Consider the following 60948-nt stretch of genomic DNA (forward strand, 5'->3'; position numbering starts at 1 on the left):
AAGGGGCACACTGGGTGGACCGGATTTCTGCAAAGTAGTGATGTTTTTTTGCCACCTGACAGCCCTCCGCCCCGCCCCAAACCCCTTCCTTTCTCCCAGGCCGGTTTGTAGAGGAAAGAAGAAGCATCTGTTCCCAAAGCAGTAGCAAAACTGAAAGGCCCTGAGAGGCAGCTTATTTGCTTTAGAATAATAGTTCAGACTGGTATTTTAGTCAGAAGGAAGAATGCACCCCTTTCCCGGATGTGATTTTCCTTCACATACATGAATGAGGCTGAATTGAGTACCAGAGGTGGGGACCTCCAAGCATGCTTCTGGCCACAGGCTGCTCTGGGGTCCTGTTCTGACTTGTACCTGTGGTTCTGGGCAGGGCTCTTCTTTCTTTCCTTGCCTTTTATTCAGTCACCACCTGTTCTTGGGGTAAACAAAAGTGATCTCTGCGCAGAATGTCAGTGACAATATAATTGCCCAGGGAAATCAGGCCTAGTTAAGCAGCTCTGGAAGAGCTGCTCCAATCCTACTTGACAAATGGCAAGAACAGGACCAGAAGAGAACTCAAGGTGCGAGATAATGAAATGAGAAAGCCATCAAATTACTTTTTCACTTGTGAGGAATAAACATTATCAACAGCAGATAGTTAGAAAGAAAAGAAATAGGGAAACCCACTGGACCTCCATAGGATGTTTTGAGTAACTTACACTCAAAATGCACCATAGAACTTTGGACCATTTTTAAAGGTTTAAATTTTTTAAAGGCATCATAGTTCACCAAGTTTTATTATTGAGTTAAAGGATATCCACTTTATTCTGAGAGGAAGATCGTCCCCAACATCACAGCAGCAGTCAAACTGGTGCCTCAGGCAGTCCTAATGAAACATTTGCAACCCCAGAGGCCTCCATGGGGTTACCACTTACATGATGTTGCCACACTGTTCATTGCTAGAATTTACCAAATTATTTTTTCATTCCTCCCTACCATCTCTCAGTTTCTTTGCTCAGTTGGGTAATTGGTTTGTTCTGCAGACTAAATTTATTGAGTGCTTAGTTTGTGCTGGACACTGATCATAGGATCTTCCTCCAGCCACCCACAGAGTATCAGGGCAGCTGGCTAGGTAAAGATGTGAATGCTGAGAGAATGTAGTTAAGTCTAATGGGAAACAGGAGGAAACAGGAAAAGCTTTGTGAGGGAAAGAAGTCTAAGAAGGCCTTTAAAAAAGTAAAAATTCACCAGATAAATAAAGAAAGTCCAGATTTAACCAAGTTGTAAGCCATTACTTTGAAAGTGTTGAAAGACTGACACAGAAATGAAGATCTTGGCCTTTATACATGTGCAGATACACAAAGGCCAGATGTATAGTTATCTCGTATTTGATATTCACATAACATGGATTTTTTTTTTGTAGGTGCCTAAATCAGCAAATAAAATTTGGGATTCTTAATTAACTAAAACTAGTCATCTTAACTTCAATGTCAATTTTTCATTTCAAAAGTATGGAAAACTGAGTGACACAGAGAATAGTGTGAAATGCACATTATGATGCTATTTGGAAATACAGAGTACCATATTTATAGTTGGCAAAGCTAGGCTTTCCCAGAGCTTTTGTGGAAGAATTGGAAAAAAGGAAAGATTTTCATTTACTAAATGGCGGAAAGATACAAGTAATACTATAATACTATATAATTAACTAAATGATGCTTCTTTCCACCTGGCTCTCCTAAGAATGGTAGGCGTTTTTTGTGTATTGCTTCCATTGGTGAATCATCAACTCACATACATTTTAACCATACACACACACACACACAAAAAAAAAAAAAACATATTATTTAACTTCACTTGTTTTTCAAATTACATTCATGTGGGATATTAATATTTAACTGTCATACATTTGTCATCAGGAAGCCATGATTATAAGTAGAGGAGTAGTTTCAAGCAAAAATGCTTAATTGTTAGTTTATGCCTTGATCAAATAGATTTATCATTATTGGATTACATCCCCATGACACACAAGACCAGATAGATGAGAGGCTATATAGGAGAGCAAACCCATTTAGGTAAGCTTTCTTCTTCTCTTTCTCCATCTTTTAAAGCAAGGGATTGAACACTGTTTTACTAAGAGATTGAGGTGTCCAAAGCTAAGACAATATGCATTGGTGGCACTTTAAACCAAACCACAATGTCACCACACATGTAGTTTTAGATTTTTTTTTCCTTTTTTTGAGATGGAGTCTCACTATGTTGCCTAGGCTAGCCGTGAACCTCACGTCTCAAGTGATCCTCCTGCCTCAGCTTCCTGAGTAACTGGGACTGTAAGTGCATGCCACTGTGCACTTTGATTTCAAATTTTGTAAACAAATAACAACAACAAAAATAAAAAGCCAGAAGTCTAGTGATATAAGACCCTTTACCAGAAAGAAGTACAGATCATTAATGACCAGTGAATTGATTTAATGTGGTACCACAGTTGGACATATATAGCTGTCATTTGGCAAATAAGGTCTTTGGACATAAGTGGATCATTACCAAAGAAATGTGATTGGAGCATCTATACTCTAATTTTTGCTGGGGTGAAATGCAAATGAATGTTTACTGACAAAAATGCAATGGTAGTGATCTCATTTCTAGGTGATGTTTTTAATTACAGAAAATTTCTGTGACAGTACAGTCTGAATAACACTATAGTTAATAAAAGCTGAATAAAGATCCTGACTTAGGGCCAGATTATCCATTGGAAGAAAAAAAAATATTCTTATACATTGTAAATTTTTTATCAGAAAGGTCTGGTTGACCACACTGAGCCTCTACAAATTTGGGGTCATTACAAATTGTGTATAGTTTTAAAGAAAAACTATTTACAATATTGAAAACATAATTGAAGTTTCATATTCAAGGATTATTGGACTCTCTTATCCAAAAGGAAAGAATGATAATTTGAAGAAAATAAAGTTAAAATGAGTACATCACATCCTTAAACTGAAAAATCCATTGTTGTTAGTGCTTAATTCCTTTTGAGGACATGGAGCTCTAAAGAGTTATGGGGGGGTGGAAATTTTTTTAGCCTGAGAAAAAGTGGAAAGTACATTTTATTTAAAATGAAATGGATTTGGTTAGGAAACTTTCTGATCTAAACTTCAGTCTTAGTAATTTATCAATTCAAGATTATTTTGTTCTAGTTGTTTTCCTTATATACTCTGTCTTCAAAACAGGCCTATTTATTATTCATTCTAGATCACATCATATGGACATCTCAAGGACACATTAAGAGCCTACTATGATAACCAGTTCTGTAGGATTTCCTCTTCTCTCTTATTTGTGGCAGTGTGCCCAAGGCCCCACATATCAAGTGAGAAACAAAATGAGATAAAAGGTCAAAGTTTGTCATTATTCAAGTTTTTACTCAACTGATTAGCTTTGAAGTAATTCATAAATAATTTTCTTATAAGATTGCTTCAAATATTTAGCACTTCCAGTAAAACACAAGATAAATATAGTCCATGTAGTTAGGCAATCTGAATAATTTAGTACTCTCAAAATATACCAATCAGAAAATTGCTGATTGACTCTTCTGAACTAAGTGCAGCAGACCTTTAAATCACATTTTAACAGCAAACCAAGAAAATCAACCTCACTTCTTTGTACCCACCCAGGTAAATAATAGTTTCCATTAAAGCTACCAACAATGCCTAAGAATTCACATACTTTTGTACTCAAAGAGCACTACAAAAAAAATCATTCAAATATTACATAGAAAGTTCACTATCCTGAGGAATTTAAGAATATTAAGCTATTTTTTTTAAAAGATGTGCAAAAGTAATTTAAGGAAAGGCTCATTTTTTTTTTCTTGTCTAAGATACTAATGTCAATTTCAGGGCTAATTTAACTATACCACACAGCCTTAATGTGTATAATTGCTATGGAAATTAATAATATGAAGCATAATTAACCATATGGAGCACAATAGAATGCAAAATTTTATTTCTGCTCAAATATTTATGAAAGGTCAAGTCACTTAAAGAACTTATATTCCAGAAGAAAAGCCAGAAATATAAGCATCTATTTATGATACCTTTTGATAAATATCAGGATTAGCAAGTGTGTTTCAGTACTATAGATGCACAGAGAGAGAGAGAGAGAGAGAGAGAGAGATAGAAAGAGAGAGAGAGTATGCAACTCTACCTGGTCCAGGGGGAAGGGAAGGAGGATTAGGCACCAGGAGAGGCAGTCATGAAGTAGAACCTCAGAGAAAGAAGGCAAGTTGGGCAGGTTAATGTTTAGGGGCAGAGATCAGAAAAATAAATAAACTATTTGTTTATTTGTGTTGCCCTGTTTTGGATAGCATTTACCAAGAGTATGAGTAGCCTCTTTATTTTTTTAAGCCACTTATTTTTTGTGCTTCTCATCACTATGGTCATTGTCCATTTATTTTGAATTATTTGTCAAATTTAAGTGAGTCTGGTCTTTATTGTATCTTTTCACACATGTACAAGAGTCATTGGTCTTATTTGATAACACGAATAATCCTTACACATTCCTCTTCCTCCATTCCAGGATTATAATGCCTTTTGTAAAGACCTGCCTGATGGTTCTACCATCAGTGCAGACAATATGGAAGAGTGTGACAGATGTTATCATTGCCCCATTGTATACAAGCATTGGACGCTGCTTCTCTTCTGTCAATTTGCAACTGAGCAAGGACTGAGCATTTAAACTGCTGTCTGGAGATTTGAATACTGTAATACTTCTTTGTTGTTGTAACATAAAAGCACTACTGTTCTCTTCGTTGCTCAACTGGTCTAATTAAGAAAACTATTAAGATGGGCACCCACATTTGGAAACAGCTATTGGCAAGTTATGCTTTTCTAATTAAGAGCCAAGAATTTCATGTCTAATTTTATAACCAGAAGTATACACTAGGCTGACAACATTTAATTTTAAAGGGAGACAGTTTTTACTTTGTAAAAAGGTCCACATTTTGTACGGACTAACTTGTGATCAAGGAACACTTCTCTCAAAACACTACAATAGCTTTGTATAAACAGCTCGTAAAATGTGGGATTTCTTATATACATATGTTTTTTTTTTTTACTATGGGAGTAATACTTTTTCTATTACTTTTACAGATAGAAGGATACCTAGAGATAACCTATAATAAGATCCTAGAAACTGAAATAGCAAAAGAATATAATGATGATAGTAATTATCAAATATAATAAATGTGAAAATAGATTCATGAAAATGTGTTCCTTTCAGATATTATTATCTTATAGACCTATTTAACAAGATATTTCATTTTACTGTATATTTTGTACTTAATGTAAATCTTGCTCTAATCAAATCGCTTTAAAGCATTTTTATTATATTATCTTGTTGAACTAATATATAGAAAAAGTAAATGTATCTCCTACAAAGTAACTTCATTGGTAAGATTGCACTGTCTTGATTATGTAAGCCTTTTTATGTCTCTTTGGGAAGGAATTTAAGGTTTTCCTTTCTAACTTTTTCAAGAAAAATCCTGAAATGTTTTATGACTGATATTGATCTGGCTATGATTTTAAGATAATTCCTATCTAATTGCTATCTTATCTAGAAGATGCTTTCTCTTTTATAGTTGCAAATTTAATCTTATAATTGCAATTTTAATTCTGCTTTTCTATGAATGTTTCATTTTACTTTCAAATAATGTTGGTGCTATTTAGTAACATTTGATGATACAGGCTATTCTGATCCTACAATAAATTTCTACTAAATGATTCATATAGAAAGATTTATGGGAGAGTTGTTCAATTTGGGGGTCCTTGATACTAAGCTACATGCATTAATTAAAAATTAACAGCTACAAACTTTTAAGATATTCTCTAATGTAGATTTTGTAATACCATATTCAATTATTGTTTTTGAGCCATAGAGTCCTATTTTAGTGTTATAAGTTACTGTTACTTTAAAAATTTCATTCTAAAATGATAAATGTACAAAAACTGTCTACAGGGTGAGTAGCTACTATAATTTACATATCTTAAAAGTGTGTAAATACTCAAATTTCAGAACCACCATCGAAATTGAAATAGCATTCTTTTGAATATCCTTTTAAATGATAAATCTTTCCCAAATTATATTCTGATAAATATAAAGGATGATTGAACTGGAATACTATTGGGAACCAAATCAAGAGAATGATTAAATTAGGACATTCCTATCCTTTTGAAGGTAGTTATATAAAAGATATTTCAAAACCATGTGAGGATTTTGTAGCATCCTTAGAAAAAACTCATGATCATGACGTTAAAGCACTTTCACTCATTTGACTATAAAGATTTTACTGTGTTAGTTTAAAAGGTCAATCAGTCTCATGACTTTATATGCTTTGTATTTAAAATTTTTTAAACATTTAGATACTTTGATTGCTTCAAAATAATTGATTAATAAAATATCTATTTTAGTAAGTCACAAGCTTCAATCCTTTCAAATACTTATTGGCAAGTTTTAAAGCCAAAATATATAAAAATTATATAATTATAATAATGTATAAGTGATAAATATGATTTATTCATTTCTGAACAGTATTGCTTACTTTCAAAATGAATTTTTATTGAGAGTTTTCACGAAGTATTTCACTTCATGAAATTCAAAAATTCAAATTTTGGATAAAACTGGGCAAGATGGCACACACCTATAATCCCAGTGACTCGGGAGGCTAAGACAGGAGGATGGCAAATTTGAGACCAGCCTCCAAACTTAGTGAGGCCCTAAGCAACATAGCAAGGCCCTGTCTCAACATAAAAAATAAAAATGGCTGGAGATGTAGCTCAGTAGTAAAGCATCTCTGGGTTTAATCCCCAGTACCAAAAAAAAAAAAAAAAAACAAGTTTTGGATAAAGTGAATCAAAGTTTCAAATGCAAACATGTTGATTCTTTTATTTGGGGCAGGAAAAAGACAAGCAAGGAGACTTCCTCATTGTCCATAATAAACTTTCTAAAAACTCATAAATATGTGCATTGCTTTTATTGCATTTATTGCATTAAACATGGAATTGATCAATAAGAAACACATCAAGCTAATTTTAACTTATTAAAAACTCAAAATTAATAAATACATGAGTTATTGCTTATTCAGGAATATATTTTTAAAAACTACAAGATAGGAATTTATTCTTTGTTTTCCTAGCCCTTAAAGAGATTGCACATAAATTTTTCTAACACTTGATAAGTAGTATGAAATCACTTACTCATAAACCCACCATCTTTCATCTTTATAAAGTCTCTTCTTGCTAATCCTAAATAAAATAATATTTCTGTTTCTAATTTTTTAAGTATGAAAGTAATAACAATATAAATCACATGGATTTACATATCTGTATCATGAAGCCAGACCAAAGTCCAAAATTATTTTTGGAAAGCAAGTGTGTGACAAGTAGTTGCTGGTATTATTTTCTTGTGGTCAGTTAATCTGGGAAAATGACCAACCTTTAATAATAAAGACGACGGTGTTTGGCTTCTTAACATGTTCTTTATAGTTTCAAAGAACTTTAAAACCTGCTCTTTTCAATGGTCATTTGCATCCCACTAACTTATTTCAATGTCTTATCTTGGGAAATTTTTGTATTGTAATGAAGAATGCCAAGCACAAAGTCAGACCTCTGGATTCCAATCCAAGGTGTGTCACTCCTGAAAATGATTTTAACCTTTGGGTCTCAGTTTTCTTATCTTTAGCAACATGATATCTCAAGAACTTTCCATCTCATGGTTTTTCTATGACTTAAGTAGGGTACAGATTTTACCATGTCTCTTTTAACCAATCTAGCTGCTCAATTCAGAAACTTAAAAAAAAAAAAAGGCAATGAATTTCCTGTCAATTATGAGGTTGGCATGCTATGAATTCATTAAACATAATACATGTATTTTTCTCTCTTCCAGTGATTGTTATGACTTTGACTCTTTGTGACAGTAATTCTTAGGTTTTTGTCAGCTCTTGTTTTTTTTTTTCCAAAAAATAACATACAAATCTATATTTTAAATTACTTAGGATAAATTCAAAGATTTTTCTACCAAACTTGTTGCTATAGCACTGTTTTGGTTTGAATCTTAAATGTCCCCTAATGACTCATATACTAAAGGCTTGGTTGCCAGTCTGGGGAAATTTTGGGAGGCGATGGAACTTTCAGGAAGTAGGGCCTAGGGGAAGGAAATTAGGTCATTGGGGTATACCCTTGAAGGAGATATTGGGACCCTGGCCCCTTTCTGTCTCTCTCTTTGTTTCTTTACCATTGTGAGGTGAGTAGTTTCTTCCACCAAATGCTTCCACCATGATGTTCTGCCTTGACCCAGTCCCAAAGACAATAGGGCTAAGTGACCATTCACTGAAACCTCTAAAACTATGAACCAAAACAAATCTTTCCTCCTTTAAGCTGATTTATCTCAGGTATTTTGTTACAACGAAAGAAAGCTGACTAATGCAACTGCCATGCTCATCACCGTCTTTATCTTTGGCCTGTCTACTTGCCAGAGCCTCCTAACCAGCCACACTTGCTACCTTCAATATGATCTAAAATCCCTCTTTCTCTTAAAAAAAAAAAACAAAGTGATTCTATCAAAACTTCCATGTCATTTCCTTTAAAATGGTCATCCAAACTCTTGAGCAACATATACAAGGCCTTCACTATCAGTCTGCTGTCACTGTTAGTGATTCTTCTATAGCCTTTTTGAAAACTTGTGCTACTTTTATGTAATCCCACTCTCTCCTGCCACATGCCAGCAACTCTCCCCCAAGGCCTACCTAAATCCTGACATGTTTCCAAAATTTCTCCACATTAAATACCTTTTCTGTGTCTTAATATATAAAATTGTGTATGAAGACCACTCCCAGGTATATATTGGTACTCAGTACTTAATAAGTGTAATTAATAATTTCTAAATGAACAATGAAATAAACAGCTGAAGAAAACTTGGAATGATTATAGAAGTACAGGTACAAATGACACTCAATTTTTTTTTCATTTATAAAACGGGTCTGAAATATAGTGATTTGAATACGATTTTCTGTCTCAGAAACCATGAAGGCAGGAAAATTGAAACTTATGTAAAGCATACAGGTGTATTTCATCCTCTGGATCAATGCCTGACTTTTGTTTCCAATCTCTCATCTGAAATTTATTTCCAGAGTTCCTGGGTTAGGAAATCCTAGCACTTAGAAAAATCATATGGTAATATAACTTGTATGCTTCTTAGAATGTTGCCATTTCTTTCACTAGCCTGTCTCTCACTTTGAAATGTATGCGATTGAAATGTTGTTTCTATAGAGTTTTACATTTCAGAAAACAAGGGCTCATGTTTGTCTCATTTGAATTCCAGGTCAAATTAAATCTCGATAGAGAAAAAAATACAAATAATGGGTCACTTCTTTAGTTTGCAACTTTATCATTGTAAAATGTTTAAGATAATAAGATCTTACAGGATTTTTACAGGGTTACACACTGCCTAAAAAAGCTAAGAAGAAGAAGAAGAAGAAAAAGGGACCTAGAGCTTCATCACAAGTCAGGATTCAATATATTCTTTCCCTTAAGGTGTGTGCATGTATGGAGGGCAGGCTGACAAAGGAGGAGGCAGAGGACATGGTCTACTAGATATTCAGATACACAAGTATAGTAAATATTCAGGCTATGTACTTTAGAAATAAAAATAATCTGCACTACTGTAATCTAACCATCCCAATGTCTTCTCTCTCCTCACCGCCAAATACCAAAGTGAGCAAAATCTCCATCATATTTCAAATCATTTTTTAACTCACTTTTCAGCTTTTTTCTTTGGATTAATATCCAAAATGCCATCACAGAAACCTTATCCCTTGATGATTTTTAAGTGCAAAGTACCCTTGAGTGGGGTAACATTTCAATTGATCAGCAGTCATCTTTTACTTTAGAGGGAATGGATGGCCTGAAGGGGATATTGAACCTGTATGGGTACCTGCGTGTGGGGGCCCTGAGTGCAGTGTGAGGGCACCACACACAGATTAAAAGAGATGCTACCCAGGGGAAAGCTGGGACAGAGAATGGAAAACAGGAGGCTCCAATGACATGACCTTCACCTCTCACAGCTTTGCTTTTGGACCCCCCTGCCTCGAATCCCTAGAGCAGGGGTCAACACAAACTGAACAGGCATGGAGGGAGTTGAAGTCAGCAAAGACTTCTTTATCTCCACAGAGGAGAGTGGCTTTTGTCTTATTGAACGAAAAGGACCCCGGGAGGGGGGCATTGAGGGCTCTGCTGGAACCATGTACCCTAAAGACAGCTCAGAGAGCAAAACTGAAGCTGAAAACTGAACTATAGCTGTGACCACCTGTGTCTCTTTCACCTTGCCCCTCTCTGCTATTGACTGCTGCTGTGTCCGTGCAAAGAAAGGACACCACAGAGCAGTCAGAAAAATCAGAGGACACCACTTCAACAATTATCCAAAAATAGGACAGGGACACCTATCTGCCTGCATTTGGACGTGTTAGGTCACTCAGCTTGGCTGCACGGCTGGAGAAGTCATTTTGCCATTATAGGAAAAGGTAGGGGTGAGGAATGATGAGAGAAAGGAAGAGACGTGACTCAGAGTGAGAAACAGCACGTAGCCAAGGGCAAATACTTCTCTCAGACATAAATGGATCAGGAAGAGAAGAGAGCAACAGGTCATCTTTGGAGCATTCTTTTCTTTGCCTGCCTACCAGTCACTTGTCACTGAGCACCGACCAGTAACAAAAGGGGAGAGAAGGGCAGAAAGCAGGTCCTGCTTCTCTGACTGAATGGAACATCAGTTCCAGCCAACTGCTGTCTCAGCTAACTGGGACAGTGAACAAGGAGTCAATTGGAAAGTTGAAGGGATGAGCATGCCATTTCTCAGGGAGGCAAATGGCAAAGATTAGCACACTTACATTACTGGGGAGGAAAGTGATTGATCCTGTGTGGATCGTCTAGCTGGGAAAATTCAGATCTCAGTACCAACAACAAGAAGAGCAGGTGCATTTGTGGAGCACTGATGACCTGCTGGACACTTATTTAATCTGCACGGCAACCCTACGGTGGGGGGGGGGGGAGGTTACATCCCCACATCTCAGATGATAAAACTGCTGCTCTGAAGTGGAGGATGTTATGCAAGATCACACTAGGAGCTGGGATTTGAGCAAAGACAATCTGTCACCAGAGTCTACATGCTTAATCACTGTGGCGGTCATTTTCTACTTTCCCTAGGATTTGTGTCCGAGACTTGTTTTCCCTTCTAGCCCAAATCTTTTTTGTAATCATTCAGTCACACCTCCTTCCCTGTATCTGAAAAGTATCTTGTTTTTATTCTCCCATCAATGAGGCCAATTCCATGACTCAAAAGTAAGACTTCTCCCATGTTGGCATCTGGGCTCCCTGACCCTCTTCAGTCTGCATTTCTAGTCCCCAGAGTCCCTCCCCTAAATTTCTAGGCACATCCTCTCTTTCTTTCCCTTTACCATCTCAGCTCTAGACCTTACATATTGCAGCTAATGTCATAATAGTATTTTACAAATGCTAATACTCCCATTTTTAAAATAAATCTCATAAAAAATTCACTACCATCACAGTCTTCTCTCATATGTATCACAAGGACAATAATTTTTCTCCTCATGACTGACACTTTGATGCAGAAAATATTAATAATTGTACTAATACTTTCTGTTTAGATTTAACATATCTCTTTCAAGATAGAATCTATATTTTATGTCTTTCTTCCTCTGGTTAGAAATGTATTTTCAATCTGTCTATCCTTTAATGTTTAATCCGTTATTGTCAGTTACGTTATCTTGGAAATTCCAAGAAAACCCATTTATGAATTTTTTTCACTGTAGAATAATTCAATCATGATAAAACTTTAAAAGCAGGGCTGGCTTGCCATATACAATCATATTAATGGCTTAATTGTGTATTACCACACTGCTTTTCCACAGGTGTGTATAATTTAAAATTGCAACAGCAGTGTGAGAGATAGTTTCTCTACATGACATCAGTATTGCTATGTATATATCAGTAAGATTTAATATATATGTAATTTTACTAAGTTATTAGGTAGTATTATAGAACAATGCTATAGTATCCCATTTTACATATATAAAAGTTTAATGAGCATTTTTCTATAGTGATAATGAATATTGTGATTTACTCTAATTTTTCAATTACATGTAATACAGTAATGCTGTGCTTTGCAGTAGTGATTATGATGGACTCCCGTTGAAGAAGAATAGTCAATGGTCAGCAATCAGAAGTGATGGGTCCCAACTGAAGTCTTGTTCAAATGCAGAAACCACACCAAGAGGCTAACCTGTAGAAATATTGATGGATACTATCGAGGCCTCTTCCAAATGCAAAAGACCATGAGGCTTGCCTGTGTGAACACTACCATGCCAGCTCCTTGGTCCCATAAGCAGGAAAATGGAGTGAGCCCAGATGGAAGTTAGAGGAAGGATTAAAACTCAGACTAAAGGACATGGAGGAGGATACTTTTTCAATTAACATAGATTTTGCTCCGTGATCTACCCCAAACCATATATAAGCTCCTAAGCTAGCACACCAAAATGGGTTTTCCTACTATCTGACCCCCTTCTGCGTGGCAGAAATTCTCTCTCTTCTCACTTAAATAAATCCTACTCAGTTTGCTCTTCCCTTCTGTGATTGCCATGGACTTTATTTTTCAAATTTGTAAGACAAGAACCCAGAAGGAAAATTGGCTGGGTTCCTGGGGTGTGCTGTGACATCAAGAACTGCAACACACTGATGACAGTAGCAAGAAAAGTCCAGCACTATAGGCTGCCTTGAGGCTGATGTCGATGGATATCTCCTGGTGTGTGTAGCTGTTAACACTAAAGCAGCTATTTCAGCTGCAAAGATCTGCAGCTAGCACAAACTCTAACCACCAACAGAAGCCGTGAATCCAACCTCATCTCAAAACTCCAGTTTCACTATCATCGGGCAAGATTATACTTCCCAACATTGTCAATGACTAGCCCAGATCCATGCACCCTTCTCTTTTTCTCTTTCTCCTCATCCTCATTCTCACCCTTTCCTACAAATTGAACATGTTAGATGGCTTTGAAAGAGCTTTTACAATACTTTGCTATCAGATAAAGGAAACTAATTGAACCCCATAATGTGATTTCTTTAGAACTTTGTCTTAAACTATCTAACATAGATTAATATTTTTTTCTAATTCAAGTTTATAAGCTACCACATACAAAAACTTAAAAAATCACCAAATGAATATTTCTACAATAGTAAATAGGTTTTACACACATGTTCTCTCACAAAGTGATAGCTGTAAACCAACCAATACCAAAAAAGAGAAGAATATTTAATGTGGGAAATGACAACACTGAAATACATGAAAAGATGCATAAGATGCATCCAACCCTTTCTCTCCAGGTTGTTACCAGCTTTTGGGGGAGGCCTCAGGAACAGCACATATTAGAGGCCCTACAGGAGAGAAAATGAGATGGGGTATTGAAAGAGGACAGAAACAAAACACTGAACATAAAACCAGAAAATTATTTTATCATCCAGAGAAACACATGAGCAATCAACTGAATCACACACATTTTATTTAGACAAGAGAAAGATCCTATGATTACTAAATATTTGAAAATGAAACCCCTGAAAAAGCAACAGAGTTGTTGCCATTATTTGCTGCAGATGTTGCTGAAGGATAACATGAAACATGAAAAAGTGCAAAGAATGGATTTTATTAAAACTATTTTTTTCCTCCCTAAGGGGAGAGAAAGCCCATTAGTGTAGGCATACATGTGTGCGCGCACGCTCACACACACACACATTGTAACATAAGTATATTCAAATAAGAGAGAAAAGTAAAAACAAGACTGTGAAATAATTTTCCTGGAAGAACTTTGGCAATGGCAAGCATTAATCTACCTGGGACCGATACAATGCAGCCCATGCCCTATGCTACACAATGAACTAAGGATTGATTCAAAGATTTCCATGAAGAAAAGTTCAGAATTGAAAAGGAAAATATCCCAGCCCTGAAGTTTGCAATGAAGTTCACAAAGCATGAGACTCTTCAAGGTGCAGGATGGGCTTGGGCTACTTTGAAGCAGTCTGCAACAAATTACTTTGTGGTCTTAAAAAAATTAGTTGATGCTACCTAAACTCTTTGGATGGCCAATACTTTTTAAGTATGGCTAATGGGAATATTCAATATAGTTCAGGCCCTTTTGTATATTTAAAAAAAAAAAAAAAACAGCTTGGCTGCTGCCCAGTCTGTAATTCCTGATTTCACATTCCAAGAAGACTTCAGTTTATAGAAATGGAAAGAACTTCCAGTTCCCTGCAAGCCACTTGGCCAACTTAACCTGTAGGGTTTCCCCCTGTAAATGATGCTTCCTTCAATTTGCTTACAAATACTTTAATGGTAGGTTATTTCCTTTTGTTGAGTGGAATTCCCTCTAAGTCATCCAGGCTGCAGTTATTTTTTGTCCCATAATATGAAGAACCTTTTATGTATGTTTTAGTGAGTTTTCTCCCCTTCATCCATGGTTCTTATGTAGGAGAGTGGCGTTTGCTGCCATAACTTCTGCCTTTTAAAACTCTCTTTCAGTTTAAAGTTTTCAAGTTTCCTGTACATCACTGCTTCTCAAAGATACCATGCATATGAATGACCCTGGGGATCTTACTAAAAGATCAAGCTGGAATCAGTAAACCTGGGATTGTCCCTGAGAGTCTGTATTTCTAACAAGTTCTCAAGTGATGCCAAGGCTGCAAGTCCCTGAGCTGCCCTTTGAGGCTGTAACAGAGCCCGAGTAATTAGCTTGAGTCAGACATGGAAAGAGAGAAGATGAGAGAGAAGAGCAGATCCTGACAGTATTCATTTGTTTGGTTGGACTTATAAAAAGATTGAGCAGGCTGTTCAAAAACTCCAGTTCCTGGGGGTAGGGCTGGGGCTCAGTTGTAAAGTACTTGCCTTGCCCACGTGAGGCACTGGGTTCAATCCTCAGCATCACATAAATAAGTAAAATAAAGGAATTGTGTTCATCTACAACTAAAACTCTATATATTAGAAAAAAACTCCAATTCCTTACTCCTGCTTTAAAACACATTCATATTCCCTCTGAAGTAAACAGAATCGATTGCAGGTAAAAACCAGTAGTGCAAAATTGTACCCCAGCATCTAGGATGAACAAAAGATGACCTTGCAAAGGAATAGTTTCTCTGGAATTAGTGAAAAAATCCACTTTATATACTTTTTAAAGAGTGAAATGCCTCATGATTAAGCATCATTGCTGAAGAAAGTAGTATACAGATAAATTTCCCTTAGGTCAGATCAACTCCTGGTAAATCGTTTATTTACTAGGGAAAGGACCAAAAGGAAAGAGAATTTCCTTTGTTAAATAATGGAGCTCTGACTTCAAGCCAGATGGGTTACAAAACAAAAGGCTTTTGTAGAGGACTCCTCCCAAATATTTACATTAGCTTGAGAACAATATAGAAGTATATGTAATGTCTCCTTACAATTTTGTGGTAGTATTCAGGAACTCATGTTGTTTTTATTGTTTATCAATTCATTATGATCAAAGTGGAATTTTTAAATTGAATTATTTGCTTAAAAAGTGTTTTTTTAAACATGCTATTAAAAGTTCTGCTAGTATACTATAAAATAGAGTATATCTCAGATACTAATTTAATTATACTGTGTTATATTACAATACATTATATCATATATTACATTATGTTTTGTTCTCCTGTTAGATTTGAGAGTCATAGATTGGATAGCATTTATGGAGTATCCATATTTTTAAAGGGTATCATATTTATTTTGCTGAAATAGGAATAAATGCAGTTGCTATTGCATATATAAATATTCTACATCTCTCAACCAGATGTAATATATTAATTTGCTGCATCTCTTACTACCATGTTTTCTAAAAATTGCCATGCCCAAGGCTTACTTATAGTAAGTATTTTCAATCTTCTATTGCATAAAACTGTAATTTTAATTTTTATTATTGATATAAATCTACTCAGATGAAAGAATGAGTCAAATATTTATTTTTCTCTCCTTTCATGCTTTCTAAATACATTGCCCTTCGATGACATTAGTATTTGGCTTTAAGTTTGGACCAAGACTTCCCATCTTAAAGAGTGGTAGAAATCTTTGGGAAGGGCTATTATACTCCAGTTATTAAAACAGATTAAGTAGAGAACCTAATCTCATGGCAGCTTGTTTGATTTCTTTTATGTCATCAGGATGAGATCATAAATTGAGTCTGGGATTTTGCATGGACTTCAAGCACAAATATAAGATCTCAATGAAATTTAGGTTGCCTTTCATTTAGCATTTTCCCTGTATTTGGATTTTCTTTTATGTTGATAAGTAAAATCGCCTCTATGATTTTATATTAAATGGAATTTGTGAAAGAAATCAGCTATCTCAAAGAATAAAAACTTGCAGACTAAAAATTTCGAGGCTGTAAATCTTGAGATACCTACTTTTAGAAAAAAATTTTTTTTGCTAGATTTTCAAAGATAGTCATGATTTCATCAAACTTAGTTCTAAATCCAGAATAATTGCAGAACAATAGCAATGATTACACTTCATAGTACCTGTACCAATACGAATGGTGCAGGAAGATTCTGCCACTGGGCATTTGTTTCTCAATCCTGATGTCAGTCAGTGTCCCTATCTCATAGCAGCTCTTTTTGATTTCTTTTGTGTCATTAGGATGAAATTTAATTTAAAACTGAAGAAGCCAGAGAAAGACTGCAGCACTTTCTGTGACACTATTCAATTTTGTTCTGGGACATTCACCTGTGCTCTGCCAATTCATCTTTAAAAGGCAGGGAGGTGAAATAATACATTTGAAACAATAATTGTATTCAGAAAACACTGAAATACAGAAGTTAACACTCAAAAGTTTAGCTCTCAGCTAACCTGAACTGAACACTAGTTTAGGCTTCACCAAGCAAGACTTCTAAAGGAAGTTAAAGGCTAGTTTTTAAAAAGTAGGATAAATTGTCACCTGTCTTGAAAAATCACCTTGCGCTTTAAGGCAAGACAATGGATGGGTGACCTGTATGAGCCCTCCCTGACGCCCTCTGTCAAGCATCATATTAGGGAATCTTCAAATACAAGTTTGAATTTTAGATCGGGAATATTTAGTTTAAAGGAAAGTATTTAAAGGTATATAAAAAATTAGATTAAAATTGAAAATCAAAGCCAAAACCAATCTCTAATGATCACTCACCTTTGATATAGGTTTGAGCTCTTCACACTTTGCCTCATTCACACCCTTTCAACATTGGTGGAAATTTTTTCCCTACCCTTTGACTCAGGCTGGGCCATGTGGCTCATGCTGGCCAAGGGAACATAGCAAAGTGACAGTGTACCATTCCAATTCTAGGCTTTTAGACGCCTTGCATATTTTTTCTTGAAACAACCAGTCAGATTGACTTGGAATTATAAAACACAAGATTTGATAAGAAAATTATAAACGAAGACAAGGAAAGCTAGAGGATGAACATCTTACTCCATTACCAGTATTTTGAGCTAATTGGAAGGATAAAAAGTCTTCATGCAATGCTATCAATGAAGTAAATATTGGCAGAAGTCCTAAAATTATATATTTGGAATTTGAGTTCAAGGATTGGCTATAATTCAGAAACACTACATAGATCCTAGAGATGTTACTGGCAAAATTTGGGCAGGATTTGGTTAGAAGGAAACTAAGGGAGGGTCCTACTTTTGAGGAATTTACTGAGGTCCTTTTCTGATTGTCTCTAGAGCTTTCCCCTTCCCCACCCACACTTGCACATGAGAGAAGAATTATTATAGCTGAAAAAGGCTCCTCTCCTATCCCAAAGTCTTGATCCTGGGGATTGAGGGCACATATTGTTGGGAGATGGAAGAACAAGGCTGCCTACTAAAGGAAAATAAACATAGGAAAAAAAGAGGCAAAAATCATGTGAAAATGTCTGACGAAGGAAAGCGACTCAGGACATGGAACCAGGAAGCAGAGGGAGAGACTCCCCTCCCCAAGAACAAAATATATATCACAAATGCATGCACCCAGTGATCCACCTCCTTCAGCCCCACACTGCCTGCCTACAATTAACCATCCAGTTAATCCCTATCAGTGGATTAATGCACTGATTAGGTTAAGAATCTCAAAACCCAATCATTTCATCTCTAAGTTTTCTTGCATGGTCTCACACATAAGCTTTTGGGGGAATACCTCATATCTAATTTTTGGATAAGTTCCACTCAAGTAGCAGCACTCTAAAGTTTCTCTGTACCATGGCAGTTCTTAGGGATTGGCTGCTGTCTGTAACACACTTGCTATGGGAGTCTCCATGATACTGCATCAGATCTGCCCACCCAAGTTCATCAGATTTCCACAGAGCCCCAAACAAGAGGCAGGGGGACCAAGAAAGCATCTCTGGTCCTGTGTTAGTCTGCGTTTCATCACTGTAACAAACATCTGGGATAATCAACCTATAAAGAGAAAAGGTTTAGTTTGGCTCACTAATTTGGAGATTTCCATCCCTGATTGTTTGGCCCCATTGCTTTTGAGCCTGTGGCAAGCAGCACATCATGGTGAGAGACTTAGCAGAGCCAAACTAGTTAACTTATGACCAAGGGGAGGGAGAGAGAGAGAGAGAGAGAGAGAGAGAGAGAGAGAGAGAGAGAGAGACTGGGATAGCATGATTCTTTTCAAGGGCATGCTCCAAAGACCTAAAGGCCTCCCACTAGTCCCCACCTCTTAAAGTTTCTACCACCTCCCAAGAGCATCACCCTGGGGACTAAGCCTTTATCACATGGGCCTTTGTAGGACACTAGTTCAAAACTATAGTAGAGTCCAAAGGACATATCAAAGAAGCATGAAGGACAATGCTGTGGTCTCCAAATGAACTAAGGTCTCAAAATAGACAAGTTGATATGCTTATCAGTAGATGCCAAGATGCAGAGTGGAATAGGAAACTTTCCTCCACAGACCCATCCTGAGATCCCTGGGCATTTCATAAGTCCCTGGAATTTAGATGCAATGTTGACAAAATGGAAGAAACTGGGAATTGACTGAGATGAAGATTCTAAAAGAATGAGGATATGGAAAAGAAAGCAGATTCTGTTATAGAAACGGAGAGTTACAGTCATAAAGAACTTTGAGAACATCTATGATGTTTTCTATTATGAAAACTCTAAAGCAAGTCAGAAATAAAGCAAGCTAAGCAAGGTGGCACACGCCTGTAATCCCAGCAGCTCAGGAAGCTGAAACAGGAGGATTACAAGTTCAAAGCCAGCCTCAGCAAAAACAAGGCACTTAGCAACTCAGTGAGACCCTGTCTCTAAATAAAATACAAAATAGGGCTGGGGATGTGGCTTAGTGGTCGAGTGCCTCTTAGTTCAATCCCTGATACTCCCCTAAAGAAAAGAAAGAAGGCAAAATGATTGTGTCTGATCAGGCTTAATGGTAGGTGTTCCTCCTACTATTTGCTATATTTTGGATGGTTAAACTATTTTATGATTTTAAAATACTGTGAAATATATGTTTATTCATGTCCTAAATTTGTGGACTTAAATGTGTTCCCTTATCCCTGGCATTTATCATAATTAGGGTAGTAATCTCAGTGCTTTAACTGTATCATCTCATTAAAAATGCTCATAGTGCCCCCAATGAGTAGAAATCAATTACATTTTCAATTTTAAATAAGAAAAATTAAGCTAGCTTAAAGAAATTGTATGGAAATAGTATACTCTAGGCATCTTAATCAGAAAGACTTAAAAAAATGTATAGTAATAGTTGTTTGCATGTTTTTTGAAGAAAATAAATTGAAAAATATTTAAAATACTCAAAATGGGAGGGCCCAACTAAAGGAGGAGTTTATTTGTGCCTTCAAACCAGACAGGGGTAGGAAGGGCTCAGGTGACGTGGGAACTGTTTTGTGAGAAAGCCATTACTCTCTGTAAATACAATGGTGAGATATGGGAAGAAGGCCTCCGTAGAATTGGTGGATGTGGGTAAAAAGGAATAGCTGTATGAGGGGGTGATGGTGATAAATAGAATGAATATTCAGCTGAACACAGAAATTATAAAAATATCGACGCATTTATGCACTTGTGTGTAAACAGTCAATTTTCTGACATGTACTCCCTGCCCTTCTCCTGAGGGAACCCAACTTCCTAATGATTCAGCAACTAACCAGAGTATTCTAAGGCAAGCCCCAGTGCTACCTTAGATTGGTGACCAGCTTTGCCATGCTAGTTGTTAAAAAAATAAAATTTACATCACACCCAGACATAACCTGTATTATAACCCACACTACAATCCCTTTCTGGCTGGACACAGTGGTACACTCCTATAATTCCAGCAACTCGGAGGCTGAGGTAGGAGGCTCTCAAGTTTGAGGCCAGCCTCAGTAATTTAGTGAGGCCCTAAGGACTTAATGAGACCCTGACTCAAAATAAAAAATAAATTAGGACTGGCTCAGTGGTAAAGCATCTCTGGATTCAATATGCAGTACCAAAAAAGAAAAAAGAAAAAGAAAAAAGAAAGGGATCCCTTTTCTAAACTCACCACCGACAAAGACATATTTTGGGGGAAGGGGGCGTCACAGGATTCTGAGTATTGGGAAGTGTTGAAAAGATGCATGCTTCCTAAAACCATTGATCCTAAAGTGAGAATGAGATGAAGCTAGCTGAGATATTAAAAGAACCATGATAGTAGGAATGGGAAGAGGAAACAAGGCCAATAGAAGGGAACAAGGAGCAGGAAATGAGAGAAAACCAGAAGTAACTAAATTCACCATTTTGCCACAAGCCAGCTCTGACTAGCCTACTTAAAGAGTCCCATGTCCCAGAAGTTAACAGGTGTATCAGTTATTTATCAACTTCAAAATGTTCCATTATTCAACAAAACTTCTTAGGAACAAATACTTTTAGTTGTATGTAAACCTTAGCTTTTTCATCTCTAAAATGGTTGGCTTAGATAATCTGGGTCCTATTTCTTTTTCTTTATTTCTAACCACATATAATCCGTGAGCTGACTTTTAATTCTGCTTCTGTAAAGAAAAAAAAATAGAGGGAAAATGAGTTGCCATCTACCCATTTTAGTAAATGATTCGGAGAAAGTTATTGACTTGCCTCCAAGCCTAGTTATCTATGTGGGTATCAAAGAAAAAAAATTGTTTACATCCTCTATTCATTTCAAATCTTGTACCTATGCTAACAAAGTTCTTCATCTTTATTTTTCATAAAGTTGGAACTCTCTCCAAGTCAGCTATTATATCCAGAACAGGATGTGTTTCCTTTGGGTGCCAGCTTCTTGTTGAGGCAGGTTACTTAAACAGTGTGTGGTTTTTCCATTCATTAGGAATTCATTTTGGCATTGACAACGCTTCACTGATCCTTATGATTACATGTGCTGCTGTTGATTCTATTGACTTGGGCTTCCCTAGCAAAGCTGCTTTCCCTCTGCCCAGTACTGGTTAAGCATTCACTCAAGGGCCTCCCCAGAAAGTCCTTTCCTTGCTGGAATGCAGGACAAGCTCTCTCTGCATTCCTGTTGACTTTTTCAGTTAAGATTACTCATCATAGCTGAAAACTGAATAACAATAGATGGGAAATGGTGTCCACATTTTTCCATAGAACAGAACCCAACTCTTTGCAGCACTCATTTATAAAAGAAGATTTACACACCAACAGCAATCTTTGAACAATCTTCAGAGGTGAGCTAGGTACTTCGTAACACATTGAACTAGCTGCAATCCTTTGGCAACACACCATTCGTTCAAATTAAGAAAGGCAATTTGGAAGAAATATAACTAAGAAAACTCAATTTTTAGAACAGCTTTTGTCTTCTAAAAGTGGATAGCCAGCACAAAGTCTTCCAACGGCTGTGACATTGACATTTTCTTTGCCATTCCAAGTTGAAACTGATCTTTTTTTTTCTTTTTTAACAAAACTTAATGCTAATTACCCTGACTTGATCAGTGCATGGCGTATGTATGTGTTGAATTGTCACACTGTGCCCCATTAATGTGTAAAATTGTTACATGTTTAACAAAAGTAATTAATTCAAAAAATGGATTGCCCTCATCTTTATGTCTTCTTTCCAACTAGATAATTAATATTTTTAGTGTTCCATTTTCTATTCCTTCTCATCTCCTCTTTCCAATTTCATATTCCCCTTTCTGGACAGCCAGTATTTTAAATTTATCCTGTGAGACTTCATGGGTACCTCAGTTTTTTATTTCAAGTTATTGCATATGGATCCTTAGGTAAAACACCCTTTCCTTTGATTAGTGAATTTTCTGACTGCTTATAGTAAAAAAGTAAAATCACTGATCACTATTTAATTTTTCTTGTGCTGCTTTTTAAAAAAGTAAAAAAGAGGGATCCCAAATTCAAAAACAGACATTCTAATTGCTAATACTTTTTTTAAAAGAAAAAATCAAATCTCTGCTTACATCCAAGCACATTTTTCAAAAGTAAACCCTCCTTAGTAATAAACTTGAGACTCTACTTAAATTTTTCTACAAATGTAACTATTCAATGTTTTTAATAAATATGGCATAACCTATTAGTATGTATTTCTTTTGTTCCAGAAAAGATCAGTAATAAAATTATAGCAAAGTTAAACATTTCCACTATTTTCGAAGAGTTCGGAAGAAGCAAATGGGAAACGTTCAATTTTGCGTGCCTGCATCTGTCTCCAAGTTTCCATCCACACAGACTGGATGTAAACGAGTGTCACCAAAAGCATACCTCACACAGACACCCACACAGATTCCTTCCTCGTGTTTAGATGTGAAATGTACCTAAAGGCTCTGAGCCATTTTTCATCTCTTCCTCTGTGAAAAAAGATAACAGAAGTGTCTTAGAAGGCAATGAAACATGGGTGAGGGGAAAAAAATTTAGCACAGGGCAAAACGCAATCTGCCGCCCGGTTGCTCATACAGGGCATCTCTAGATTACTGGGCTCCTCCACCCCTGCTGAGATGATGCACGGCGAAAATATTCGCTCTCCCCATGATGCCTCTCCGCGGTTCATAGCTGGGAAAATGTTGCCCCAGGTCTAAAATATCTGCCCAAACAGCCTGGCGCGGGTGAAAGGCTTTCTCACTTGCTCTGAGCTAGCTGTGGGCGCTCCCCGCCCTCTGCTGCCAGAACCTTGGGGATGTGCCTAGACCCAGCGCAGCGCACGTCCCGGCCAACTGCGAGCAGAACAAACCCCTGGCGGGCAGCCAGGAGGCTCCCTCCCAGCCACCGCCCCCCCGCCAGCGGCCTCCCCCCCCCCCCCATACAATACAAGATCTTCCTTCCTTAGTTCCCTTAAATTACAGCTCAGGGAAACCTCCTCACAGCCTGCAATCCAGCCACGCGGCAGCATGTCGGGGGGCAAATACGTAGATTCCGAGGTAGGCTTGGGTGTGGGTGCGCCGGCCCTGGGTGCGCCTGGAGTGCCTGCTTCTACTATCTCCCACTCCAAATATTCCGGCTGCTTTTCTCGCCCCAGCCCTCTCCACTTCGGAGCACTCCTCTCGAGTTGGCACCACCAAGGAATGGGCCTGGGCGGGGAGGTGAAAAGAAGCCAGGAATGTTTTATATTTTCCTATTGGGGAGGGCATCAAGGGAGCCCCTGAGTAAGGAGACCACGGAAAGGGGAGTCGAGGTCCTGAAGTTGGATCTGCCGGTCTAAGGCAGGTTTTCCGGATGGGTCCAGGGTGCTCCCTTGACACGGGGCCCCAGAAATCTATCTGCTACGGTGTGGAAGGCGGGGAACTGGAGCGCAGGGTTGGGGGTCATTTATCCTTAGTTCTTAGGACAGTCCCTGACAGGCATCTGGACAGGCTGGCCGGGAGGCGACGCGCGGGCGCACGAGTGTTTGCGATTTCCTAAATTCTTGGGCCATCTCAAGAACTCTTCCCCTATCTCCAAGGCTGCAGGGGTGTGCAGAGGTGCACGTTGCGGGTGGGAGGAATCTCCCTTCCCCCAGCTACCCCCACCGAAGCCGTCTCTCCGCGCTCCGGCTCAGCCTGGGTGTGAAGACCACGTTTTCCCAAACGCAGCCTCTGTTCAGCTACCTGCCGGCAGCCTGGAAGGGACCTGAGGGTGGGTCGGGTCAGTCGTGCAGGTGAGATAGAGTTATAGGGAGTTTAGGGGGTTTGGCACATGGTTCTGCCCAGAGGTGGGTGTATGCGAGATTTTGACCATCTCGGAAGTGGGGTGGGGTAGCCATGGAGACACAAAGTAGAGAGAGGGGTGAGGAACGCCGGCAGGTGCGAGGGGGGCGCAGCCAAGAAGCATCGAATGTGGGGACACTTTATGGGTCAGGAGATTCAGTTGGATCTTAGGGATAAAGCTGGAAGGGGTTATGGGGGCAGGGGTAATGGGCCCGGGACAGGAAAATGGAGCAGGTGAAGTACTAGGGGCGAGGGTGGAGTGGCTGAAAAAAAGGGCAGAAGAAAAGGTAGACCTCCTCTCCGGTGGTCCCCACGGGTTCCGCAGGCAGGGCGGGCGCGGACCGGGGCTCGCCCTGACCCCTGGTGGCGGGCGGGGGAGGCAGGCGCTCCCTGCCTGGTACCGAGGGGTGTGGTGTCCTCTCCTCGATCCTCTTAAAAAGCTTGCAGTGCGCAGGAGTTTTCTGTGAGCGAAGCCGTAGCTGTTCAAGCGGTTAGTTCGATTTTGAGCTCGAGTTTTGCTCGGCCGCCAGGCTGACTTCTGACGTTTGTTTTTTCTTTTGATTTTTTTTTTCTTCCAATCGCGGTTGCCACCCTCCCCCTTCTGGCCATCTGCCCTCCGCAGGGACATCTCTACACTGTTCCCATCCGGGAGCAGGGCAACATCTACAAGCCCAACAACAAGGCCATGGCAGACGAGATGAACGAGAAGCAAGTGTACGACGCGCACACCAAGGAGATCGACCTGGTCAACCGCGACCCTAAGCATCTCAACGACGACGTGGTCAAGGTAAGTCCAGTTGGCCAGAGACTATGCGATGTGCCCTCGGGGGGCCGCTGTCAAGGACCCACTGCCCTTCTCTGGCAAGCAGCTGTGCATCCTTCTCTAACTTCACACACAAACACACACACACACACACACACACACACACACACACACACACCGTTTTCTGGGCTTGGTTTATGGGAACTCCTGTGGTCCTCAGAAATGTCACATCTCCTTCCCTCCTCCTGCTGGTTAGTTCAGTTGGAATTTAGCTAAAAGGAGTTTTGTAGGAGTTCACATAACTACACATTTCTCCTGACAAATAAACCTCCTGACCTCAATCACAGAGGGGCCCACACTTCTTGGTAGGGGAGGATGATTGGACTGCATTCTCGGGTTGAAATTCTAGTGATGAGTCCCCTTTGCACATTGAATTAAAGCAATAAAATAATTGTGTAAAGTTTTGTGCCAAAGGCAAGAGTCAGAATGGGCATGTTCCTCCAGCTAAAATAACCTGAATTGATTCTCTTAAAAAATAAAAAAAAAAAAATGATAGAAATGCTGAGGACTGACAAAAGTTATGTATTTATAAATTGTATGTGATATTGTATGTACATATGAAAGATATGGTAACTAGGAATTTTAACTAGAAAGATATTCTAAATAGAAGAAAGTGGCACTTGTGCAGAAGTAATCCAATTTATAAAACCACCTCTTGATTTCGCCTCTGGATACTTCTAGTTAGGTGTGGAAAGTTGCCTCTTCAGTGATGACCTGGGTCAGCCTGCCCTGAGCTAGCAGGACGTTGGAATTATGGTTCCTTGTTATACTTTCAGGATGTGCTTGGTGGCATTGAAAATAGATTAATTGTCTGGATTATTGGCCAAACTTGAATCTGACACAGTGGTCAGTTTTTTATTATCATGATGTTATTCAACTTTGACCTTTTTAACAAATTCAGTGGGCGGAATTTATTGTCTGAACCCATTTGGATTGGGAAATCATGGATTTGAGCCATCCCTGGCAAAGGATATCTTTGAGGGGCCAGGGAAGGCCAAGGAAAATCCTGGCCTCTAGGGAGAATATGAAGTCGAAATTCTGGACAACCTCAGAGCAACCAATGAGGTGGATGAGCAATTTCCACCCACCCACCTGCTTTCCATCTATGGATGGGAGGAGCCGCAGAGACTGTTCACAGTTATGAATAATGCATTTCAATAGGGGGAACAATTTCATCTGTAACTGGAAGGAAAGTATAGCTGTCAGAATTGACTTGCTTGGCTTGCTGGTAGAGGAAAAAGGAAAATTGGAGCATTCACAGATTTTTCTATTAGCCAGATTATGGAGTTTTTGAGAGCCCCAGCAACAACAAAAGTACCTTATAAACTGGGAGTTAGAATTGCTAAAGACTTTTTGCTAATCACATTACCTTAAAGGGGAGAGGGCATTTTTCCTTTTTTTCCTTCTCCTGTAGCTTTGGACAAGAGGGAGAGTTGCCAGGAAAAGAGGCAGATTTGAGAAAGGGCTCACTTCACTGGATCCTCCCTGTTGTTCCACTGCACTGTGATCGGGATTCCCTGGAGCAAACCAGCCTCGCGGGATGAGTCAGAGAGGCCAGCAGTGTGGATGTGGGTCTCCACACATAGCATGACTAAGTTGAGAAAGAAAGGCCCCACTGGGAAAAGAGGCTTCAACACAGATGGAAAAAAGGCATAACAGGCTTGGAGGAAATAGCAGTTTACAAAACAGCATTTCAAAAAGCAAGTGTGGAGATCCTCAAATTAAATAAATTAAAAGAAGAGCTAAAGCAAGCTCCTGCTGGCCTAAAGAAACCAAACCCTGCCCACTTGCTCATAGAGCTAAGAGCAAAACAAGAAAGTCAGACAAGAAAAATCCACCTTGAGAAGAATTTGGCAGGATCACTAATTCAGATGCCCCACCTAGGATTGACTTCAGAGAATGCCCTGCAGAGATACAGAGGCCACAGATGCAAACTAGGCCCAAACAGTGGGTGGTGGAAGGGAACCTACCTATACTTATGAAGACTTATGTTTTATAAAGTTTTATCTTTGAGTCCAAGCTCAAATGTAATGATAAAATAGGGAAGATCCTCTCCCTGTTACCATGACGGTAAATAATACATTTCCCTAAATTTTACTTTTGACATCAATTTCTTAAATAATAAAGAATTATTCTTAATTATAAAGACATCTAAAACTTTACCATGAATGAATGGTAGCTCATAACCTCACACAATAATAAAGAGATAGTATTAGTGGAATCTACTATTAAAAGTACCAACCAAGTAAGGAAAGTTCTGTTCTAGAAGCAAACAGACTATAAAAACTGGTCTATCCAATAAGGTAGTCACCAGTCACTACGGCTATTTCAATTTGAATTTCACATATTAATATTAAGTGAAATGTAAAATTCAGTTCCTCAGTCATACTAGGTATATTTCAAGGGCTCAGTTTGTGAGTATAGAAACATGGATGTATTACATTTCTCTATCAGTTGGTCATAAGATGTATAACCTGTCATTCACCACAGAAAACTCTATTGGATAGTGTGTCCTACTAGAGTGTAACATACATTTTTAAAATGTCCCCATACTAAGAAGAAACAACTCTAGATATAGAAGAAATGAAACCCGATATAAAATATAAAGATCAACATTGTGTTCTGTACATATTCGTTCAGTCCCGTAAAACAACTATTTAGGAAGGGGGAAAAAAAAAACAACAAAGTTTGCTGCTCCACGGTACGATATACAAATATTTATCCAAAAAATATTGTGATTGTGAATATTTTCTTAAATTTCCACTGATTGAAGTGGGAACAATCTCAGAGATTTCATTCTCTTCCTGAGATTTCTGGAGTTTTTTTTGTTGTTGTTGTTTTATGTTCACATTTTCTTTTCTATATTCATTATGTACTTATTTGGAATTTCTAAGTAAAGAAAATGGCTTCAAGTTGATGATTCTGATGTCACATTAACCATCAATAAATTTATTCATCAAACTGTTAGGCTATCTTATGGAATCTAGAGTAGATGCTTTGCTACATGATTCCTAAAATAAAGCCCAACAATCGCAAATATCACAGTTAGTGAAATGATACTCCCAATCACAATGATAAGTCTCTGCCAAATAACAATGGGTCCTTTAGTTTTGCCTTGACATAGCTAGATTTAAAATTTTATTAACCCATGTTACCCTCTTCCACATGTGTTTTTGTATTTTCACTTTCTTTTATAACTGGCATATTGTTTTATTAGATCTCTACTGTAAGCCTTCTCATTATCATTTTAGAAACAGACCAGAGACATACTACAATAAATCAAAAGTAAATAATACTGAATATTATGCAATATTCAGTATTGATATTCAGTGAATGGTATTGATAGTAAATGTTAGACCCTGCTGTGAACAGGGTAATGGGTGCAGAGAATGCACTGTAGATGGTTTAATGGAGGGGGGCACAAAAGAGGTGCAGTCTGAGTTGGGTTGTGGGGAATAGATGGAATGCAAATAGATGAGCCAATCAGAAGACGCCAATCTAAGTGATCAGGCATGGCGATAGGAATGTCACACACAGGGAAGTTTTGGTAACCCATTTTGATTGTAATTTGGGAATTTATGTGACAGAGGGGTAGGTGATAAAAATAAAAGGATTGATCAGGGTCAAATGGCAGAGTACTGAAGTCAGTATTTATGGCGTTTGAACTTTCTCACATCAGATGTGAGAATCTCTAGAATATGTCACGCCCAGGTTTGGCATGATGAAGGTGGGCTTTTTGGAAGATGATGCTCATGAAGACAAAGGAGATGACAAAAGATTACCATTCTGGATAAGCAAAGGAGTCAAGATGTCCAGATGGTCCCTGATTATAATAGTTCAACGTGATTATTTGACTTTCTAATGGTGTGAAAGCAACACACATTCAGTAGAAAGTGTACTTCGAATTTTGACCTTTTCCCAGGCTAGCAAAATGTAGTACAATGCTCTCTTGTGATATTGGGCGGTGGCAGTGAGCCACAGCTCCCAGTCAGCCATAAGACCACAAGGGGAAATGACAGATATTCTACAGTGTACTATGTGGCTAAAAAAAAAAAAAAAAAAAAAAAAAAAAATGACACTTACTATGTTAGATGTGTTAAATGCATTTTAAACTTATGACACTTTGGACTTACAATGGATTTATGGAACCCCATGGTAATTGGAGGAGCATCTACAGTTGTACCAGGGTCCAGATGTGAGATGAAAAGGTTAGGGCATGCATTGAGGATTGAACCCTATAAGCATTTTAAGAATTTTAGAGAACATAGTGATTATCAGTCTGGCCTCCAATTCCTCCTTTTTGACCTTAATAGAAGTTAAGAGCTAATGCAGCTTAAAATTTTAGCCACTTTTTTCAAAGTTACTGCTCAAAACAGTTATTTCAAAGCATATCATGAAGGCAGAATTGACAATCCGTAATTGATTCATCATGGATTATTGTCATAGGGAGAAATGAGTTTTGATGAGTCTGAGATTAGCACTGAGACAAATCAGAACATCTGGGAGGAGGTCTTTGTTGAAAAATAAAAATATGTAACTTTATTTTATAAAGCTTGAATGTAATGATTCTTAAGTATACAGACAAAAAAACATTCGTTTTTCTTTTTGTACGGGGGATTAAACCCGGTTCTTTATCACTTAGCTACATCTGCAGTCCTTTTTAGTTTATTTTTTGAGACAAGATCTCACTAAATTACTTAGAGCTTCAGGAAATTACTGGGGCTAACCTTGAACTTGTGATCCTCTTGTCTTAGCCTCCTGAGTTGCTGGGATTACAGGCGTAAGGCACCATATCAGGTCCCCCCAAATATTCCTTAGCCATGGAGGAAGGGTGCATGCTATGCCACAAGGCAATCAGATCAGTTTTGGTTTTAACATAATAACCTAATGCCTCTATGTTTCCTTTCAACTGAAACATGTTCTACAGAATTTGGTGATTAATGTCGGCATTATCATCTCTTATAAAATTATGTTTATTTTATATACTTATCCCCAAAGCATATGATTTAAAATATCAGGTTGTATCAAAGTCCTTGGCACCATGTTAATATTCTCTTCTGTTGGAATTGGCATTGGTTTTGCTTGCTTGTTTGTTTGTTTAGGAGATAACTTCTCAAGATGGAAATTGATATTCTGTCACACAAGAAATCATGCACGGAATTCAGAATCCCCTGCCTATAAAATAGCATGGTCATCTTTGGTAGGAGATTGTTTTCACATTACTGAGCTAAGAATGACATTGCAATGGAGGACATCATTCATTCTTAAGCATCAGACATGCTTTTCACTTTAATCAATAAGAACATGCATCCATGCTTATTAAAAGAAAAAAACTTCTTCTCTCACTCTTAACTCTGGAAAAACAGTGAGGAATTAGCTCAATTTTGATTTTTAACTAAGTATAATTTCATACTATTTATTAGAATTTAAGACAAGGTACACCAAATATCCTTCAATTATGAAAAGGTTCATGATGCAAGATATTCTTTCAGTTAACAGGCTGTTGGCTACATTTTAAGAGAGTTAAATTATGAACAGCTGCAATAGTGAGCAGCACCTGGAAAGTCCAGTAATTTCAAAAAGCCGTCTGCTTATGCATCCTGCCCACTCAATTCCACAGAATAGCCAACACTTTCATACTCCAAATGAGACTGCTTTTTAGTTTGCCCTACTTTAAAAATCAGTTTTCTATAATGAAATGCCAGAGACAGCTGGTCCCTGAGAGAAGAGACTCTGTGCACTGACCTGTGGTCCTCTGGCCAGTGTTTGCAGTGGGGAAAGAGCAGAACTTAGAGGATGGTTTATGCCAGTGAACAAAGCAAAATAAGAAACCTCTATTATTTTAAACAATTTGCTCCTAATTTAGTTCTATAAAAATTGTAATTAAATTGTGGGAAACATTTCAGTTCCTCTAATATTTTCTCTTCTGTATTCAAATTTAGTCAATAATGACATGCATCCGTGCTTATTAAAAGAAAAAAATACTTTTTCTTCTAATCAACTTTTTATCTTCCCGTTGACAATTTAAAATTTGCAGCCTTTTAAAACCTGTTTATAACCTCTTTACAAACCCAAGAGGTTTCTTAAATTTTTCTAGGAATCAGAATGGCCAAAGAAGTTTTAAAAAATATGGATGCAGGGGCCTACCCCAGATCTATTAGATTGGAAGATCTAGAGTGGACTCTGATTATCTTTATTTTTCAGAGCTTCAAATGATCATTCTTTAAATGATGACACTTAAGTGTAGTCATGTAGATTTAGAAATGATTGTACCAAGTTGGTTTAAAGATACACACCCTGGTGGATTCCACTCTAAGAGAACAGATGAGTCATATGGTAGAGATATAGCTGTATGCCCTGCCAGAACACGGATTGAGGGTTGGACTATTTTAAATCCTCCAGAGAGTTTTGAAACACCATGAAGGGCTCCCAAATCAATCTTGCTCAACGGTCCTCCATCTCTTAGGCCATTTGGGCTTAAAGCCAACTGCAGGCTTGAAGCCTCAGGGTGACTGAGGAGTAGGGTGGCTGTATGTTCTAGGTTGTTCCAGATAGGCACCAAGTAACTCCCATAGTGCCCCTTTCACATTCAGAAGTGTCACAGTTTGGAAGAAAAAATAATGGTCACAAGTGGATTGGCAATGAATGATCTGTTACTGATTGTTGCACTTGGAGCACACCAGAAATCTCTATTCACACTCATTTTTAGCAAGAAGCTACAGAATTTCCACATACCAGGCACGACATGCCTCTTTCTTCCCCACCTCATTCTCTAGTGCTACCCTCTCAGATGTTTCATTACAGCAATCAGGCTGTCTACTCTACCCTCCACCCTTGGTTTCTTTCCCTGAAACACAGGGTTAATAAGACTGACATCCTTCCATCTCATATTTGTCAGCTACTCAATCAAAGATTAAAATGTTTAAAATAGTTTTAACTATTTTTTTTTCAGTGAGTCCAGGAAACATAAAATGGCATGCTTTCACATGAACCATTGTTCATGGTGGGGGAAGTGTTCTGTCTTAAAGGAAATCTGCATGATCCATGTACTATGCAACTACCAAGGGAATTAGTTGGTAGAACAGATTTACACCTGCACAGAATACATATTTCCTGCCTCTCACAGGAAACGTGTTGATGTTTCAGATATAAAATACATCTTGTTTTCTTTATTGAATCTTGAGATAATGTCTCTTGTTTGGTCATTATTTCATGACAGGGAAGTAAATATTTCAAAATACGCAACCAACCAAGTTTTCTCTTAACCATTGTTAGCTGTTTTGGCAATTAAGAGCCAGACATTTTTAATTTTGAGGTGGTTTAAGTGAATTTTGATGGTGACTATATGTGCTTAATATTCTATTTCATAGCAATTTAAAAGTTAAACTTTTAAAAGCTGAATTGCATTCAGTATATAAACCTTTTCTGATCCAAGTAAGGCCATTGCAATACTGATGGACATTAATGGATTTTATGTTAAATGATAAATGGTGTCTAGAGATTGTACTGGGTCACATATGTCACAGCTATCAAACACAATTACATTTTCTCATTTACAATGAGTAATGAAAAGATTCTGAGCCCAAACAGTGAAAAAGTAGGAGATTGGGAAGCAAAGAAGCAAAGATGAAGGAAGTTTCATGAGGTCCTTGCCCCTGGCCTGACATCTGCTTTGTGCTGGACTGGGCTACACACATACCAACTCCAGGACTCAACCTCTTTCATTTCTTTATACACTGCTGCCATGTCCAAGGACCTGATCAGACTCAGGTATAGACTGAGTAGTTAAATTACAGCTCCTACTCCCCATAGGGTTTAGAATTTAGTGGGGAAACATGCATGTAAATAAATCTGAATGAGATCGTGTAACTAAAAGATGGGCCCCAATTAGGCACAAGGCAGAGAGTTCTCAGCTTCAAAGCCAAACATATATCCACAAAGAAAGGGATCCCAGTGGAAAGAGCAGCAGGAGCAACCAGAAAGATAAGGGAGCCTGGCACATGCTGAATATTAGCAGCAGGTCAGTGTGACTATGTCAGGGACACAAGTGGGAACCAGATCAGCAAAGACCTCCTTTGCTCAGCCAAGGCATTTGTCTCTTTGTAGGCAGCAGTGACCCCCTGAGGGGTTTCTGGGACAAGGAGTGTCCAGAAGGGATACAACCTTTCAATGGCCAGCTTTAGTGTACGATGTTAGCCATGCAAGTGGGGTGAGACAGGATGTGGGATGCTTCCTGCAACACTTCCTACAGGCTGGGTTGGTAACACAGGTTATTTAATGACTCCTTCAGTGGCCCCATGTGCTGGGTACTATTACTAGCATCACCATCCTATTCATTTTGCAAGTTTGGAAACTTAGGCTTAGCAAGTTGCTCAATTACACAGGTAGAAAGTGGGGGAAGCAGGGTTTGAACTCAGACAGTGAAATTCGAAAGCCTGGCTTCTTGATCATAACTCCCTGTAATAAGGCACAGTCCCGATTGCTGAAAGAGGTACCGCTGCTCTCACATTCATCAGGCAGCAAATGGCAGCAGGGATTCCCACCATGGTTTGTGTTGGGTGAAACAGGTTTGTGAGCCTAGAATCAGACTCCACATCCTAGCAGGTAGGTGGGGAAGGAGGAGAAAGACCAACGTTAAACCCCAGATTTCAAGGAAAATAGAGGCTAGGAAGATAAGTTCCAAAGACCAGAATGGGGTATACAGTAGGGGTGTGTCTCAGGGATGAAAAGAGGAACCAGATAAGTTACTAAGTGACACTGAATTACCTGTCTCTTTAAAGGGCCCAGATCACCCTGATTGGTCCAGGCATCTGGGGTGGGGCTAATCATGCAGGGTTGCAGGGAGGGTAAATGTGAGGGAACACAGCAGGTCCCAACAGGAACTAATCAGCTTCTTTGAATGTACTCAGTTTGTCAGTTCAGTTTCTACGGGACATTCTTGCCACCAAACCTTCCATTGTAAAAACAGGAAGCAATTGGGGGAAACCTTAGTTTTCTGCTGGTGAGAGAAAGGTCTATTGAATCCCTCAAGCAGTTTCTCCAAGACTTCCTCCCAAGAAATTACATATTTGTTCTAAAAAACAAACACCAGAAGCAAAGACAGACTGAACAGAGCATTTCATAAGGCATCATTAATCTCTCAGAAGAATAATTGAAAATTTCCATCAATCATAACTCACTGCTTGCCTTTTCTACATTATTACCAATGATACAGGGGTAGAAGTGAGCCTACCAAAATGTGTCAGGGAACAGGAATTGTATCCACCAGATTTCATCACTAACAATGTTATCTCAACAACACTTTCTTCTTCACTTGATCCTGAGAATCAGGCTTTTAAATAGGAAGAGAAATTGTGATGTGCCACTGATCCACCGAACCACTTTGGGTTTGCTTTTTTTTTAATATGTTTTTTAATTTTTGATGGATGTTTACTTTATTCATTTATTTATATGTGGTGCTGAGAATTGAACCCCGTGTCTCACACATATGAGGCAAGTGCTCTACCACTGAGCCACAACCCCAGCCCTGGATTAGCTTTTATTCGTCTAGTTATGAAGGTCTGAGAATGAGGGTCATTCCCATGCACTGTTCAGAGAATACACTTGACCAGTATTTAGATGAGATTGGGGGCATTCAGGGTGGTAGGGCTATGGACTCAACCCGCATTTAGGAAGCATGGATTCCTCATCAGTCACAGAGCAGGTCATGAGTCCTGCTGTCAAAGCCGCGGCCATCTGCCAGGCTGTTCTCTGCTATCTGGGCCTCCTCAGAATCAGCCATCTCTTCTATATTTTTCCCACTACATTTGGATTTTATCTTGGCTATAGCATTTATCCAACTATTCTGCTTTATTGTCCTTCATTATCCACTTTCCTCTTTCCCCCTTCCCTCCCTACTTCTGCTTCCTAGTGGGACAATTTTTCTTCACTGCCCAGTGCCCACAGGAGAACCTAGGATCCCATGGAGGTAACCATCAGAAAATGGAGTCTGAATTGAATCAACACTCCGAAATTGCTTTGTAAATGAACAAAATGGCTCAATAGATTATACTACTGAATCATTTCCTTTGCTTTTTTTTCTCTCTATTGGCCAAAACATAAATACAAATATAAAGAATATTCACTCCACTTACATAAGGGAAAAAGCATGTTCGTGTGTGTTATATATTTAGAATATTCATTTTTTAAATTGTTTTTAAATCCCCAGTCTTAAGAAGACCCAAGTACATCTCTCTTCAGCCTTCTGGTAATAAGCTCCTGGGGCCCTGGAAGATAAAGCTAATCTCTTGAGTATCTGTGGTAAATTCCCAGGATGCCATCCACTGTGGCTTAGCATTGTCCATCTAGTGAGACTAGAATGAGATGTGTGCAGGCTGGGGCTGGATCTCAGGCCACCTGAGAACTCACTGGCCATAAAGGGATGAAAGGACTCCTTAATGGAATCCACTCTCTGTCCCTCCAAAATGGCAAGATTCAGAGGAATGACTAGGTTAGGCGACAGCCCTAAAGAAAATTCCAAACTCTTCCATACCTGGGGGAGAAAACCGTTTTGGAAAATGCAAGCTTCTTCTTTCTCTTTGGCTTTACTACTTCTAAATGTTAAGTACACAGACATCTGAGATTTTTACTTGCTGGGAGGCTTCTTTCCACCTCCAAGGTGGTCTCTTACAGATCTCAGATCTCTTCTTAGGGAAAAAAAGACAAGAAAAACAAGGCAGGCAAAACATTTAAGTGTCTCTAGAAGGGATCAGATAACTTTCATTTATTACTGATGTCTGTGCCAACTGAAATGAATGTTAGCTCTTTTCCCAGAAGGCTTCCTTCTCTATTCTCCTATGATAGGAATGGATTCACTATAATGTGTATACGAGTAAGACTCAAATATTTGACCACAAATAGTTTCCCTATCAACAGGCTAAGCATAAATATCTGGGTTGTTATTCAGTTAAGAATAGGTAGGACTAGGAAGCGGTCATCAGAAAAGAGTGATGATGTGTAATGTCAGTTTTAGGTGTGACTTGGTTTTTAACATACAACTAGGACCACAGTCCTAGCGCATTTAATATTTTATCAGAGACTGGAGTGAACAAGTTAAGAGGACTCTCAACTTACAAATGACACCAATTAACATGACCTTGTTAACATCTATGATAAAAATAATATCAAAGTGACTTATGAATTATAAATAGCCCATTAAAAATAAGATGAAAACCCATACAGATTGCAGTAATATTAAAGAATTAGAAATAAAATATATAGGTACTAAGTAGGAAATAAATAGATGAACATAAAAAATAAGAAAATATCAAGAGATGAATGTCATTTTGGAGAAAGCCTATAATGTGGAAAACCAAGATACCTGATGAACATAATAGAAAAGGAAACTCTTTGTAATAATTCCACAGCCCCCAAACGACCAAGATCTCTGGGTTGAAAAGCACTATTGTAAGTACATACTTAGATAAATCCCCACTGCACAGCCCTTAGACAATGGGAAACCCAAACTAAGTTTGTCATTGTTCTTAAACATTAATCTCTATAATTGAATGATACTTTATTTATTTAATTAATTCATTTATTTATTTTTACAATACCGGGGATTGAATCCAGAGGTGCTCTACCACTGAGATACATCCTCATTCCTTTTTTAAATTTTATTTTGAGACAGTATCTCACTAAGTTGCTGGCCTCAAATTTGTGATCCTCAGCCTTCTGTTTAACTGAGACTACAAGCACATACTCCAGAGCCCGGCTACTGATATTTTAAAGAAAACAATGAAGAATCTAAAAACTAATGTAACACACAAGGTTCTCCAACTTGATATCTTCAGACTCATTATAAATGGGCTTCTGTTTTGATCTTATGAGAAGGCTGAGATTCTGGAGAAGCCCTGGGGAGAGCAAAGTGCAGGTGATAAAGAGAGAGAAATCCCCACGTGGCACTGGGGTAACACTGCTTGTCTAGATGACTTGTTGCAAGGGTTGCAAAGGAATGTGGACCAGACCAACAACTGCCTTTGGTTATTGCCAGGGTATCGCAAGATTTACAAGAAAACATTGCTCTGACACAGTCACCATTCAGGATAAGAACTTAAAAAAAAAAAAGTAGGGAAAATTCTTTCAATTAACACGAGTAATTAATCAAGAAAAAGTCACAAGAGGTTGTTTGGTGTTGAGTGTTAACTTCCTTATGTGTACAACTCCGCAACACTTCTACCAGTTATTATTCAGTCTATAGCAACCCTTACACACACTCTCATGAAGCATATACATGCATATGAACACTTTTCTCTAATCCAGCAGGATAACTGGTTTGTAGGGTGCAAAGGAGAGTTGATGTAGCACTGTTTTAATCAGCAGTTCAGAATGCTAGTGGTAAACATTGGAAACAAGAATGCTGAAAAATACATGCATTGTATGTACCGAAAGGTCAGCATGAAACGTTATCTTTATGGCAAGCCTGCCCATCCACTCCTCCTACACACTACATATTCACAGGACTCTGCAGCTTGTATAAACCCCATTGTGATATAAACTCGTGAGAGATTGTGGTTTTTGCAAAGGGTGGCCATTCTGCAAATTTAGACTAGTGGCTCCTCATCCTGCCTGCACATCATCTGGGGAACATTTTCAAATACTGCTGTGCATACCTATCCCTAGAAATTCTGATGTAATTGTCTATGGTGGGACCTAGATTCATATATTTTAAATTTTTTAGCTCCCAGGTACTGCAAATATAAAGCCAGAACTCAATTTGGTGTAGACTCTCAGTCAGAATTTCTTAATAATAAATTAATAATAAAATAAATAATAATAATAATTTGATAAAATAATAATAATTTAATGATAAATAAATAATAAAACTGTATCATGATAAGACCTTCAGGATAATAAGAGCCACAGTGGGGTGTAATTATTACTTTATTAGGTCCTCATGGGGCAAGGGGTGGTCTTAGCATTTTCATTGGAATTTGATATTTGTCAGATTCCTATTGAAACATAATTTCTGGAACTCTCCTGTAGCAACTGCATGAAAGATACTTTGTATATAGAATAAAGCTCATATCACCTTTGTGATCCAGCTCTGTTGTTTTTCCCTTATCTTTCCCTGTTCTTTTTATTCTCCACAAGAAAAAGTTCTGCTGGTTCAACCCACTCACTTGGCATACCTGTGTTCATGCATCTGGGATACTGGAAATGAAGCTCGCAATAGGCACTGGTTTTTCTCCTAATGGTGCTGCAAAATCCCTGCCGTGCCAGCAGTTCTGGGGAACTCAGGGACAGGAAGGTGTCACTCATCTGTCTAGTACCTGGCAGAGAAGTGACACCATGTCATTGGGAAGTACTTTACTGATGTGGATCACTCCTCAGAACAGATAGGGAAACTGAGCCTCAGAGTGAATCTGAATTTTAGTCCCCTCTTGGACCAGATCTCCAGGATTACCTTGGACCTTGAAAAGTCATGTGTACTCCCTAGACAGCAGTGTCTTCACTCACAGCAATCAAAATGTAGAGGTATACAATCTCCAAGTTGCTTTCATTTCTAAACTGGATTCCTCTGGACCAGTGTTCATAAAAGATGAAGCATAAAAGTGCATTGGACCCACACAGGGAGAATGACAGGACTTCTCCTCAATGGCATTTTTATTACTATTTTCCTACATTTTACCAGTTGGCATTCCTCACTTTTAATATTCAGACTGTGGGATTTAATTAAATCATCTTTGAAATACTGAGCTTACAGATGGACCTCTGCATGCAAATGTACCACAAGTGAGCATTTGACACTAAAGAAGATCAAGCACTGGAGTCCATTTCCTCCTCTGATCTGGGCTCAGTACTGTGTGGTCTTTCCTTTTATTGCCCTTGCCTCCAAATTGAAGGTTTAAGTTCCAAGAGGACCAGAAAGTCAGTTTCAAAGCTGGCTACAAACTTGCAGTATTTTTATTGTTTTTGCAATCCTCCAAATCACCTTAATTCACATAACAGAGAAATGTGTAATTACTTGCAACTTCAATTAGAGCAATAGTTTGAAAAAAGTCTAACTAATAGAAAATGCTCAGGTGAAAAGAGTCTAACTAATAGAAAATTTGACAGTTGTCAAATTCACCTAGATCATGTGGCCATGTTCATGAAGTTCTTTTAACAGCCCATCTGTGAGCAATAGGATCAGATGACTAAGAGCGACCAGGCAGAAGCACTATTACTTTGAGTCACATTTTCCCATTGCCCAGCTGTAAAGTTTGTTTCTCTCTGACCCATATAAAGTTTGGCCTTTAGGGCTCTGTATGATTTTAATCCCATCACTTAGCATCCCAGCTGTGTGATTCTGAAGGTAAACATGATGTCTGAATTCCAGGCCTCCTGCACACTCTTTGGAACCTATCATCTCTTAGAGCAAAGCTGTGTCAAAAATCTGTAGGTTTGAATACAAATTTTATGATAAGCAAAATTTGTAGTCTATCTTCCTTGTGATTAGTCACCCTTTATTCATTCTTTTATGAAAATCATCCCTGGGTTAAACAAAGTAGATACAATCAAGGAATGAATTATTAATCCTTGGGCCAGAGAAGAACACATTCAGAGCTCTCTTCCCTAAAGGAGATATTATCGGGATGGTGCCCTTGTAAATAGAAGAAAGAGATAACGTAGCAAATGGCTGCATTCACTAAGCCATTCATTTACTCAGCAATATTCACTTAGTACTACTACATTTCAGAAATGTATTTGTTAACAGAAATAATAACCACACACAATCAAAAATATATCACATATGTGATAGGCTGGATAAAGGAAAGGTCCAGGTGAGAAAAGAGGGTGGGAGTTAGAAAAAAGATTGTGAAGAAAGAACATTTAGGTTAAGACATTACAAATAACTCAGAGTTAGCCAGGTGAGGAGAAATGGCTTGGAACACTACAGGAGTGTTCCAAGCCAAATCTAGAACAAGTGGGTAACTCTGAGGCAGGAAAGGGCTTGCGGCATTGTCCTGAGAGAATATTCAAGATTGCAGTCAGAATTCTAGAAGGCTGTGATTTGTGAAGCCAGGCATGTATAACTAATTTAAAAAAAAAATAAAAAGGAAATGACTCCATCTCTTACATTGAAAATAAGGGAATGTTGCTGAGGTTGTGGCTTAGTGGTAGAGCACTAGCCTAGCACATGTGAGGCCCTGGGTTCCATCCTCAGCACCACATAAAAATAAATGAATAAAATAAAGGCATTGTGACCACCTACAACTAAAAATATTTTTTTTTTTAAAAAATAAGGGAATGTATCCCAGACCGAGGACCCTGCTCTCCATGGTAATGATTCCTGAGTGAGCTTGAAAAGCCAAAATCCATCTTTGTTTTATTTGCACTGTCTTGTGAAAACATAGCCATAGCCAGCCCTTCAACCCTGAGCTGGTCCTGCCTTCTCATCTAACTAATAACATCCCCAAAGAGTAGGCACATTCCAAATATTGAATGAATGAATGAATGAATAGGGTCACTATAGTGTAAACCCAAAGTCCCTGTGAAACATAAGCAATCATTTTAGGATCTAGATATTTCTAAACATAGGGTCCTGTCTTATTACATCATATTATGATTTTCTAGAGCAGGGTTCTCAGCCAGGTGCAATTTTGCCTCCCCTCCAAGAGGACATGTGACAGTGCTGAGACATTTTTAGTGTCATAATTTGGAAGATGTGACTGACATCCAGTGAGTAGAGGCCAGAGAGGCCGATAATCATTGTAGAGTCCACACAGCACAGTGACCCTTTGCTTATTCTCCAACAAAAAAGGATTGTCTGGCCCCAGATGCCAGTAGTGCCCAGGTTAAGAATCTGTACTGTAGAAGTTGTGGAATGTGTCCTAATAGTCACCTTACATGGAGGATGAGATAGTCTTGTACAATGGGCCAAGCTTATCCTTGCTTAGACATGGCAAGAGCCCTGGTGTATATCCTATCTCCTCTTTCCAAGCAGTGTTCAGAGATTTATTTCATTTATTTTCTATTTGTTTAATAAACAGACTGGAAGCACTGCAGGGAAAAATATCCCAGCAATGAGGTAAGACGAATGCTGTTAGCAACCCTAGTTTCACTTAACTGAATGGTAGGAAGCAACCTCTGTGACCAGGAAGTGTAATGTAGAAACCGAAAGATGTTAATGGTGTTTAAAAAGCTCCGGTTCAAAGAAACGTGATTGCAGACCAATGTGTAGCTTGAAAATAGTGAAGATATTTTCATTTCTTGTGTCTCTAATAAAATACAGCTTATATTTTCTTCAGTGTGGTAATCATTCATATCTGTCCATGACATGCCCAGAGGGTTAAAGAATAACAAACTCCTAAGTGTAAACACAGAATTCAGTGAGCAAACCAGACTTCTGGATGAATCCCTTAATTGCATATTTAGAAAACATGAGGCAGGATTTTCTCCCTGGGACAGAACCTTCAATACTCTGAAGGGCCATAGTTATTCCTCTTCAAGGATGGCAAAGACAAGTGCCACCAAGGTATCACTTCTCTCTCTCCAAGTTCACTGACTCATCACCGAAACTCCATGTTCCTATCGCTGGCCCTCGCTCAGCCTATTTTTACACTGTTCTGTTCTATGTCACTTGTTTGGTGACACTCAACATCAACAAGTGCCACCAAATAGATACCAGAAGGCTGTGGAGGAAAAAAAAAAGAAAGAAAGAAAAGAAGAAGGAATCCAGAGATGTGCAGCCTGCTTCATACGGATTCATCTACAATGGGACATTTTTCGTGATAATGAAAACACGAAGTTGTGCGGACAAGAGGGACCAAGTTCCCAAAGAAGGCTCCTGCTCAGCTGGTGTACAGTACACCAAGTATAGCTTTAGGTTCCCACCCAGGATTGTCCTAAGAATGGGTGGGCAGCCTGCAGGAAGAGGCATAAAAATACTATGGAACCCCAAAACCCTTTCATTGAAGATAGGTTCAAAGGGGATCTGTATACATCACCTGGGGCTTCCCTCCAAAATGTCACACACTGGGTATCTAAGAGCCACAGAGACTTCTGGTCTCATCATTTGGATGCCCAGAACTCCAGAATCTTGAGGTCATCAGGGCCACACTCCCTCTGAAACTTATGGAGGACTCTTCCTCGTCTCGTCTCTTAGCTTCATGACCTTTGGCATGCCTGGGATCACTACTCCATTCTCTGCCTCAGTTGTCACATGTCTTCTCCTCTGTGTTTTCATATGGCCATCTTCTCATAAGAATTCCAGTCATAGTAAGTGAAGGCCCACCTTACTCAGTATAATGTCATCTTAACAAATGACATCCATAATGACCCTGTGAACAAATAAAGTCACATGATCAGTGGGGATTAGGACTTCAATAGAGCTGTGGCAGCAACACAATTCAATGCAAAATAGGGTATAAAACTAGGAAGGTGTATCCATGTTATCAGAACAGAGAGATTCAGCTTCAATTTTCAAAGTGTGTTCTGAACCCCCGAATAATTCATACTCCCTCCTAAGAAAAGAAAAAGATGGAGAGATCTGATGTCTGCCTGCAGAGGAAAAGAAAAAAAGAAGTAAGATAAAAAGAAAAGAGAGAGAGAGAGAGAGAAATAATCCAAAACAAAGAGAGCCCATATATTTGGTATTGCCATCAGTTTCTCTGACACATGTGTGCACTCATTCGCCAAAGCATCTTCTGCCCTGAGGCATACTTGGCTACTGTGTACTTCACGGTATCAAACTCTAGAGGGCTAATTGACTTGCTGGTGGTAAACTAATTCTTCTTGCTCATTTAAAAGCAGAACACAAAATAAGAAGCCACCTATGTGGAAGAGTTTTAAGAATGCCAAAAGGTTCTTTTCCACAATATCTTCTCCATCTTCCCAGTACTGTTACTGAAGTGCCTGACATTTCCCTACGACTCCTGGCCAGGGCTCTTGGGCCAGAACTCCTGGTGTCGCAGACATTGTTCTAAACAGTTTACATAAGCTAACACATATAAAACTCAGTCCAGCCCTAGGAGGCTGGTACCATTTTATTCACATTTTTACAAATAAGAAACCAAGGCACAAAATGGTTAGTCATTTATCTGAGAGAGCACTGCAGAGCAGGAATTCAAACTCAGCTCTACGCCTTTAACCAAGAGCTCATATGGCATTTCTAAGTCCTTTCAAAAGCAAGACAGTCATGTATCATACTCACTCAGATCTGGGTGTCAGGTTTGGTAGATGCTTTTGCCTAGCAGAGAATGAAGCCTAAGCCAAACTTCATTTCTCAAAGTGTCCTTATGGGGAAATGCGTTAGTTAGCTTTCCATCGCTGTGACAAAATAACTGGGATAAATAACTTAAAGGAGAAAAGATTTATTTGGGGCTCAGATTTCAGTGATTTTACTTCATGGTCCCTTGGACTTGTGGCTTGGGGGCTGTGGCAGCACAGTATATCATGGTGGGAAGCATGTGGTAGAGGAGGTTGTTCACCTCATGGTGGCCAGGAGGCAAAGAAAAAGAGGGAAGGAGTGGGATTCCCCACTCTTCAAGGGCCTAACTTCCTCACAGTAGCCTCTAGCTCCTCAAGGTTTCACCACTCCGAATAGCACTCAAGTTGGCCCCCAAGCCTTTAGCCTGTGAGCCTTTGGGATCATTTAAGATCCAGATCATAGAGGGAAGGAGGGACAGCTACTTGGATCCTATCCTCAGACAACTGATTCAAACTCAAGGTCCAGGAATCTATATTTTAACAGGTATATTCAGAAAATTCTTCAATACGCTAATAGTGTTTGAGAAGAACATGATTATTCCCAAGAATAAGGTCAAAGTCAAATGATCCAACAGTCCTGGCCAGAGAAGAGTGAGGTCATAGGGAAGTAAAGCTAAAAGTGGAGGGTTGAGAGCAGCCCCTTCCTCCTTCCTCCTGCATGATCACACGCCCTTTCCTGTGGAAATAGTCAACTGATAATTCAGGAGATGCATTTTCTGTTAGTTTGGTTGGGAAGTCTAGGTGCAAGTAATAGAACAACATTTGGGGGGTTTTGTCCATTTTGTAAAATGGACAAAATAGGACCTATCTTCTAGGTATTCACATCATAGAGACATATAGTACTTAATAATGTAAATTATTGCAATTCCAAGACCTCTGGAAAATTCTCTTGCCCCAGAGTATATACACCACACTGTTAATGACACAAAAAGATAACTAGAGAGGATCCTCTGCTTTCCCTGTACAAGACTGAAGAGAGGCACCTAAATTCACTCTCAAGTACAAGTTCCCTATGGACCTCTCTGCCCACAGTAGGTCACATGCATGCATACAGACATGCCTTTGTGTGCACGCGCATGCACACAGACACACACACACATACACACAGAGAAGACGTGAAGAAAAGTGGAGGCTAAAGGCACCAAAGGACAAGTTCACTGTCTTTCCTTAGCCCTTCCCCAACAGGACTGGGCCTGGCTGCTGCTTCTACCTCCTCCCTGGGGCTCCATCCTCCTCACAATCCAGTGCTTTCAGGCCAGGGCTACATGATCATAATTATTCAGATCACTGGGACAAAACCTAACCAAGTTAAAAACATACTTTAATCTGTATTTTCAAAATCATTTTTCCCTAAAGGTTACAGTTCGAGCTTAAATCATGTTCTTCTCTGTGTGTGGGCTTCCCAGGCTGACCAAGTCTCCAACCTCTATTTCCTGTTGAGAATGGTGATGGTATAAAACTATGGTGAACAAGAAAGTCATTTGGAATAAAAAAGGATCCAAAAAATAAAAAGATAAATAAAATTACATTTGTGATACCTGGCAAAGAATTCTTAAGAGATAATATGACTAGTGAAATGCCATGTATCCCTTCATCTTTTCAAAAAAAATATGATGCAACCAAAAAATGTTTATTTGCTAATTCCCATGTATGTGGCACTGCTAAGCATTATGGAAGACAGCAGATGGTTTCAATAGACACAGGCTCTGCTCTAAGTCCTGGTCTTATTCTAGTCACATATTACTTGTGACCTTTCCATAGTCTTAGTGGGAAATAAGAGCCTGTACACCATTTGTATTGTGAAAATAACCTAGAACTTCCTAAGTTTGTAAAGAGAAGCAGACAAGGGAAATTGGGCATTATAAATGTAAAATATTATTCCAAGCCTCCATGATGACTGAGAAGCAACAAGAAACAACTCAGTCCAAAGGGAGACATACTGGGCCCAAGTGGGAGGCCCAGGCCTGTGACTGCAGCTTCCTCCACATCCGACATCTCCCACCCCAAAATTTTTCACTCGCTTACAGAGATAGATAAATACCCACCTTTCTGCCCTCTTCTGTTTGAAGCCCTGGTTAGCAAAGGATCCTTCTCACTTCCTCCCTAAGAAGCAATCTTCTGTAGGATGAAGTAGCCTAGTATCTACCACTTCAAGGTAGCCAGCCTTCAAGTCCAAGAACACATATCAATGTTCCTACCTCAGACTTCTATCCTTCCTAAAACTTCGGGTGGATCACACTGAGATCTCTGTACTCCCAGGGATGAACAATTCATTCCAGGCCTCCTGCTTTCGGTACAAGCTGTAAGAACACAGCAGCCTCTCCCCAACAGTGCCAGTTTGGCCCAGTAAAGTTCGTCCCTGAGAACACATGGGTTTTAGAGCAAAGTTCTTGTGTTCTGGTAACATTTAATTGTGCTGTTTCTCAACGCTCCCTGCACCCACACACTCCTGCACAACATTTATTCCCTCAGCTTCAAAGGCAGCTCAACATGTTGGAAATATGTGTGGGAACAGAGAAAGGAATTGGAAATTGATTTAGACCCTCTCTCCATTTGACTGGGTTTAGTACATACATTAGGATTTTAGAAATACATATTTGATTTTTGAAAACATGCATTTGTTTATACTGGGTGTAGAATAATGAAAATAAATCATTATTTATTTTAGGAATTCTATTGTCTGAGTGTTTTTCATAATAAATAATGGTCATTTATCCTTGTCCAATAACAAACATTTGTAGGTTGAAATGAGGAAAAGCTTTTCCAAGAGCATTTCCATTCCTTTGTCCATTAGAATCCAGATGCCATCCAGCACACAATGATGTCCCTGGAAGAAGCAGGAAGAAACCTAGGGCTGTGAGGCATGGAGTAGAGAGAGTGGCATAGACAAAAAGGAACTGTCATTAAATCCGAAAAGCCATGGCATACACTAGCATAGTTTACTGCATGAAAAAGGAGAGAAATCTTGTTAAAAATACAGATCTGCAGGCCCCACCCCAAAGAGGCTGAGTTGAGTCTCAAGTGAAGCCTGAGAATCTGCATTTTTAACATACATCCTTCCTTGTCTGGTTCTTTTGTCACACAATTTTCTTGTCAAGATTTCCTGAGAAGTAAGAACCTTATATTATGCATTCAGGAGCAATATATTTAAGAGCCTAGATTTGGTGATAGATTTTCTAGATGGAGGTGGCTCTTAATTCTTGCAGCATATCTAGTTATAAAACCAAGTTACTTGAGCTATATGGGTGAACAGTGCTACACAAACACTAGAAAATAGCCTAAATTTTTTCTAATACTAAGTTTGGTGTGAATTATAGAAAGTTGAAAATACTATGTGTCCTTTTATTTCCGGACTTTGCTTCAGATCTTTTCTGTAAGCACATAAAATAGAAAATAAGAAATGATAATCAAAGTGATTTGTTTTTTAATTCTATTTTTTTTGTCTCTAGCTGCATAACAAATTTATCCCCAAAATTTTGTGACATAGAATGACAAGCATTCATCATCTTATATGTTCTGTGTATCAGGAATCAGCATGACTTGGCTGAGTAGTTGCTCAGGGTCTCTCATAGGGCTACAATCCAAGAGTCAGGGCTGGGGTCCTCTCAAAGGAGAGTTGAGAGAGGATTTACTATGCCAGGGCTCCCTCACATAGTGGATTCAGTTCCTGTTAGGCGGTAGCACTGAGGGCCTTGGTGACTCCATGGCTGTTGGCTTCCATTACTTCCTCTCCACATGGACCTCTCCACAGGGCATCATCATGGCAGCTGGCTTCCAGCAGAATAAACTGGACAGCAAGCAAGACAGGTACCCAGACATTTATAATGTCATCCTGGAGGTGACACCCCATTGCAATCGCCATGTTTTATTATTGATAAGTAAATCACTAATTCTAGCCCACATTCAAGGGGAGGGTTTTACACAGGGCATGAATTCCAGGAAAGGGAATCATTGAGACACTTCTTAGATGCTGCCTAACACATTTAAATGTACTTTTCTAGATGAAAAATATATATATATATTAAACAGTTTTACACATAGTTTGTTAGCCTACTCATGCTGTCCTAAAACTATGTAAAGCAAACATGTCCTGATACAGATTAGGCAGCTTATTGTGAGGAAAGAGTCAGTAGTGTTGGAAGGAAATGATGAGGTCAGAAATGGGACCCATATTTCTAAACAAGGAGAGGAGTATACTATGTTAACCAACTGGAAACGGTGCTCTAGGAGTAGTTCCAGCCACAGGTAACTAAAAATACGTATGTATGTGTCACTTAAGAAGTCAGGGGACCCACATTGCTGTATTATTTTGGTATCTTGATAATCACAAAAGCTGCAATTCTTCTAATCTCTTATCCTTTTAACCACACAAAAAAGTCACCTCATAGTCACAAGATGACTTTCTTCATCCAGGCAGCACACCCAATTCTAAGCAAAAAGAAAGGGGCAAAAAGCCTCTTTTCATAAGGAAGCAAGTCCCACCCACTAGACTTCCTCTGAAAATCTCATTGGTCATAATAAAGTCCCATGTCTACACTGAACCAATGATTCACCAAAAGGACTAAGTGACAATGTTAAGTATAAACCAGCCATGATTTCCTATGAGATCAAAGGATTATTCCAATTACCTGAGTCAATTAGGAATGTGTAGCACAGAAATGGGACTATGAATGCTGGCAGATAGTCTTCAATAAATATCTTGAGTATTTTTAAAATATGTTCTATATATTCAGTGCAGCCCAAAAATGTTTGATTATGTTCTAATATAATACATTTCATATGTTCCAACACAATCACAGTTTCCACTAAAACTGAAAAGATATTTACCTATAGAAACAGAATGTGTAAGCATCACTGTGTCTGAAATCTTAGATTTATTTAAAGTTTCCTTCTTGAAAATTCCTTATTCAGAAATAAAATGTCCATATTTTGAGATTAAAAAATGACTGTGCTTCTTTTAATCCTGTGTACATATAAACTGTTTTAAAATATTGCCTTCAGATAACATTTAACAGGATGAAATCTTCTGAGATTTACTGCACAAGCCAAGTATTATCAAAACACAACAAGACAGATTGCTTTTCTTGACATCTGCTGCTAGATTTTTTTGTTAACTTATGTTTCTGAAATTGAAGCATCATAAGCCAGTGCTGTACAAAGGAATTTGACATCATTTATAAAAATCTAGTAATATAAACTGTTGACTCCTTATAAAGCATCTATTGAGACAAAAATATCACTGAAGCACGTTCATGCTTTTGGTCTTTAGGTCTGCATAATGATTCTTGCCAGAAGAACACTTGTTCCATAGACTGTGGAACAGAAAATCAGTTCTTGGGAAGAGCAGCTCAGCTTCATTGGAGGCATCCTATTCTCATTCTGAGAAATTATAGGAATCTACACCTGTTGGGTTATGTTTTTTTTTTAAGCACATTTCTAATTCTTGTTGTGCCCCAGATCTCAGTGAACAGAAAGTACTTCTCCAGGGGCAACTTGTAGGCAACTGGAATGAGTCCCCTAGGAAACAGAACTTATCATGATTGTTTTGATGAGAGATTAATCAAACTGATGCTGCACATAAGGCAATGAACACACTGAGGACTGGCAAAAAAAGGCACTGTCAATCACTCAACAGATAGACCTGTGGGATCTCTTGAGAGCAAGATGATGTTGAAGTTCAGATGCAAACCTAGTTTCCTTTCACATGGTCCACAGAACATTGCAGAAAGACTGTAGGGGCATATGTGGGACAGCAGCAGTAATGGGAAAGCACAGGAGAGTTCCTGAGCCTAAGTTCCAATCCTGGGTCTGCCTTTAAATGGGAAGGTATCCTTAACTCAGCCATGCGACAGCTGTGGTCATCAGTTTCTCTATCTCAAACAGGACTCCACTTCTTTAAGGATCCTTTTAGCTTTAAATATCTATGAACCTGCTGAAATAACTGTGCTTTGATTGAGGTGGGATTTGGAACTGCCTTTGATGGCATAAGTGTTCAGTTAGCAGAACTTTATTGGGTTCAGTGCATTTTGAATGCAAATCAAAATGTATAATGAAAATATTTCTAAAAATATTCCTCCCAGTTTTCTTCACTCTAGGTGATGTACAAATATGCCTGTGTTTACATTGTGAAAAGAATAGTACTCTTAAGCTCATACAGAGATACCTTTCAAGTCCATGCCTTAAGGACAATATATGTATGAGAAAGTAGAGAAATGAATGGGATAGGCAGAGAAGGTACATGGAGAGGGTGGAATGAGTTCCTAAGGGAATAATGTGGTGTAGAAGGCTGGACGTGGGCCTGGGAATTGTGAATTCTAATTTCAGCTTTTCCACTGACTCACTTGGGACCTTGAGAATGTCTGGCCCATTTTAATCATCCTGTGCCTCAGTTTCCATATCTGCCAATTAGAGTGAGAGTCCCTGGCTCAGTGCTCAGGATTGTGAGAACATACTGTGCAGAGCCATAGAAATAGGATCAGTACCACAACTGCAAAACATCCTAGTTACTAGATGTCCTGACTTAAAGTGGAAATATTAGCAAGAGTCATTCTTTTAATAATCAAAAATGTGATGTTTTAGAAAACCTATCTAGCTGGGTGAAATTTAAGCCACGAGGATCATTATAAGGGCCCTAGGGGTACAGAAGCAAAAGGTGGAGACTTGAAATATGCCAAGTCTAGGCTTTGCTGCTTAGCATCTGGGTGATACTGAGCAATTTCTTAACCTCCCTCAGTACCTTCATCTGTAAAAAGGGGAATAATGACAGGTGTCTCAGAGGACTGAGATGAAGATGATTGCAGATGCAAGTTAGTGGTCTTGAGTCAGTTATGGGGTTGAATTCTAACCCACTGTGTGCTTTGCAACTGAGAATCTCTCTTATTATAATTGTCCATTAAAAAACCTAGGCATCCAGGGCAAGTAATTGTTAACATTGCTACTTACTGGGCATTTTGTATACTGCAATGCACTGTGCCCATATTGAGTAGTTCATGTGCATTCCCTCCTGCACCCTTCACAGAAACCTACTGTTACTGGTGTGGAAAAGGAGGTAGAGTGAAACCAAGCTTTCCCTCTGTCTTCATTGTGTCTCTTCAGGCTGCTTTGCTTTATTTTTCCAGCTGTACTTTTAATATTGTTTTAAACTACCTAAAATTTTCAAGGCAAAAGCAGCAACTAACTGAATATATTTATATAACATGTTATTTTGGTCTTATTGCTGTCTAGCCCTGGAGACCTGCTCTAAATTCACTTGGGTTTTTGAGACAAATGATGCTCACTAACTCTTTCTGGAAAGTACTGAAAATACAGACACCCCAAAGCTTACTAAGTAACTTAAAAGAAAGCATTTGAATTTCCAATATGATCATTGAAAGAAGTATTTATATTTATGTTTGGAAAAATTATTGTCAAGAAATACTTTGTATCCTCATATGTTCATAGATGTCTTCAAAAACTGAATATGTTTATATGACACGGATTATTTGTGTACATGGTGTAATACTGTCCTCAGAGGTCATGCTAGAAGGATTATTAGTTCCAAAAGGGTTAAATCCAGCAAATTCATTTTTAAAAAAATCTGTGTGCCTTTTAATTACTATGAAATACCATGCTTACCTTAGAGAAAACATGAAAAAATGTTTTTGTAAAGTGTGGTATTAACCAAAGCAGTGGTTTATTTTAGACCAGATTTAAGCTTCTTATTTGCCTGTGAAATTCATTAACATTTGAAACCTCACACTTTTTATGAAATGGAAATAATTTATTGTAGACTTTCTATGAGTTATATCAAGAACAGTTGATTCTAATAACCAGTCAGCAAATGTTAGGAATGATTCCTTTCCTTGCAAGAGACTCTCAATGCAGACCTGCTGAGAGTCTGTTTTGTAGAAACAAGGAATTGCCTCTCTCCAGTAAACCACTTCTTAGCTTTCTTTGGTAGTTTGCTTTATTCTGTAATAAAAGTAATGCTCCTTTTCACTTTCTACACTCAAAATTTCTATACCCATCTCAGGGTATTTGTGAACCACCATTGCCCATCCTGTGACCCCATGTCAAGAAAGATCTTCTAATACATTAATTTTGACTTCATTAAATTCTCTTACAAAATAATTTCATAAAAATGAAAATGTGAGGGTTTAAAGGAAAATCACAAGTTTATTGTTTAAAACTTTGGGAAGAATGCAGTGTCAGAACAAAACCTCATTACAGACAATTATCAAAGTCACATAGAAATATCATTAAAATGTTGATCCAATTTGCCACGTTTCCTACAACCTTTTAAAAAACACAAGTAAAAAAAAAGTAAAAATAAATTAAAAATCCGATCAAAATGGAAAAAGAAATATTAGAATGATAACAAATCTATTTAACTTCATGTACAGAATTATAACCATACCATTTTTGCATATTACACTATTAGGAAATTGGGCAATAGATCAAGAAACAGAATGTTCTAGAAAATGAAGCTTCAAAATTGGTAAGCATCATGTACTTTTTCCAAAAGACATTTTATTGTGTTGAATCAAAGGTGACTCTTTGGCACTGAGCAGCTCCTTAGAGTCATCCAAGTCCTCATTCCCTAATCCTGAGCTTGGCTGGATCTCATTGACTTGTTTGGATTCCAGATTACATTAGATCCCTTCCTATAGCTGCCACCCACAAGTAACTGGGCTGGTGCTGCCCTGCATTTCTGTTGATAATTTTGTTTTTAATTCTGCGTTAGTTAATTCTAGTTTAGTTAATACAAATTCTAAAAACTAATTGCAAAGGTGATCAGGTACCCACAAGAGGATACTATTGAGAAAGTTTTTATTCTGAGTTCCTCCTTTGCTGTGTGCTTAAGTGGCCTTTGCCCTTCTTCTTTTACAAAATGCCAATAAGCCACCATCTCTGATGGGTTTGAAACCCCAGAAGACATACATGCAGATGATGCATTAGAGAAGAATTTACTGGCTCTAAGTTTCCTGCAACTGCAAACTCATTTCCTTACTTCCTAAAGCCCACCCGAAAGGACATCTATAGGATTCATTAGGTGTGGAACACTGATAATCATATCTTTCATTATCCAAAACTTCACTCTTAATTTATTTAATTCAAAAGTGAACCTCTGGTTATAATTTTTTCCTCCCCCCCCCACCTTTTTTTTTTTTTTTTACTACCTTCTTTTTCTAATGTACTACTTAACGTCGCCTCTGTCCTCAGATCAGAAGCTCAAAGCTCATCTGAGTCCCACCCACCTCTTTGAAGTAACTAAGTCGTATGAATTCTTCCCTCAATATCCCTGGAATCCCTTCTTTTCTTTCCTTTGTTTATTTGTTTGTTTTTATGGCCATTTTCCAGCTCGGCCCTACTGTCCCCAACTTTGGCTGTTGCTTCAGTCTCTCTGTCTTGCACTGATGGAGGCTGTGCTTCCCTGCTCCTTCCGACATCCTCAGTAGACCTCACAGTATGAAGTCCTGCCTCAAGCTGTCTTTCCAGGCTTGACCATACCATTCTACTCTGACTCTGGTGCTCCCTGTCCTCACCCTTGCTATTTCCTGGGATCTCGCTCACAACATTTCCAAGGCCCTTCTTCCTTCCTCTCCAAATCATACCCCACTTCCCAAGCCCTGTTCAAGGTTCACCATCCCATGAGGACTTTTCAGTGCCTCGAAGCTCACAATGATCTCATTTCCTGAAGGAACTCTGCTAATGGTGTTTGAAGAGTCATAAATTAATTCCAAACTAATTAATCATGTTCTTTGTATTTTACTGAGCTCCCAGTGACCTTATCCATGTCACTGGGTTTGAATTTTAAGCAAGATATTTAATCACATCCACTTGGTTGTTCCGAGAGCAGTAGTAGTTTTCAACCTTTGGTATGGTAAAATAATACCTGGGGAACATGTTAAAATGCTATTAAGCTCCACTATAGCTACAATAAGGTCAAAGTGGACCCCAAATATGTTTTCCCTATGAGTTCTAAGTGACGCTGTTGCTGCTGCTTGCTTTCAAGCGTCTCACAAAGGACTAGAACAGAACTAATAAGTGTGTATAAATTCTGAGTAGTGTTTTCCCCCTCTTTTCTTCTGTCGCATGCTCATATTCTTTAACTTCTTTCTTTTAGATCGACTTTGAAGATGTGATTGCAGAACCAGAAGGGACACACAGTTTCGACGGCATCTGGAAAGCCAGCTTCACTACCTTCACTGTGACAAAATACTGGTTTTACCGCTTACTGTCCACCATTTTTGGCATCCCGATGGCACTCATCTGGGGCATTTACTTTGCCATTCTCTCTTTCCTGCACATCTGGGCAGTTGTACCGTGCATTAAGAGTTTCCTGATTGAGATTCAGTGCATCAGCCGTGTTTATTCCATCTACATCCACACCTTCTGTGATCCACTCTTTGAAGCCATTGGCAAAATATTCAGCAATATCCGCATCAGCACGCAGAAAGAAATATAAATGACATTTCAAGGATAAAAGTATTCATGATTCCCTTTTTTTTTTCCTTGTGATTTTCCTGGTGCCAATCCCAAGTTTCAAGTTGCTAGTGCAACAACAATTTATGAATGATTTATCATGGTTCAGAACAAAGAAATCGCTTTTTCAGTTTTCATAACTGTTATTTTTCTCTTCTGAGCTATTTCATCTATTTTTGGTGATCTGAATTTTTTTAAAACCATTCCAGTTTTTTTCTGACCTTTTGATTTGCAAGTGGATCTTTGGTTTATTGGCTAACATATGAACATATTGTTGAAAGATAATTTGACAGAAATATGAAGAACTCAGGAGGGGATAAAAGAGAACCAATAACCTCAAGTGCCTATTCTTAAAATATTGATCATTTTATAAGGAGGAAAGAATTCCAGGCTGTGGCCATGAGTGTACAAGTATGTGGGCTGATTTTAAGCACACTTTCTCCCCATCATGAGGAGTTAATGAATTGCTGCCATTCATCTTAGTAATCCAATTGGATCTAGTGATCCCTATCAAGTTAGAAAGCATAATCTTCTGCATTGACATGACCCCACTCATTCCTTCTTCTTGAAATTTTCTGTGCCTCAGTATTTGTTGTAGAGATAACAAAACCTAAGTGCCTTCCTGTTTGTCACATGGTCCTTTTCAAGTAGGATCTAACTCATCAACTGTCATTAGATCAGCAGCCTCCCTGAAGACCAAAATCAGAAAGAAAACCCATTACCTAGCTCCCTATACTTGTTTCTGACTCTGAGATGCAGAACCTGGGGTCTGCACTCGATCGTGTAGCATCTTTATCCATGTCAAGTATGGTCAACATGAGCCCGATAAAATGAATGAAAGTGGACGAATGGGGCTGAGCCCTCTCTGGGCTGGCAGGAGTAGACGCCAGCTTTCCCTGCCTCTCATCAGCTGAATGAGGTCAGCATGTCTATTCAGCTTCATTTATTTTCAAGAATAATCACGCTTTCCTGAATCCAAACTAATCCATCACCAGGGTGGTTTAGTGGCTCAACATTGTGTTCCCTTTTCAGCTGATCAGTGGGCCTCTGGGGAAGGGCTGTCAAAATGGAGGCCATTGTGTGAGACTGTCAGGGCGGCTGCAAACATGACCCCTTCTGAGTAAAGCCTTGCAACCATCTGCTACGCTGTGACACTCGGCCCCTCCCCCTGCCAGGAGCCTTGGACCTAATCCAAGCATCATTTTGCTCAGAGAGAAGATGGGGGAGGAGGCAGTAATAAAAGATTGAGGTAATTTCGCTGGAATAAGTTCAAGTTCTTCTGAACGCAAACTGAGGAATTTCACCTGTAAACCTGACTCATACAGAAAGCTGCCTGGTACCTCCAAAAGCTTTTTATTCCTCCTGCTCGTATTGCATTTCTGCTGCTGGAAATTTTTTTTTTAACCTCCAGTTACGCTTTTATTTTTTTATTTTCATACACTTATTGGAACTCTGCTTGATTTTTTTTTTTTTGCCTCTTCCAATTTTCTTGACAGTTTTATTACCAATCTGTTACCTACTATGATTGTTTGCATTTAAAACAGACACTGGCGTGGACATGTTTTTATTTTTTTTCTTTTAAGCAGTGTACATAACTGAAAAAAATACACTATACTGCATACTTTTTAAGTGTAAAGATATTTTTTATCTTTATTTGAGGAAAATCATTTGGGAAACTGCTTTATGATTCAGTTTGTATACTGTGTATCCCAAGACATGTCTGTTCTGTATAGAGGCTTAGTCCCTCATGCAAATCAATTGCTGGTCTGAAAAATTGCTGAAATTTTATATGCTTACTGATATATTTTACACTTTTTTATCCTGCATGTCCTATAAAAGTTACAAATCTGCACAAATAAAAACATTTAACAGTTAAACCATCAACTTTATTTTTTCCTCAAAACAGGGTTTTGTGTGTCAGTGTGTTTGTGTCTGTGTGTTTGTATGTAGTGAGCATGTGTGTTGTGCATGTGCACGTGCTTGTACTTATATTGGAGGGGGGCAAGTAATGGTCTTCTACTTTTCAATTATTACCAATAATTTAGTTGGAATCTTTTTGCTAAGGTCATTGCCATTCATGAGTTACTTCAGATAAAATTGTAATTAATAACAAAGACATTTTTAGCAGTTGGCTTAATGTTTTATTATCTATTATCTAATATGAGCCCTCAACAATCTTGTGTGATGGATATTAACACAGTCATTTGAGTTAAGGACACAATTTGCATTCAGGAGGCAATGCCTTGAATTTTGCCAGGGCTTAACTGGGATTTATCAAAAGGTAATCATTTATTTTGGTCCTTGGCTAAGTTTATATTCAGGACTTCTGTTATTAGTCAAAGTTCTCCAGAAAAACAAAACCCATAGGACTTAGAAACAACCGAGATAAAAACAGGGAGCAAGAGATTTAGTATTAAGTCTAGGCTCTAGGATTATGGAAGCCAACAAACTGTAAAATCTACAGTGTAAGCCAGCAAGCTGAAGATTCAGGACAGCTAACAATGAAGGTCCAGGTCAAAGTCTGGCAGGCTCAAGACCCAGGAAAACCCTATTTTTCACTTGAATCTAATGGCAGGAAAAAACTGATGTTCCAGTTTGAGGGCAATGAAGCATAAGTTCTGACATGGGAGAGGGCTGGTCTTTGTTCTTCTCTGACCTTCAACTTGGGTGAAGTGTGCCCACATTAGGCAGGGCATTTGCTTTACTCAGTCTACCAATTTAAATGTAATTTTCACTCAAAAACACACTCAAGAAATATCCAGAATAATGTCTTCCAAACCAAATTTTGCAAAGGATATCTTCTAATTTCTCTCACTCTGAAATTTATTTCACACAGTTTACAGAGTTCACCCTTTCTCTGGACTACAAAGGAAATACTGAGACTGCTGTGTTGGTAACTCACTCTGGGATTTGTTTTTACCCAACAATTCCTTTTCCAGATACACATGAAGACATGCCTCTGAGTCTCTGCTCATGGCAGCATTTGAGATCTAGGCTGAAGTTACATCTCTAGTTCAAGCAGAATAAGTGAAGTGAATATAAACAAGGATTCTCTTTTGGTTTTATTACTTGAGTCTCTAAATGAATATATATTGACAAAATTAGGACTTATTTATATTGTGATTCAGCCATACACAGGAAACAGTTCCAACTCTGGATGCACAAAAAAGTAATTAGGTGATTTTGGAGGACTTATCTCTGCATTCATCACACATTTAATAAATGTCAGTTAACGTAATAATACACATCAGTTCAGCAGAGTGGGGCTGTATCTGAATAGCTGATTTTCATTTGCCTGCATATGAGTGCTGATATTCAAATGTTCTGGTTTTTAAGTTATCCACATGCTAAAATTAGAGAAGGGAGAGTAAAGAAAGACATTCTTAACATAATACAAAATGTTAAGCCATAAAAATTCATTTTATGAATACATAAAAATGTTGTACTTCTATACCAAAAACTATAGAAACAAATACAAAAGAAATGATAGAAGGTGGTAAAAGAAAGCATTTGAGAAACTTATATCATGCAACACATTATAATATATTTAAAATATGAAGAGTTTTCATAAATTAAGAAAAAGATGTTGTCAATAGAAAAAGTAGGCAAAGATATAAAAAGATAATCTACAAAAGGACTTGCATGACAATCACATGAAAACCTTATTAGGAGGTAATAACATCAGAGCAATGAGATACTATTCTCACCTACATATGCAGTGACTGAAATAAAGGTAATGTTCATACTGGAGGATGAGAAAGGCAATGCCTTCATCCATGACTTTTTTGAAGGTCACTGGTGGACAGTTAAGTTTTATAAAATTTATAAAATTAAATATTTATAAAATTACAATTTTATTTACTAAATAAAAGTAACAAAGGCATACCAAGATTCATCATTATAGATTTTTGTTATTTGGTTGTCAATAGTATAATAAGTTGGAAACAACATAAATATACAAACACAGGGAGTCAGTTAAATAAATTTTGGTACATGAACTTCACAGACTACTTTTAGCTTTCCGATATCTTATGTAATAGAATAACCACATGAAAATATAGTCTTGATAATGTTAACTAAAAAAAGAAAGATAAAAATTATATGTGAAATATACTACTGATTTGTTGTTGTTTCTTAAAAATGGGGAGGGGGTAGGGCTTCAAATTGTTGAATTATTTCTAAGTTTCTGTCTCCTTTATAGGCATTATTGTATGTGTGTAAGATTTCAAAATAGGTATTGATATTCTCACTTTACAAATAAGATTTAGAGTGTTGTATTGGGTCACCAGCTCTCATAAATAAGAGGTCTTGGACTTGTGTGTTCGGTATCAATGCTCTGCTCCTCCCACTCCTCCACCTAACTTTATGTGGCTTCTGATCCCTCAGCCTTCTTCCTCTTCATGGAGATACCTGTTCCCACAAACTTATAGAATAATTTCTTCCACTTTGAATATATAATAAGCAAGTAGTATGAGCAAAGTTGGAGTAAACTTTCTCAACAGTGAAGTAATAGCAAATAAAACTTGTAATATTTTCTAAGTGCCAAGTTTATGCATTTTAAATGTATTAATTCACATAATCCTCCCAGTAACCTCAAATGATACGTATTATCATTAACATTCCAACTTTACATATTAGGAAACTGAGGCTCAGAGGAATCGAGTAATTTGCCCAAAGTCACACAGCCAGTAAAGGCTGGGTTTTGAATGAATGGAGTCTAACTCCAGGGTCTGGGAGCTGAACCAGGATATCAAACCATATAGTTAGTGGTAATGCCAGAAAGCAGAGAGCAAGGAGTATCTCTACTGAGAATAAGTAATAGTTAAAAACATAGGTGGTAATTAAAATGCAAATCAACACATTTTACATTTAAAATATAAAACTAAAACTGCTCACAAACTTATCAAAATCATTGATTTATAGATTTAAATAAAAGACTTTACAACACAAAAATGTTTCATAAGAGTGTATATTTTGTCACATAGCTTAATGACTTCTAAAAATATAAAATGATTAAATTTAGTTGATGTACAAACTTCAGGGCAGATATTTCACTGATAGAAGAAACACCCATTTTGAACTGAACCATAATGTTTATATTTATTTAGACCAAAAAAAAAAAAACAGATAACTTATAGAACCATTTTACCATTAACACTCAGAACTGCTAATTTTTTCTCTAGAAATCTCCGTTCTTTACTTGACTTTTGTACCTCAAATCTGCCATTTCCTTGAACAATAATGAATTTCTCTAGGTGTTATTTTTTACCCAACTTGCTTGAGTCAATAATACAAACATCAGTGCAAACTCTCTCCTCCCAGAATGCACAACAATCTACTTAGATTTGCTCCCATCGTCTCTTTCCTTTCTGCTAAATGGATGATTCCCTCTCATACCAAAAGCCAATTCTTCCTAGGTACCCAAGTCCTATTCTTCATTTCCCCAAGATCTTTGCTCCCTTGATTATCTCCTTTAACTTCTTTACCACCAACCCCTCCCTGTGTTCTGGATTGTTTGTTTTCGCCTACAAACATCATGTGTCTATATTTCTCTTTAAAAAAAATACTTTTCTTGTCCTCAGACCCTTCTCTGATCATCAACTATTTTCTTTATGTTCTTTTACAGGCAAACTTCTTAGAAAAATTATCTGTAGACATTATCTAGACATTATTAAATTACCCTAGCTAGCATCATATGTTTAAACCAACTAGGTTTTTAAAATAACATTTGACTCCAGGTTCCCAGACATAATGTATATCAGAAATCAATACCATTATTGTTCCTCAGGAGGCTGTATTTGATTTGATTTGATTTCTTTATTTTGTTATTTAATTATCATTATTATTAACACCTATGAATCATCCCCAAATCAAAGAACTACAATGGTGACATACACACACATATGCACACATGAACATGTCTGTGTATATCTATGTATACAGAGACTATATAAACTTCTTCACTTGGTACCTCCTCAGAAATATTGTATCTTACTTATGAATTGATTAGTGAGTCTTTCTATCTTTAATTAATTGCTTTTTTTCTAAATTTATTTCCCTAGATATTTATGTGACTATATCAGCTTAGTTCTAGTTACACCAGCACTGTTCTGATATATTTTTCCCAGTATTTTATCCCTAAGGCTGCCATCCACAGCAGTACTGGCAGTGTACTCTACCACGACACACCGAATCACTCAGCGTGCCAATCAGAGACACTGCCACGTGAATGGCATCTCCTGGGTTCTGCACAACCTTCCCTACTTCCTTATGCTTTATGGGTCTTTTATAAACAGCACAAAGTTAGAGTGTGTATTTTATCCTGATAGTCTGTTCTTTAAGTAGTAAATTCAGTCTATTATAAATAAATTTAAGATTATTGATATATTTTTTCTATTTTCTTATCTTTATTGCCAGTGTTCTAGTTTTTTTTCTTTTTGATACTTTCTGATTATATATATTACTCTAATTAGATGAGAATTTTAGCACACACTTATGACATTGGCTTTCCTACACTAGCAATGCCAATCATGCTGACACCATCCAGAAGCTTAATTGAGAGATATTTTGAATCTACCAAACAGGGAGGTGATATTCTTTCTTCATTTTCTTAATATTAGCTTTATTTTCCTTCAGAAAATGGCAAGTCTACCAAGGTTTCCTGAGTTAATTGATGTATTTTCTTTTTTCCCCCTTCCTTCTTCTCTCTCTCTCTCTCTCTCTCTCTCTCTCTCTCTCTCTCTCTCTCTCTCCTTCCTTCCTTCCTTCCTTCCTTCCTTCCTTCCTTCCTTCCTTCTTTCTTTCTTTCTTTCTTTCTTTCTTTCTTTCTTTCTTTCTTTCCACTTACTTAAAGGTATTTTCAATGGGAGTCTCTTGATTGGAAGGCTTTGTATGTCTCAGAATATTTTATTGTGGTCACACATCTGAATGACAAATTAGTTACTTGTAAAACTCTATCTTCAAATTCCTTCAGTGCTTTAAAAAGATGATTGCACTGCCTCTGGCATTCTGTATCACTATTTAAAAGTCTTAGGTCATTTGTGTCATTTATCATTTTCTCTTTGTCTATGATTATTTTTTTCGTCTTAGTGTATGATTTAAAAGTGTATCTATGTGTGATTTTTTTTAAAAAAAGAGATCTATATTTCCCATTTAGTCCTCTGTAGTCTATTTCAATCTATAGTTGTTCTCTTAGAAATATTTCTCCATATTTCTTCCTCAAATGTTTTCTTCTCTCCATTTTTGTATTTTCTC

The 60948-nt window shown here is 38.1% G+C and overlaps 2 protein-coding genes across 2 annotated transcripts in view; both read left to right on the forward strand.

Moving 5' to 3' along the window:
- Cav2 (caveolin 2) overlaps positions 1–6856 on the forward strand; it is a 7669-nt gene extending 813 nt beyond the window's left edge. The window contains exon 3 of the mRNA XM_026410303.2: positions 4543–6856. Coding sequence (XP_026266088.1) covers positions 4543–4693 — 151 coding nt within the window. The 3' untranslated portion in view covers positions 4694–6856. The remainder of the gene's footprint in view (positions 1–4542) is intronic.
- Positions 6857–23317: 16461 nt separating this feature from the next.
- On the forward strand, positions 23318–55334 carry Cav1 (caveolin 1). The gene is made up of 3 exons (XM_026410302.2): positions 23318–23411; positions 24799–24963; positions 53336–55334. Exons 1-3 carry the CDS (start codon positions 23382–23384, stop codon positions 53675–53677), a joined length of 537 nt encoding a protein of 178 aa, XP_026266087.1. The 5' UTR covers positions 23318–23381; the 3' UTR covers positions 53678–55334.
- Positions 55335–60948: the final 5614 nt, after the last annotated feature.

The sequence above is a fragment of the Urocitellus parryii genome, chromosome 3 (assembly GCF_045843805.1).
Source record: "Urocitellus parryii isolate mUroPar1 chromosome 3, mUroPar1.hap1, whole genome shotgun sequence".
In the NCBI taxonomy this organism is placed as follows: Eukaryota; Metazoa; Chordata; class Mammalia; order Rodentia; family Sciuridae; genus Urocitellus; species Urocitellus parryii.

Bases quoted from the DNA above. Each gene is read 5' to 3' on its own strand.
- Cav1 (XM_026410302.2), top strand. From the start codon at position 23,382: ATGTCGGGGGGCAAATACGTAGATTCCGAG. The intron at 23,412-24,798 runs GTAGGCTTGGGT...TGCCCTCCGCAG, and splicing joins GCAAATACGTAGATTCCGAG to GGACATCTCTACACTGTTCC. The intron at 24,964-53,335 runs GTAAGTCCAGTT...TCTTTCTTTTAG, and splicing joins TCAACGACGACGTGGTCAAG to ATCGACTTTGAAGATGTGAT.